This window comes from Monodon monoceros, unplaced genomic scaffold (genome assembly GCF_005190385.1).
Source record: "Monodon monoceros isolate NGI ecotype Baffin Bay Population unplaced genomic scaffold, NGI_Narwhal_1 Super_Scaffold_21, whole genome shotgun sequence".
NCBI classification, from domain to species: Eukaryota; Metazoa; Chordata; class Mammalia; order Artiodactyla; family Monodontidae; genus Monodon; species Monodon monoceros.
In genome coordinates, this window is record NW_021703778.1 from 163,810,775 (window position 1) to 163,877,795 (window position 67,021).

Sequence of the window (67,021 nt, forward strand, 5' to 3'; positions counted from 1 at the left end):
GGGTCCTGGCAGGCAGTTAAGACAGGAAGTAAAGAGCCAGTCAACAGGGCTTTCATATACAAAATGCACTGTCCATGGGAGTTCCCTGGTGGCCTAGTGGTTAGGATTCCAGACTTCCACTGCGTGGCCCAGGTTCAATCACTGGTCGGGGAACTGAGATCCAGCAAGCCACATGGTGTGGCCAAAAAATAAAACAAAACAGGGCTTCCCTGGTGGCGCAGTGGTTGAGAGTCCACCTGCCGATGCAGGGGATGTGGGTTCGTGCCCCGGTCCGGGAGGATCCCACATGCCGCGGAGGGGCTGGGCCCGTGAGCCATGGCCACTGAGCCTGCGCATCCGGAGCCTGTGCTCCGCAACGGGAGAGGCCACAACAATGAGAGGCCCCCGTACTGCAAACTAGACAAAACAAAACAAAACAAACAACAAAAAAAGCAAAAATGCACTGTCTTTGCAGAAGAAATTATGACCACCACTCAACTAGCCATCAAAACTATGTTCTCTGGGCCAACTGCTTACCCAGGAGAAGATCCGGCTGCCCCAGGGCGCAGCTCTTGTCCTCCGCCCCGCACAAGTGGAGGATTTGGTGAGTGAACTTGAGCCCCAGTGTGTCTCCTTACAGTGGAAGTAAGGCTCTGGCCGGTGCTTTCTGGTCTCAGGGAGCATCAAAAACAAAAAAATAAGAGTGATTCTCCAACATTCACCTGTGTCCTCCTGGGCACTATTCAGTAATATCTAAGTTAACATTCATTTTAATTATTTCAAAATTAATTATTTTAGCTTACTTTAATAGAGGTTAATTAATATTTTAACTGAATTTAATTAATTAAAATTGAAAATAAACCCTGTAACTATATTGCAAATTGCACCATTATATTGCAGTGCTTTTCTGTGTTAGGAGAGCATTATTCTGTCACACGTAAACATTTAAAATACCAACATTTCTGTACCTTCAAAAGACACTTTAGAATGTCTTTGGAAATGTTTTTAATATGATGAGACCTTCATGCAATGGAAGTGGTACAGGGCTTGCCTGAACCCAGGCTGGGTGTTCCTGGGGGCAGTGTCCATTCATCATGGGACTCAGCCTCCCTGGGGAGAGAACTGGCAAGAGATCTGGCAAAGGAAACTGAGGCAGAGGCCCAGAGGTATGGGCCAGACCCATGCCCAGGAGTCTGGGAAACATTCATTCATTGAGAACTTATTTTTTGGGCACCCTGTGTGAGGTGCTGTTCTAGGCACTGGGACAGAGATGTTAGCAAGAGTCCAAGTTCCTGCCTTCCGTGCGACTGACCTCTAGTGGCAGCAGACAGTAAAGCAGGTGAGTAAACATCCTCAGTGTTCCGGAGGTGAGGGCGATGGAGAAGAATAAGCCAGTGGAGGAGGATAGGATGGGGGGTGAGAAGACACACCAGGGGGCTAGTGGGGCAAGACATAAAGGAGGTGAAGGGGTGAGGCCTGCAAAGATCCAGGGCAGGGGTTGGCAAACTTTTCTGTGAAGGACCAGATAGTAAATACTTCGGGTTTGCACGCCCTCTAGTGTTTGTCACAGTCCCTCTGCTCTGCTGCTGTCACCCAAAAGCAGCATAGACAACAGGTCAATGGATGGGCATGGCTGGGTCCCAGTAAAGCTTTACACAAGCAGGTGGCGGGTTGTGGCTTACCAATCACTGATCTAGGGGAAGGGAGTCCCAGGAAGAGGGAACAGCACATGCAAAGGCCAAGTGCCTGGTGACTGAGGAATAGCAAGGAGAACGGTTATACCATGTACCAAGCACAGGAACGCAATACAAGGGGGAGACGATGGCCAGGAGAGCTCAGGCTCGGTGCTGGGACAGAGGTGAGGGGGCTACTGCATTCATGGTGGCAACTCTTCTGACTCCCCTCTTACCTGATCAGGACCCATCGGGGACCTCGGGAATGGAATGCACAAAGCCGGCCTGAACAGCCCATTTGCTGATCATGCCAATGTTCCTCTCCTGTGGTAAGACTTTGTTCAGAGAATTCTTTAAAGGGGTTGTTTTGGGTTGGATTTGGGATACACACAGAGTTGTGATCAGATGTCAGGAAATGCAGTTAGATGATGAAAAGGAGTCCGCTGTATATGGCCAAAGTGGGACAGTTGCTCCAGGCGGGGAGCAGAGGGCTGGAAATGCATGAGGTCAGAGACAGACAAGAGGGGACAATGCCCCCCCTTCTCTGAGGGGTGCTGCAGTATAGACACAGACTGAGGTCAAACCCAGCTCTTCTGCTGCTCAGCTCAGTTATAAGAAATAGTTCTTCTACCTCCCCAAGCCTCAGTTTCCTAATCTGTTGAATGGGAAGGACAATGCCCACCTCAGAAAGTTTCATTCATTCATTCATTCACTCACTCATTCATTCATCGAGGATTAAACAAGATGGCAGATATAAAACTCTGAGCACACTGCAGTATTCAAGGGGAGTCAGACCCCTGCCCCACCATCTTTCTCTTGGGAAACCCCATCCCTAGGGGGCAAGGGCTCCTCTCTGATGATGAGAGTGTGTTGTTTGTGCAAAGCAGCCGAGAGGGAGAGCTGTGGCTGGGAAGGCTGAGCACTGAAGAGGCACCTGTTGTTTACAGGTTGTTAGGTGACTATCTGTTGAGTTTCCAAGATGACTCAGAAACCAACCAATCATTTTGCTCCATGTTCAAGTTTGTTCATTAAATCATATACTCAGCACACTTTATTATGTGCCTACTGTATGCAAATATACATGGAGGACAACTTTCCTGTCTAGACTTTTCCTGCCCCACTCCCTGTGGCAGCCTCTCCTCTCCATTGCACTAAACTCACTGTCTTCATTCTCCAGCACGCCTAACACCCCAGTCTCAGTTTGGTGAACTCAACTGATGAACTCTGGCCTGGGAAGTGTGAGCACTTGAGTCCTCGGGGAGTCGCTTCCCTTTTTGTGGGGCCCTGATCCCTTGATGAAAACCCCAGAGGTTGGGTTACCAGAATGCCAAGCTTCATACCCCTAGCTTTGCATCCTGTGATATCAGACAGGATTCAGGGACACCTAGCCCATCTCTATCCAGGCCCACAGAAGACACCACTAGCCAATCAGGGCATTCTAACTGCTGAGCCCTGCGGGGCCCTCAGAATCTTTCCAGGGGGCACCTGCCAGCCATTACCAATCAAATCCGAGTTGGCAGTTGAGATTAAACAGACTTTCATTCCTGGCTGGTGCCCTGGATGAGGTGAAGAGACACATCAGAAAGGCACCAGATACAGTCAAGGTGACGGGCATGTGGAGGGTGGCAGGGATCAGTATGGGGCAGTGGCGAGAATGTGGGGGCAGCGGTCCATTGGGGGCACCCAACAGGGGTACTAAGACACTACTTCTGTGTCATTCCTGTCACATCAGCCCCTTTATGGGTGAGACATGCCCAAGGTGGGCTTCACCTGCCAGTTTTGGACCCAGCTCAGAGGGGAGGAAAAAGTGAGGGGAGGGCATTAACTATGAGCCAGGCACCATGTTAGTCTTTTTCAAAGATGATCTTTCCTATTTCCCATCATCCACCCTGCCTGGGAACTACTGTTAGCTCCATTTAAAGATGAAGAACCTGAGTCTCAGAGCTTATTGAACATGATGATTAACCATAAAACCATAATAATCTGCTGGGGTTGGACTCCAGCTTCACCTCTTCTGGCTGTGGGGTCTTAGACTAGTCGCCTAGTCAGCCTGTGCCTCAGTCTCCTCATCTGTAGAGTGGGGATAATAGCAACAGCCAGCTCATTATGAAGGAGTTAATATAGATGACGTTTTGGGAACATCCTCTAGCATAGAGTAAGAGGTCTATTTGCTAGGCTGTTTGCACGGGTGTCTTATTTATTTTGATATCTCCAGCACCTCACAGAATGCCTTGCACATAGTAGGTGCTCATTAAATGCTTTGGAACTGAGCCATTGAGCTCTGACTATCCTTAGAAGAGTCTCGCATAGCTCTCCTTGTCCCCGTTTCACAGAGAGAAAAACTGAAGCTTGGTGCGATAAGGTCACCTGCCCGAAGTCCCAAAGCTGAGAAATGGTGGAGCGAACTTCCACTCCAGGTGTGTGTGAGCCCAGAGTGCTTCCCTTGCCCCTGCCTCCTTCAGGGGCTTCGCCCTTCGCTTTTTCCTTAAAATGTTCCAAAGACTCACCTGCTATTGAGCCCCTGAATAGAGGATATGTAACCACGTGTCACAGGAGGATGTGAGTGGACAGTGATTCTGACCAGAAGGAATTAATTAACCAATGAAGTCAGAAAGCTAGATCTATAAAGTAACTGAGATATGTGATAAGTGTGTTCCGAGCTAACCTTGATTCGAGGCAGTGGAAGGTGAAGAATGAACATGATATAAAGTGAATTAAGAGAGTTCAAGGTGCCCATAAGCCGGGTAGGGATTGACCATGGGTTTTAACTTATTTGGTGGAGGCTGCTGAAAGGTACAGAGCCACTGCAGGGGTCAGCAGGAAAGGGTGCTGACCTGCTGTGATGTCTGCCCGGGGATGGATGTGAACAGTTGGCATCTGTGAAGGAAATGATAAAAGGCTGGTTCTTTGGCTGGGAACTGGCCCCAGGAATGGTGGCAAAGGGATCCTGAGCCTTTCCCCAATCTCCTGATGCTCACTCAGTGACTCAGGCGTTTTGTGAATGGCCAGCCTCTAGAACAATTGGGAGCATTGACTTCTAGAGAAACTGAGCCTGGGCTAAGAGCAGAGCCCTCCTTGGTGAGATGGCCATGTGTCTGTCTCATTCCTCCTAACTTCATCCACAGGTTTCCTTCGCTGTACTAAGTGACTTCTAGCCTTGGAATTATAGTGAAGTTTCAGACCTGGACACGTTTCCAGGCTCTGTGAGGGCCTACACCTGCCCAATTTATCTGTCCTGGAAGGAGTCTCAGAGAGCATCCAGGCAGTGAACTTCCATCCTGGCTGCACATTAGAATCACCTGGGGGGCTTTTAAAAATACCGGGGCCTGCCTCACCTTCCCCCCCACTGTGCCAGTAAAAAAGATTCTGAATTTGTTGGTCTCAGGAGGAGCCTGGCATTGGGTAGAGAAGCACTGATTTAGGACAACAGTAAAATGATGGCAACATGTTGAAACTAATAGACTGTAACATTTATGTATGTACACTGAAATACGTAGAGCAACCACTAAAAAAACTATGCCGAGAGATATATCCAAAGAAACAGAAAACAAATGACCAAATGGCAGACTTAAGCCCTAACGTATCAACAGTTAATGTAACATAAATGGTATAAAAATTAAAAGAGATTGGCAGAGTGGATTAAAAAATGACCCAATCACATATTGTCTACAAGAGATTCACTTCAAATATAACTATATAGGCAGGTTGAAAGTTAAAAGATGAGTAAAGATATATCGTGCAAACATTAATTTTTGAAAGCTGGAGTGGCTATATTAATATCAAGTAAAGTAGATTTTAGAGCAAAGAGAATTACCAGGGATAAAGAGAAGCATTACATAATGCTAAAAGCGTCAACCAACCAGGAAAACATAGCAATCTTAAATGTTTGCACATCAAACAATAGAACTGCAGAGTATATGAAGCAAAACCTGATAAAGCTGAAAGGAGAAGTAGACAAATCCACAATTATAGTTGAATACTTAAACACCCCTCTCTCGGCAACTGACGGAACTACCAGACAGAAAAGCAGCAAAGATGTAGAAGAACTGAACAGCACCATCAGCCAGCAAGATCTAATTGACATTTATAGAACCCTCAAGCTGACAACAGCAGACCATACATTCTTTTCAAGTGCTTGTGGAATATTTGCTAGGATAGACCATACCCTGAGTGATTAAACAAACTTCAACAAATATAAAAGAATTCAAGTTATACTGTGTATGTTCTCTGACCATAATGAAATCAAAGTAGAACTCAATAGCAGAAAGATTACTCCCCAAATCTCTAGGCACCGGAAATTAAACAACATACCTCTCATGCTTCTCAGTAATCAGTGGGTCTGTAATCATTTGTAATTAGTCAGAGTTCTCCAGAGAAACTATATCTATCTGTCTGTCTATCTAATCTATACACACACACACACACACACACACACACACACACACACATATATATATATGGGAGAGAGAGATTTATTATGAGGAATTGACTCGTGTGATTATGGAGGCTAAGAAGTCCTATGATCTGCCATATGCAAGCTAGAGACCTAGGAAGGCTGGTGGGTGTACTTCCAGTCTGAGTCCAAAGGTCTGAGAACCAAGTGAGCTGAATATGTAAATCCCAGTTCAGTTCAAGGGCAGGAGAAGACCAATGTCCCAGCTCAAGCAGGGAGGCAGGAAGAGAAGAAATCTTCCCTTCCTCTGTGTTTTGTTTTATTCAGACCCTCAGCAGATTGGATGATGCCCGCCCACACTGGGAAGGGCAATGCCTTCTTCTCAGTCCACTATTTCAAATGCTTATCTCTTCCAGAAACACCCTCACAGACACACACAGAACTAATGACTAACCAGACATCTGGGCACCTCATAATCCAGTCAAGTTGACACATAAAATTAACCATCACAGGGTCAAAGAGGATATATCAAGAGAAATACCAAAGACGTACTGAACCGATGGAAATTTAAGATAAAAGATGTCAAAATTTGTGAGATGCAGCTAAAACAGCACTGAGAGGAAATTTTATAGCACTAATTTCTTACATTAGAAAAGAAAATCTCAATTATCTAAGTTCATGAAAGTAGAAAAAGAAAAGTAAAACAAACCCAAAGAAGGGGGAAGAAAAGAAATAATAAAGAGTAGAAATCAATGAAATTGAAAACAGAAAGACAATACAGAAAATCAATAAAATGCTTGTTCTTTGAAAAGATCAATAAAATTGATAAACCTCTAGCAAGGCTGACCAAAAAAGGAGACACAAATCACCAGTATCAGGAATGAAATGAGATAGCACTACAGATAACATCAGACATCAAGATGATAATAAAGGAATACTATGAACAACTTTAAGCACATAAATTCAACAACTTAGATGAAATGGATCAATTCCTCAAACACTACGAACTACTAAAGCTCATCCAATATGAAGTAGATAATCTGAATAATCCTATTACTATTAAAGAAATTGAGTTTGTAGTTAAAAACCTCCCCCCAAAGAAATCCCGAGGCCCAGATGTTTTCATGGGAGAATCCTACCAAACATTTGAAGAATTAGCACCAATTTTATACTCTTCTAGGAAAAAACAATTGGAAACACTGCCAAATTCATTTTCTGAGGCCATTGTTACCATGAAGCCAAAACCAGACAAAAACAGTACAAAAAACAAAACTATAGACGAATACACACAATGAACATAGAGAAGAGAAAAAAAAAATCCCCAACAAAATATTAGCAAATTAAATTCAGCAATATATGAAAAGAATTATACACCCTAACTGAGTGGAGTGATTTTCCCAGGAATGCAAGGCTGGTTCAATATCTGAAAATCTACCAGTATAATTCACCATATCTATAGGCTAAACAAGAAAAACCACATGATCATATAAATTGATGAAAAAAATCATTTGACAATATTCAACACTGATTCATGATTAAAAAAAACTCTCTGCATATTAGGAATAGAGGAGAACTTTCTCAACCAGATAAAGGGCATCTACAAAAATCCTATAGCTGACATCATACTTAATGGTAAAAGACTGAATGCTTTCTCCCAAGACCAAGAACAAGGCACGGATGTCTGTTCTCACCTCATTCAACATAAAATTCTTTCTCTGAACCCTGCCCTTCCTGAGAACCCATGTGATGAATGATGAATGAAGAGAGGCTCTAGCCTCTCTTCTGGAGAGTTGGGTCCTCAGACTCATCTGCTCATTCATATAACTTTCCAGAAAGCACAAGAGAATGCAAAGGAGTTCACCTAATTTTATTATGCTGAATCTCCTCTAATTTATGTTAGGAAAAAGCACACTTTCTAAGTTTGGAACGTTTGTAAATAACACTGACTTGTGACACACCAGCCCCACACCAATGTCCATGTGTGCAACATGGAGGCTGAGAGCTGCTAATGTAATCCAGCCAGGAAACTGAGGCCCAGAGAGGGTGAGTGACTGGTCCAAGATCACACAGCCAGGTATGGGCAGAGTTCAGAGGTCTTATCTCCAAAGCCAGTCTCTCTTCTGGCTTCATAATAATGCAGTGAAATCACTTCCAATATGGGACTTGATCACATTGACATTTGTCTCTGTCACTGCAGTCGAGCTGTGGCCCAGGACACACGGACCGTCTGAGCTGGGCTGTGACTTCTCCAGGTCATCGTGAGGTCTCTAGCTGCTCTGAGGGAACAGCCATACTGATGTTCAGCCTCAGTTGTGAGGCAAGGTCGCCAAGGCCAGAAGCCCTCGGCCCAGCAGCCAAATTTCAACCCGACACCTCCCATTACAAGGAAACAGGAAGCCCGTCTGCTCTAATTACAGCTGACAGCAAGCCTCAGGCTGGTCTTTCATAGAAATACTCCCATTATGTAAGGAGGTTACATAAATCATCTTGTGATGTCCGCGTCATACGTCCACGGAGGTGCTGGCTGGACCACTGTGCCCTTGCCCCCAGTGTAGCCTCTGCACGTTTCCTGAGCGGAGGTTGCTGGACAGCACAGCTGATGTCAGGATGTAATCTACAGGCCCTCATTTCCACATTCCCTGTCATCAAAACAGACTCCTTGCTCTAATCCACTGTTTGCAAAATAAGTAGAAAGTATGCATTTGTGTGTGCAAAATCAATCTGTACTCACCACACACTGCTGTACCTGTTTTACAGGTTGGACTCCCACACACTATTTCTTAATGGGCTTCTCTGCATAAAAGCAGTTTGAAAGCGCACTGCCCCAGATCGCCTCCCTAGGTTCCCTCTGGCTGGGCTGGCACAAGACATGGCCCACTGCCTCCTTTAGCTTTTCAGTTTCAGGCTGCACCGGTGACAGCTAATTCTAGAAGAGGACCATGTCAGGTGACATCCAGAGATTCTGGATGGGTGGTCCCTAGTAGTTTGTTTGGGAAACCAAGGAAAGTTAGGGTGTCGTTTGTTTCACCGCTGGATGGGCCCGAAGATGGATGCTTAATCATCAAGACAAAGTTGATCTCTCCCCGCCAGTAAGTTGCCTTGGGAACAGAGAAGCAAGTGAAATGCGCCCATCCTTGCACCCTCTGGTCCTGGCACACAGTAGGTACCGAATGGAGTCCCTCGTGATGAATAGCGTGGATAAACTTGAGGCGGGGTTAACACGACTGGGATGTAGGAGATCCATGGCAATGACAGCAGATGGTTGGGACGGGACCCTCAAGTTCAATTCAGCACAGCTCACTTGCTTTCAACCGAGCTTTCTAGAGCCCCTGCTGTGGCGCGGGGGGATGCAATTGTGAAAAAGAGCTTCCTGCTTTCAAGGCACAAACAGTCGAGAAGGAACACACAGTCGAGAAGGAACACACAGTCGAGAAGGAACACACAATTTCTCATCGAGTGCAACCATGGCAGCCACAAGGGTCAGTCATGAAGGCCTGCTCTGTGCCAAGGCCATTCTAGGCACCAGAGATACAGAAATGAACAGGCAGACAAGCTCCCTGCTCTCGTGGAGCTTGCCCAGGCAAGGCTGGGAGGGTGGGGCAAGCAATGAACAATAACACTAGACGGGAAGCAGTTGCTTCCAGTCCAAAGGATACATTCTATTCGGCAGGATGGCCAAAGTATTTAATTCATGAAACACTTAATGAGAAGCTACTCTGTGCTGGGCCCCAGTAGGGGTCAGATTCCAAAGGGCCTTTTGTGTTAAGCCAAGGAGGTTAGACTTCATCTTTGAATCTGTAAATGGAGGGATGGGAGACGGTGTCGTATACAATACTGGCAGGTGGAAGTCTTCCTGGATGTTTGAGCTGGGCCTTGAAGAATGCTGAGGGGACAGGGTTGCCTGAGTTGGGCCCAAGAAGCAGAAGCCTGAGGCTTGTCTTTGGGTGTGTCACCAGCTGTAAACAGGGAGAACAATTTACTCCCTGCACAGGACCAGGGCCAATGAGAGAATGACCGTGGAAGGACTCTCTAGAGGGAAGCATGATCATCATTAGTGATGTTTTTCCACCTGTCTTTACGGCCCGTTGGAAAATCACGGAGAAGCCTTCCCTGGCAGGGGTCACCGGCAGCGCCAGAGGCCTGGCCTGAGGCCTGGGGTGCGGCCGCGTCCATGTGGGGCCGTGGATCAGGTTCTCAGGCCACAGTTCAAGCCACAGCTGGCCCCGCTCCCCTCGCCTGGTCACCGATAGCCACGGCTCCCACGTTCCTGAGTCGGAAGTTGAAAGTCACATTCCAACGAAAGGATGCAAGAGCTGAACCCAGGACTTGATGTAGAAAATCTGGTCTGCGAGGCCTCCTGACAGCTCAGGGAATCAGCGAGGGCTGGTGGGACTGACAAGGGCTTTGTACACAGACAGTCCTGACTTCAAGTTCAAGCTCTGCCGGTTAGTAGCTGCGGGGCCTTGGGAAAGTAACTGCACCTCGTGCTCCTCCTCTGTGACGGCCACACGCACACCGTCGGAGCCGTCTCAGGGCCACGTGAGACGGTCCACGTGCATGCGTCTCAGCGCGAACCAGATGCCCTACAAGTATCGATTGTCTTCACCCCATGTTTTTCTCCCTCCCTTCCCTCTTTCCTCAAAAAGCATTTGGTGGAAGAACAGCCAGTGTTAAGAGCTCTGGAGAGTTTTAAAGATGCAGACTCAACTCCCACGGAGCTCAGGGACCTGTTGGGGACGAGGGTCCATTACTGGCTGAAAAGCAAGGGGATGTTGTCACAGGCAGGCAGCATCAGGTGGGTTGGAGTGACCGCAGGTGCCCTGGAGTCTAAAAGGAAGCTGAGATCTGAGCAGAGTGGCCCGAGAGCATCTCGATGCTCTTAGAAGGGAGAAGGCGTTCCAGAGAGAGGGGCAGGCAGGAGCAGACACGGAGTGTGCGGGAGGCCAGGCAGGAATGGGGCCAGTGTCCCAGCAGAGAGTAATGGAGAAGGTGTCTCCTGGGCCGGCGCTGGCTTATGGAGGAACTGGAACGCACATCAGGCTGGCTGACCCAGCCTCCACCGGGCAGCAGGCAGCGGGGAACCGTGATGAGAGCAGTTCCAGAGCCTAACCTGGTGACCTCAGGCATTAGAGTGTTTTCTCCAGCCGTGTGTGTGCAGGGCATTTTGGAGCAGAAAGGATGTTTCTTGCTTCTCCCAGTCAGGGTGGGCTGGGTTACGCTGCAGAAACAAGTAACCCCTAAATCTCAGGGGTTTACAATGGCAGCGGTTTAGCCCTCAGCCACACAGACGCTGCTGCAGATACGGGCCAATAATCCAGGATGCTCCGGTCCAAGGTCACCTTCATCTCAGCAGCAGGGGAAGAGGGCATAGAGAACAGGGCACTGGCTCGGTCATTCTGCCTGTAGAGACTCTCAGGCCAGAGAGGAGGCGGCTTGGAGCCCAGTGCTGTGGGCAGGCGCCTCGTGCTGGCGGTGGCTGCCTATTGGCCAGCAGGAGGGGGTGGGACCACCACTCCTGGGTGAGTCCTCCTGCCCTGCCAGTGCTCCCAGTCTGGGGGAGTGGGAGCCTTGGAGAGGAGTCCTTGGCATTATAGGTTGTATGTCAAGGTGTGGGTTGGTGTCAGCTGGCTAGGGACAGGAGGAGAAGGTGGCAGAGGAAAGGGGGAAAAGAAAGGAAGAGGAAGGAAAGGAGGAGGGGAGAGAAGAGGCAGAACGTGGGATGGTGGGGGCCCACCCAGCTGGCTGGCATGGAGGCCTCGCCCATCAGCATTTCCCAGGCAGCTTCCCTCCGCCTGCGGCCTCACCTTCCCTCTGGGCCGTCAGTGGGCAGGGCCAGGGGCTGGCTCTAGGCTCCCTTGCCTGCTCAGAGCGGCCCTGCTTGCGGGCCCCGCCAGCGTTGGCACGGTGACAGTAGCCAAGTGTGCAAACTTGTGCCATTGTCCCCAGGCCGGGGGGAGCCATGGAGACTGGCTAATATGACACAGGAAAATGTTTGCTGATGGCAATTCTATGGGCTTTGTCCACCTCTTTCTCCATCATGACGACTCGATTTAAGTCCCTAACTGTTTGACTACAAATGCTAGGGGACCGTGCAACGCCAACCTTTTGTCCGGCCGCGCTGAATGGGCAATTCAGGCTTTGTGCAGCTCAATTGAGGAAGCAAACATAAAGACAAGATTCCTGAGAGCTCCAGCTCCCTTCCCATGGATATCCCAGCACCTCGTTAGAGAGTCCTGCCCTGGCTACCTCTCCAACATCAGTGTGCTGCCCGCCCTCGCAGGCCTGCCAGCGCCCGATGCCTTGGGAAGGGGGTGGGGAGACAGAGAGGACAGAGGAGAGAGGGAAAGAGGGAGACAGAGAGCAGAGAGAGCCACTCAACACTCAGGGACAGCGGGGAAAGCAGCCCGCCCCGGCTCACCCCATCCGATTGTCTGTCTGCACTGGAGCATGGCAGCTGTAGGCCTGGAGTCTGGGGGAGCTTTGCCAGCCCATCTCTTCTGGGCCCAGCCCCTCCTCAATCTTGGACTTTTTAAACGTGCACGCGCGCGCGCGCACGCACACACACACACACACACACACATACATACCCGCGCTCGTGCACGCACGCGCGCGCGCGCGCGCACACACACACCCCGCCCCCTCGAGAAAACAGGGAACCGAGGTCAAGGGGAGGAGGGGCATGGAGGCCGAGAAGGAGAGTGGGCTGAAGGGTAGAAATTTACCGGGAAATGATTGCATTTGGGAGCTGTCTTTTTTGTGATGGTCCCCATGGTGACAATTTGTGACGGCAAAGAATGTGGGAACGGGGCGCTGCCGCCTGATTGGGATGCTTTGTATCTGGAGAGGCGCTCCTGATTGGCCTGAGGGGCCCCCCAGCTCCGGGGACTCGTCCTCCATTCAGCCCGCTCGAGGGCTGCACAACTGCCTCCAGCCGGACCAAGGAGCTCGCCGGCCGCGCCGGGCCTGGCCCAGGTCTGCGGCGGGGAACCTGCCGGGCCGCCTCGGCGGGGCCCGGGGCCCCGCACCCTCGGTCAGTGTGGAGGTGCAGGCGTCTCAGGCCCCACTGCGTGGGGACGTGGGGCAGGCTGGGGCCTGGGGGAGGGGCGAGGTGCTGCGGGCGGCGGCCGAGGAGGCATGAAATTGCTGCAGATGCTCCTACGGGGGAGTCCCTGCTGCCCACAGCCTGCGATCAGCCCGCCAGGCAGGCCTCGGCTTGAGTGCCAGACGGGGGTCCTGCCTGTCCTGCGTGAGAACTGTGGGTGGAGCGTGGGGACTGAGGAGGGGGGTGGATGCTAGCAGGGCTGGGGGCGGGGGTGGGAGGAGGAGGGCACCGCCGGGGAGACAGGGGGCTTGGCCTTGCCTTAAAGTGGAGCGGTTGCCTCGGCTCAGAGAATGAAAACCTTGCTGGCAGGTTGTGGATGCCGGCGGCGTGGTATGTGGGAGACACAGTGGGCTCCAGCCCCAGCAATGCCACTTGTGGCTGGGTCGCCTTGGGCAAGTCGCCCGACCTCTCTGAGCCTCGGCTGCGTGTGCAGGGCAACAGACCCAAGAAGACGAAACGTGTTTGTGCATCACAGATGCGCTGGGAATGCTTAGAGGCTTGAATGAGCGTCCCACGACCCAGGACTCTGTCCAGGGCTGAGGGGTGTTGCGGTGAGCACCACTGTCTGCAACCATGGGGCCTCTGGGGAGGGCTGAGTGTGGTTGCTCAGAGAGACTCCAACGGCTGCTGTGTCCCTCCAGGTCAGCTCCGTGCCCTTCCCTGGAGCCGCCAGCCACCTGCAGAGCCGCCCTCTTCATGGAAAGCCCCGTGCAGCGGTCCCCTGGTGATGGCATCCGACAGCGACGTGAAGATGCTGCTGAACTTTGTGAACCTGGCATCCAGTGACATCAAGGCGGCCCTGGACAAGTCTGCACCCTGCCGCCGCTCGGTGGACCACCGCAAGTACCTGCAGAAGCAGCTCAAACGCTTCTCCCAGAAGTATTCCCGGCTCCCGCGGGGCCTCCCCGGCAGAGGGGCCGAGCCTCACCTGAAAAGGGGGTCTGAGGACCGGCCTGGGAGGCTGCCCCTCGATTCTGGCCACAGTTCCAGCCCCGGCGGGGGTGGGTGCTGCAAGGAGAAGGCGTTGGGGAACCCCTACAGGGAGGAATGTCTCTCTAAGGAGCAGACCTTACACGGGCCGGATCCAGAAGCTGCCAGGCCTGGCCAGGTGCCCATGAGGAAAAGACAGCTGCCGGCTTCCTTCTGGGAAGAGCCACGGCCCACCCAAAGCTACCCCGTGGGGTTGGAGGGGGGACTGGGCCCCAGGGAGGGACCTCCCTATGAGGGTAAGAAACACTGCAAGGGCTTGGAGCCCCTGGGGCCCGAGACAGCCCCAGTGCCCGCATCCCCAAGGGCACCCGCTGAAAAGGAGCCACTCAAGATGCCTGGGGTCTCCCTGGTGGGCCGTGTCAATGCCTGGAGCTGCTGCCCCTTCCAGTACCATGGACAGCCCATCTACCCAGGCCCTCCAGGGGCCTTGCCTCAGAGCCCGCTCCCCAGCCTGGGCCTCTGGCGGAAAAGCTCGGCTTCCCCCGGCGAGCTGGCCCACTTCTGCAAGGATGTGGAAGGCCCCGGGCAGAAAGTGTACAGACCCGTGGTTCTGAAGCCTATTCCCACCAAGCCGGCCATGCCCCCGCCCATCTTCAATGTCTTTGGCTACCTCTAGCCGGGCTGGGAGGGCCTTGGTCCCCACCGCTGGCCTGCAGGGGTGTTGGAGACCCCGGGAGCTCTCCTGGTGAGCAGTGGGCTGGGCAGTGGTGTAGCCTCTTGAGAGCCTTCCCTTTGTGTGTGGGGGGGGAGGGGGAGGGCAGGGGCTTCTCAGGCAGTTGCCCAGCCAGCCCTTGCAGCCTTGGGAGCGGTGGAGCCGGGCTCGGCCGGCCCCTCTCCACCCGGGCCAGAGCCCGACAGATCACCTGCAGGCCTGTGCAGACCTCAGTCGGCGGGGCGTTGCTCTGGCCTGCCAGCCGTTCCAAAAGCCAGAGTTACGCACCTGTGCATCTGCCACCCACTGTGTAAGCCAATCTCAGTTCTGTTCTTCTTGTTCTTTGTAAATATTAAGAAGGCTAAAAGAATAAAGACATTTCTTTTGCAGTTTTCACATCTTGGGTCCATGAAGTTGAATGGTCCCCAGGCCTAGGACATGCTAGCTGGCCCAGATGGAGGGCCACCTACAGAGGCTGTGGGGGAAGCCTGGAGTGGCCCAGAGACCTCTGTGATGTCTGGGGATGGGCACAGGGGCCCAACTGCTCAATTCCAAGGAAGGAGGGTGGAGACAGTTCACGGGAAAGGAGTCTCTGATTCCCCACGCCAGAGAACGGAGAGGGGAAGGTGTGGCTACCCAGAGGGTCCAAACTGCTCTAGAGAATAGGGAGACTGGGACCAGGGCAGGGGGACCTGTGCTCCTGGCTCTGCCGTGGGATGTGGGGCTGGAGCCTTCCTCTTGGGGCCTCTCTGCCCCACCTGCAGGATGAGGGGTGGGATGAGAATGGTTCCCTCTGCAGTACCTTCCACTCCAGTCACAGCCTCAGGGCAGAGACTGGGCTAGGTTACCTGCCAATGGCTCTCTTCCAGGGCCTGATGCAGCCCCTGGCACACCCTAGGCGTCCTGCCAATGGAAAGATGAGGGCCTCTGCCTGCGACAATGCACAGAGGGGGGCACTGGTGGCGGGGAGTGGCCCTTGGTTTGGCCCCAATAGTGCCCAAACCAGCAGCCTTGGGAGGTGGGGGGCCGGCAGAGCCAGAGCCCGAGGGATCACCCACATGCCTGTGCAGACCTCAGTCGGTGGGGCATTGCTCTGGCCCACACCTCACACTGGCCCAGGATCTGCGCTGCTGTGTGTGGCATGGCTCCGTGGCTGAGAGCATAGGGGCTGCCACGGGCGCTAAGCGGCTCATTTCATCAAAACACAGTTCTCACGACCGGGACAGGTGCAGGGGACCAGCCTGGTTGGGGACTATGGCTCCCAAATCAACAGCATACTGTTGAACAAGTTAATGCCCGCTCTGTGCCTCAGTTTCCTCCTCTGTAAAGCAGGGACTAGATCAAAGACAGAAAACAGATGCACCCACCACTTCTGAGGCCAAGGCAAGTATCATCAACTGGCCACATACTCTCTCTGCTGGGCCCGGATATGGCCTCAGAATCCTTCCTAACACAAGGTCCCAGGATTAGTGATTGCTAAGGGCCCTTGCTACCCTGCCTGTTTTTACTCCAGGATTCCCCTGGAGAGGGGCATCCACATGGAGGGGCAGCTTCACTGGGAAGCCGGTGGGTTTCTGGTGGCTTCTGCCTGATGGTCTCAGAGGACTTCAGAGCCATGAGGCCACATGATGCCGGCAGGGTTGTCCTGAGTTATTATCTGGCTCATGCGGTAGGGAGTCCTCAGCCAGAGCCCTTGCCTCAGGCTGCTCTGGTTTTAAAGAACAGAGAGGGGGACTGGAGGAGGCATGTCCCCTTCTCTCCCCACCTGCACATCATTACAGAGGCCCTGCAGGACCCACTGTGATGAGGCTCGGCCCCTCCACATTGTACAGCAGGGTGTTAAAAGCTCTAATCTGGGCCCTGCCACCAGCTAGCTGTGTGACCTTGGGCAAGTTACTTACCCTCTCTGTGCCAGAAGTCCTCATCCAAAAACTGTGATTGAAAATAGACCTGCCACGTGGGTAGCTGTGGGGATGCTGTGAGTGCCGGGCACTCTAGTACTTCACAAAGGATGGAAAGCTGCACCAACGCAAAGTCACCTCTCCTAGTTATCTGACGGTGTCTGTAGGTCCTTCCACACCGACATTTCAGTGTTGTTTATAGAGTGGGCAACCCACGGGAACGGGTGCCCGGGTCATCCAGCCACCCGCACTCCTTCAGAGAAGGAGCTCAGCTCTGGGAGGCATGTTTTCTTGGGGTGCTGCTCGAGTACACCGGGCCTGGGTCCCCACAGCTCCTCTGGGGCTCAACCTTTCCCAGGGGATACCTGGAAGTGCCTTAATTCAAATTCTGAAAGCCTTGTCTGGAAGCAGAAACCTTTACTAAGGTGCCACTCAACAGAAGCACCCGACACCGTGATTTTCCACGTCGAAGCAAGTTGGGGAAAAACACAACTTGGAAAACGTCAGTATTAAAAACAAAGAAACAAAAAACAGCCGCTGTAGCAGGAGCAGCTGCTTCCCTAACCAAGAAGTGAATGGTGTTGTCTCAACATGAAACCCAGGAACTCATCTCCTGCTCACAGGCTCAGATCTCCAGCACTGGGTCAAATGTGCCCCTGCTCACGAAATGAAGACACTTTTCAGGACGCTTACTGTTTGGTGATGCTGTCTAGACACCTCTGAGGCTGAAGTCTTCCCAGGAGCTGGGTGAGCACAGGAGTGGTGTCTGTACAGTCTTCTTGACAGCAGAGATGGTCAAAAAACGGAACCACTGGCTCAGTGTGAGCACTGACCACTCAGAACCGACCCCCCAGGGGGAAGCAGGGCATTTACGCTTTAGCTGCTGGGTGATTCGGAGGTGCGGGGCTGGGCAAGGCACTGGAGTGGAGGGGCTCTGACCAGTGCCTCCCAAGCCGGGCCCCACATCCTACAAATAAACGGTGCTGATGCTGAACCCAGGGGCTGAGCTCCCCCTTCCCACATCTCCCACCACCTCCTCGAGACTCACCTCCTCCAGGGGAGACCTCCCTCAGACCAGCGTCCCCGTCCTGCCCCATGCCTGTGGCCCCTGCCTGTTAGGACCCTCTAGGACATAAGGCGACCTGAGAAGTGCTGTAGGTTTAAGAGTTTTGCCTGATACCCAGCCCCACCCCAAATGCCCCCAGCCAACATCTTTCTTCTCTGTCCCATCATTGACTGCCACCCCCTCTGGCTCCCAGGTCAGCAAAGGCATTCTTCAGTCAGGGCTTTCCTCCGGCTATGCACTGAGCCCGCCTTGGCCCCTTCCCCTGGGACCCTGGGGTTGAACATCCCCAGTCTGGGAGGACGCAGGTTTCCTTCAATATTTCCTCAGGATCTCTGAAGCAAGACAGCATGGGACTCTAGCCAAGCACTGCTGGGCTGGAATCCCGGGGATTTGTCGTGTGTACCCAGGCAAGTCCCTTCCCCTCTCTGGGCCTGTTTTCCCTCCTGTACCAGGAGGGAGTGGGCAAGATGTGGCCTAGTCCCCTCTGACTCCTGGCTGGGAGGTGTCATTTGTCAGACTCATCCTCTTCAGGAAGACACTGGGACTTACTGGTTCCATGGCAAGCCAGCGTGTCAGAGCCAGCAAGGCCACCAGGGGCCACAAGGATGGCAACCTGAGGCCCCAGAGGAGTGAGCCGACAGCAGAGCCAGCCTGGGACCAGTGCTCCCAGAACCTGCCCAGCTGCTTGTTGGCCAAAAGCCAGAAACTCCGTCTGACCTCGCTGAAGCCTCTCCTGGGGCGGGGGCGGGAGCAGACTCTGAGGAAGGTCACCTGCTCTGGTGTCACCTGAGTGGCTTTAACCAGTCAGGGAAGGCAGCGCCTATGAGTCACTGGGACTTCCATGGAAACAAGGCAATCTTGGCGAGCCCAGCGGGACTCAGACAGCGAGAAAGCACTATAGCCGGGCCAGACCTCAGCTCTCTCACCTGCACCACCCCAAATGGGCTCGCAGCTCCTGCCGGACTCCTCCCGCACCCACGTGAGGACAGAAGGATGCAATGGGGGGCACGAGGCTTCCTGTCTCTCAAGTGTGGTGCCTTTGCAAGGGCTGACGGTGTCCATCCTTCCGGCGTTTGCTCACAGGAGCCGGTATTTGAATGGTTTTTCCCAGTATCTCAGCTTTTGTAGCAAAACGGGTAAGACGTGAAGACAGTGCCAGGGGACACGTGTATAGGACAAGCCCAGGTGTCAGGAGACTTGTAGGATCTGAGACCCTGTTTGTGATGAAGCTCCAGTTTCCATGACAACTGAACCGGGAGAGAAAAGCCAACCTTGGCTACTCCAACCACAGGGCAGGAAGCTGCCCCCTCTCCTGGGGCTGTCAGGTCTCTTCTGGTGAATGAAGGACACATTCCCTTGGGCCTTTCAGAAGCCCAAACCAAAGTGACATTATCAGGGGTCCATGTACCCTGTCCCAGCACCTGCTCCTCCCCCACTCCTGCCAGGAGCTGGGCTAAGGACCTGAGGCCCCGGAGGGGTCTGGCGAAAGGGACTTCACCGGGCAGGACACCATCTGTGCAACATTTATTGTACCTAAGGAAGCCCTCTGGGACCGAGGTCTCCCCACCCCACTCCCCTGGGCCACACCTTTGGGGAGAGAGCTCAGAGTCAAGTGGAGAGTTTCCCAGAGCAAAGGGGGAGGGGCACAGGGACACTCTGCAGCAAGGCTGTCTGGGAAAGACAGACTCACCCCCGAAAGCTCTCCAGCCACAGCCCAGAGGTGGCGCCAGGGTTCCCTGCTGGCCCCTGCCTTCCCCAGACCACCCCAAGTTCTGCCCTGGTCCCATCTCCTGGCCCCAGGAATGGAGCCTTCTGCCATCCCTGATGGCAGAGAAGGTTGGGGATCTCCTCGTCCATTTGAAAACAAACATGGTTCTTCTCCTACTTGACACATTCTGTCCTCTGCCCTGGGCAAAGCTCTGGCCCAGAGACCGGTGAGATCACGGCGCTACCCCCGCTGAAACGGAGGCAGCCCACAGCCTCGTCTGTCACCAGGTCCCCTTGGATTTGGGGCCACTGCTGTCCTGACACTCAGTGAAACAGTCTGAGGAACCACTCCTCCTCCACGTGCCCCGGTTACTGGGTGTTCTCATATTTCAGGTATCTAATCAGCCTGCCTGGGAGTGGCAATGTGTCCAAGAGTTTTATACGGTATTTCCCAATGGCTTTTCGAACTTGCAGCCGGCAAAGGTGAGCCAGGGGTCTTGGAGGTTCTGGAAAAAGGAGAGAGAGATGCTGATTCGCCATTTGCAACCGGCAGAGGGTTTGCATCTGTGACCCCTGGTTTGTGGGAAGTAGCCAACCCACGTAGCTGGCTAAGAGAGCGGGTGTCTGGACTACCCCCATGCTCCATAACCCCGGCCCCTGCCAACTGAAAAGACGTCACCCCGCATTCGTCTGCACAGCCCAGGGAAGTAGTAGGGCAGGTACCAAACCCATTTTACAGGTGAGGGCTTAGTGGGGATCACACCTGGGACTAGAACTGGCATTTCCTTTGTCCTGTGCCCCCTCCTCTACACACCAGCCCAGAGCCCGCCCCTCCCCACAGCCTTAGCAAATATGACCTCTTAAGTGCCCCCATGCATGGAATTCAGCTCTGGAGGGTGCAGAGAAGTCAGGGTCAAGGGGCAGGGACTGGGCAGCTTCCAGCAGGTCCCAGAATCCTACCGGGCTGCCTCCTCCAGGAGGCCCCCGGGATACCTCATTCGGTGGAGTTTTCTCACCTCGGGGGCAGGGGGAGTGGGAGAGAGAGGTAAGAGCAGGGCCTGATCCATCTAGTAATTCATTTCAGCCCTGGGAACAGGGTAGGTGTTTGCTGAATCAAAGAATGCCATTCATTCATTCAACAAACACATGCTGACCCCTTCACTGTGGCTGGCCCCGTGCTTGGGCCAGAGATGCAGGGGTACCCACTCAGGAGCTTTGGGGAAAGGCTTCCACACCAGATGGTGCATCTGAGCAGGGTCCTGATGGGTGGGTAGGAATCTGCCGGGTGAGGGAGGGAGGGAGGCAGGGCATTCCAGGCAGGGGAAGTAGCAGTGCCAAGCCAAAGAGGCCACCGCCACTCGGGGAAGATCAGGGTGCAGCAGGAATGTGCGGGGAGTGGGGGGAGGCCAGCCAGCTGCAGGGCTGTCTCACTAGCTGTCCCATCACGGCCCTGCTGACACTTCCGCTGCCCTCTGATCTCAGGACCGAGGCTGCCCTCTGGGGTGCTCAGACCCGCACTCGGCTGAATGAAGTCTGAGCTTGTGGGAAGGCAAAAGGCCACTGGGTAGGCAAAGGACACAGGGCCACCAGGGCTGGTATCCTGGCTGGCTTTGGAGTCTCTGATGTCAACGTCACAACACGCACGTGGGAAAGTGTTTCGCAGATGGAGGGTGGGCTTTAAAGTAACCGGAAGAAGTATTGGTTAAGAACTATTTGTTCTTCCTGTTAATAAATGTTTGTAGCACACTAAAGGGTTCAGCATATTTTTTTCCCATGGACACAGTTTAGTTGGAAATTACCCTTCCCAGGCAGGGCTTGAGGAGGGGACAGTGAGAGGTGGGACGACATCTAAGCAAGGACCGCTCTATTCTCTAGTGGCCTCTAGTGGCCAGTCACGGTGATGGCAACCAATTATTCATTAATTCAAGGAACGTTTGTTTATTGAGCATCTAGAGTTCGCAGTGAGTGGGCAAGTCCATCCCACCCTCCCCCCGTCCTCTGCCCCCTCCTCCTCCCCACTATCGCCAGCCCAGTAACTTTATTAAGGGCCTCAATTCAAGAGCTCCCAGGCATTTGTGCAAATGGAAAATCCTACGGCAAGTGTGGGTTCAAAGGGGCACAGGGATCAAGGAGAACCTGGCAAGTCAGAGTTGGGGCACTGGGCTGTGGGACAACTGGACAGGTAACGAGGCAGCGTCTTCACCTGGGGACAGCAGCAGCAATGGTGGGATAATAATAACTTTCTGTGGGTCAGCCTCTGTCCTACGTGATTGACAAACATTTGGTCAGAGACAGGGCTGTGCCCCCTAGCGCCAGAGAAAGCCCTGGGGCAGCTGGATTGCCTCGGGGCAGGCATCTCCTCAGTACTGGCTGCAGCACCCAGTTCAACTGGCTCTGACGCCTCACCTGCCCATAATTTCTGACAGGAATTCTTGGCCTGACTCAGCTAGGCTGCTCCATCTACACTGCACACAGCTGCTGGACCGTGGCCAAAGCCCACCTCACTGTGCCAGGTACACACCCGGCCCTGCAAACACCCCAAGCTGGCAGAGCTGGATGGGGCTGGACATTGAGCCTGCCAACCTGCTCTGTTCAGACAGGGATACTGAGGTCCAGAGGGGAGTCCTGCCCACGGTCACCCAGCAAGCCCCTGGTTCCAGAGCTCCGGGGGCCTGGCCCCTAGACCGGTGACCTGACAGCACTGGCACCACCCGGGAGCATGTTGAAATGCAGACTTTTAGGCCCCGCCCCAGACCTGCTGAGTCAGACTCTGCATTTTTAAACAAGATGCTCAGGTGCTTCGTGTGCACTTTGCAGTTTGAGATGCCCTAGTCCATAACTCCCTCCTCCACCCCACCACACTGCTTCCCAGTGGCCCATAATCCTGGGCGACTTACTCTAAAGGTCCTGATACCCGGCGGGGAGCCGGAGTTTTTGTTTAAAGCATCCTAGAGAGATTTAGTGGCGGGATGTTGGGGTCGATCAAACCTGGGTTTGAAGCCCAGCTCTGCCACTAACTAGTGGTGAGACGCTCGCCAAGTGACAGTCTGAGGGTCAGGCTCCTCACTTACAAAATGAGGAATCACGGAGCCACTGGATGTGACACGCAGCACAGAGCCTGGCACGAGAAGGTGCTCATCAAATGTCAGTAACAGTCACAGGACCCGAGTCCCGGCCTGAGTCAGGCAGGGTGAGCTGCCGGCCGCAGCAGTGACAGCCCCTACCTGCTTTCTCCTTGATGACAGCCCAGTCCTCGAAGCTGTCAATGTGCTCCTTCAGCCGGGAGCAGAGCTGCACGTTGCCCACGTAGTCCAGGAGGACGTCGATGATGGGCCCTGCCCAGCGGCTCACCTCCGGGGCAGACAGGATCTCGCAGAACTGAAAGGGAGCACACACGAGTGCTGGGACACCCAGGACCAAGGGCACTGCCTCGGCAAGCTCATCCTACAGGTGGGAACCTGCGGCCAGTGAGGGCAGGGGACACGTCTGAGGACAGACACTGGGCACGCCCAGGGTAGAATCCAGTTCTCCACATCCACACCCCTCTCTCATCAACACAGGCCTACTGCTGCCAAAAGCGGGAGGTGGGCAACTTGGGCAAGTCACATCACCTCCCTAAGCCTCAACGTCCTTGTCTAGAAAATGGGTATATGACACCAACTTCAAGGGTTTTTTTTTTTATGAGAATTAAGGTAATATAAACATAAACTTCTCTGCACACAGAGGATAGCCCATAAGTGATGGCCATTAGCCATTGTTAATATCTCCAAGAGGAGGGTGTTTCTAATTTCCTTTTCATTTTACATTCTGGCTTATTTAAGTCATCACCATGGACAGGTCTTGCCGCTGGGGTCACTGACTTTCTGCACCTCACCTGACCTTGTACCAGCCTGCTCTCACCTCCACCCGGATCCTGGTCAATCAACCTCATATTCAAGGTGTAGGTTTGCTGGGGGCGATGAACCCCTCAGTTTTGCAGTGTTCCTCACCAATCCCCTGCTCCACTGTTCCTTCCCCCAAAACTGCAGACCAAAGAAAGGACTTAATCGCTCACGTGAACCACTAAGTTCTGCTGCCTCTAAAGCATGCTAACACCGGGTTCTGCTGCCTCCGAAGAGCGCTAAATACTAGCTTACACTCCCTCCAAAGTGCACTGACCGTGAGTTCACGCTGCCTCCAAATCCTGCTAACCATCGCCTTCTGCTGCCTCCCTAGTGTACTGCGCCCCGCCTCCGGTGCACACAGCCTCGGGATCGAGTGAACCACTAGTCCCCCCAGCCTCCGGAGCGCACTGGCCCTGGCCGCACTCCCCCAGACGCGCCTTCCTACCTGGACCACGCCTGGCGCCTTGTTCGAGCCGGGCGCGTTGTTGAACCTGTTGGAGGACGACGGGGCGGGCGGGTGCGGGCCGTTGCCGTACAGGCACGAGAAGCAGGGCTCGCCGTTGCAGCCGAGGTCCATGAGGAACTTGAGCAGCGACAGGCACTTCATGGAGAACATGATGGTGGCGGGGAAGGCGGTGGGGTGCGTGGCGATGTAGGCGTCGATGTTGGCGCCGTGGTCCAGCAGCAGCTGCATGGTGCGCAGGCAGCCGTGGCGGATGGCCACCAGCAGGGGGTTGATGACGTCGCGGTTGGGGTCGGCGCCGGCGAGCAGCAGCAGCTCTGTGGCGTACACGTTGTTGTTGACCACCGCGAAGTACAGCGCTGAGCTGCGCCGGTCCTCGTAGAGGCGCGCGCGCTCGGGCGCCAGGGGCGCGTTCACGTCGAAGCGCGCGCTCAGCAGAGCTTCGAGCACCTCGTCGTTGTTGCGCTCGGCGGCCAGGTGCAGCGGGCTGATGCCGCTACGGCGCACGCGCGTGCGGCTGGTCACCGGCAGCAACATCTGCACGATCCTGCGGGCGGGGCGGGCACGCGCGGGTCACGGGGCGGCCCGCACCTCTGGGCCGGACCCGCACCCGGGGGGAGCGGAGGGGCCAGGCTCGGCCGCTCGCAACCACTGAGTGAGGAGGCACGGACCCACCAGCAGGGGGCGCCGCGGAGACAGCCGTTCTCACAATTACCACTTGGGGGAGACTGGGTCTGCTTTACAGATAAGGAAACTTGAGGCTCAGAGAGCTTCCACCACCTTATCAAAATCACAGAGCCAGTAATGAGTGGAGCTGGGCTTCAAACCCACAACGCTTAGCCTCCAAAGTCTGAGTCCTTAAAAACCTCAGCCAGACTGGCCTGTGGTTTCAAGAATCTCTTGCCGACTTATTTCAGGCTAAGGAGTGTTGCCCATTCCCAGCTCAATTATCTGAAGGAATCGATTAGAAGGCCCCCAAACCTAATGACTGTCTGGGCTACTATCTTCAGGAGGCAGTAGAGCCACATCGTGAAGCATGGAGCTAGACCCTGCCCTGCCTAGGTAGGCTGGGGGTGTGGGTAGGCGTGGGCGGGCAGGGACAGCCATATCCAAGGGCTCACTATGTGCCAGGAGACATCCAAAGGCTTTACAAACACTATTCGGTTTAATCTTTACAACACCCCATAAAGTATGTCTCGTCATTCCCTTTTATCCAGATGAGAAAACTCAATGCTCAGAGCGGTTAGGGGGCTTGCCCAGGCCATACATCGGGAGACAAAAACCAGGATTTGTACCCTCCTCTGACTCCAGGGCTGAGCTGTCCTGCATCTCTGTCTTGCTGCCCTGAGGCCTTGGTGGAGCCACCAGGTCCTGGGGGACAGGAGGGGACAAGTCTGTCTGGCCCCAGCCACTCCTGCCCCAGACCCCAGTTAGTCCTCAGTGACCATGAGGTCGCCTCCCTGGTCCTGGGAGTCTCAAAGCCTCTTCCCCTGAAGGCTGACTCTAGCCTCTCCCCGGCTCTCTGCCCTGCCTGTGGCTTGGAGAGGGCTGATCAGCTGCGGTTGAGGCTGGAGATCGCTGCCAGCCCTGACTCTGCTCTCTTCTGGTGAATCAGGGACTATTGGCAGCCCTTAACCTACGCTAATCTGTTACATCCTCCCAACAGCCCTATGAGATGTGTACTAGCATTAACCTCATTTACAGATGAGGAAAGAGAAGCCCAGGGACACACAGCCAGTAGGTGATGGAGCCAGGATTTGAACCCAGCTAGTCTGATTCCCCCTAGAGTGAGGAGCGCACTCTTAACCACTCCTCTTCTTCTTGTGTGGCAGTCAGGAGACAGCTGCTATGTCACAGGGTTTTACATTCTTCACAACACATTACTTGCCTGCCCCATTTTATCTTCACTGCAGGCTGTGGAGGTAGCCAGAGTGGGTCTGTGGCCTTCTTTGTAACAGGCGGGGCTCAGAGGGATGAAGTGACTGATCAAGGGCCATAAAGCAGTTCTAGGGCTTGACCCCAGGAATCCTGACCCCTTGTATTTGCTGTCTTCCCCTAGACCCCTGCCACCTGCCAAGCTCTTGCCACTGACGTGATCACAGACCCTAACCCACACATTCCCGGCTGACAGGTGACCTTGTGTGGGCTCCAAGGAAGTGGCCATGGCAGGGCAAGCAGGTGCCACCAGGCCCATTCCCGCACCTCTTTGCCTCCTGGCTCTTGGGCTCCTGGGGCTTCTGCCTTCTTAGAAATGTGATGCCAGGGACCTCCCGTTAGGATCTCAGTGGAAAGTATTATTATGGTTAGTGACGCTGTGTTTGCTTAAAATCTGCCTCTCAAACCTCAAAAGGAAATTCACACACCCAGGGGGGCTAATTGCCTCCTAATTTCTATTTGTGCAGGCTCAGGAGGCCTGACCTCGCTCTGTTGAGGTGCTGGTCAAAGGCGGGGGCCGGGGCCTCAGCCTGGACCACAGCCATCACCAACAAATGCTCCCTAACAGCCGTAACATGCCCAAGCACGGGAAAAACAGCGAAAGGGACTGCCTGGGGCCACTGGCCAGATGGGCTGGTATCTCTGGCAGGTCACAGCTGGTCTCCACCGGTCCTTTGCCGAACCAAGGGAAAATGGCAGAAATGTGGGAACGTGACTGGACGTTGCCTAGAGTCCCAGAAAATAACACAATGAAGTTATCTAATTGTTGTGCGCTTCTGGAGGACCTGGCCAAGCTAAGAGTAAATGTAATGCTGGGCGGGGTCTGGAGATCAGTGTGTCCAGCCTCCCATTTTACAGAGGGTGAAACTGAGACCCGGGTGTGGGGTGGGAGGTGGAGGTTGGACTGGAGGTGGATGGCAAAGCCAGGGCAGAATGCAGGCGTCAGAATGCCCAAAGCCAGGCCTTTCCATGATGCCCCAGTCTCCCTAGGCCTGGGGAGTGTTGGTCGCCCCACTGCATGTCATCACTTCTCTCCCACAGCCCAGCTGGTGGGAGGAGGGCAGGAGGACGAGGGGGAGACCCCACAGGACAGACTGGGACGTTCCCATTTCCCCCACGGGCAGGTCCTGGGACCACAGGTACTCAAAATGCACCTTAAGAAGAGAACAAATGTACCCATTGCCTGGCAGAAACTTTGGTGTCTGGGAGGCCTAGTTCCCTGTCCCTCTCTTCTCCTTTCCCCAGCACGGAGGCTGCACCCACCAGCTCAGCCTCCTGGGTCACCAGGTCACGGTGGAGTGACCTCTGCCAGCATTCAGCATAAATTTGACCACGGACTTGACTTTCACGAGGGAGCCAGCTGCCCACAAATGGCTCTCCTCCCAATACCACTGGTAGCACTGTGTCAACCTGGCAGTGTGAGTGTGTGTGTGTGTGTGTGTGTGTGTGTGTGTGTGTTGAGGGAGGATTACCTCTTTTCTGAGCCCTTATGGCTCCAGCAAAGGCTCCACCAGTGGAGAATCTGCCTGAGGGTGTTCCCGAGGGCACAGTGGGACTCCTGCCCACGGGGGATCCCTCTGGGGGAAAGTCTGCAGCTCTTCCCCTGGGAGCTGGAGCAGAGGAGCAGGTCCTCCACGAAGGAGGAAAAACAGGCCCACTGCCACTCTGTGCCACCTGCTGGATGAACAAGCAAGCCTAGGGGTCTCTGGGTCCTCGGAGAGAGAATGGAGCTTGCTGAGGACGCAAACTGCGTGCTCTCAATCCCTGTGCAACTCAGAATCCCTGAGGGAATGATGAAAATGCAGGTTCCTGGGCCCTGTCATTCAGGGCCCAATTCAGCAGGTCTGGGGAGGGGCCCCGGAATCTGAGGTGGGTGATCTATGCATCACGCCTTGAGAAACTTTGCTGCAAACCTTCATTTTCCTCCAGAAGGTACAAGCAGTAAACCAGTTTCTGGAGTGGATGGGGTTAGAGAAAGGGGCCTGTCCTCTTATTTTCTGGGAGGACTTGAGCGCTGAGCCTCAGTTTCCCTTTTAATTAACGGGCATGCTAACTTGCTTATGAATGTGTTGAAAAATGCATTTTAATTTAATGTATTAAATGTTCTCTATTCTGCCTTTCCCAGAAAGAGTTTTAAGTGGCTTGCAAAGGTAATATAAATTAGAAGTAAAAGAGAAAGGATATTTAAAAATTAGGGAAGGCCCAAAATACAAGTCAGTATTATATGTCAGCCACAAACTACACATTGGTTCTCCCCTGGGATGCCTGGTAAAAGCACCTGAGGGCTTTTAGAAATCCTGCAGCCCTAGCCCCAACCCAGATTGCTTACAGCGATATCTCTGAGAGTGGTGCCCAAGCCTCAGGGTTTTAAGAGTTCCCCAGGGTTCCAGTGTGTAGCCAAGGTTGAGAACCAGTGGTTTCAGTGCTATTCTAAATTCAGTTTAAAGGGATTCTGCGCCATCTGCTCTTGTCTAATACTACTTCTTAATAAGTCTATCTTTGGTGCTGAGTTTTAATCTCATAAGGTGTCTTTGCTAAACTGGAAATGAAAAATAAGAAAAAGTGTGTCTTGGGGCTTCCCTGGTGGCGCAGTGGCTAAGAATCCACCTGCCAATGCAGGGGACACAGGTTCGAGCCCTGGTCCGGGAAGATCCCACATGCCGCGGAGTAACTAAGCCCATGCGCCACAACTACTGAGCCTATGTGCCACAACTACTGACCCCGTGCGCCTGGAGCCCGTGCTCCGCAACAAGAGAGGCCACCGCAACAAAGAGTAACCCCTGCTCGCCACAACTAGAGAAAGCCCGTGTGCAGCAATGAAGACCCAATGCAGCCAAAAATAAAAAAAGATAAATAAATTTATAAAAAAAGAAAGAAAGAAAGAAGAAGTGTGTCTTGGAGGTGCCTAAGACTTTGGGGTCTTGGGGTCTCCTTTCTCAGCCACGCCCAAATGTCACGCCCTCCAGTTAAAATTGCTGAAGGCACCATCTGGCGAGCACCGAACCCAGATGCTGGAGCCGCTTTCCATGCTACGGACAGGCAGGGCGTCCTGGCAGGTGGTGAGTGCGGAAGGCCTAGGGAGGTTCACATCAGACCCCCAAGCAGCCAAGGGAGGACAGCGTGAGAGGGCCACATGCCACGTGCCCGGAGAGTGAGTGCGGCACTTGGGGCTTGCCTGGCCGCGGGCCCTGCCAGGTGGCAGGAGCTGCTGGGAGTCGGCTTTACTCCTTTGTAGGGCAGCCGTCAAAAGGTGGCCTGGCCCCCTCAGTCTTGGGGTCGAGAGGGAACTGAGGTCTGAGAATGGAGGGTGAATAACCAGGGAAATGGCTTTGGGAGTCAGCACGAGTCCAAAGCGGGAGACTCTGGGAGAGCATAAGCCATTCACATTGGTGGTTCCAGAGAGGCCCAGCCTTTCTCCCTGGCCATCCTTAGCCACACCCAGTGCTCTCTCAAACTCCCCACCAGCTGGGGCCAGACTGCTGACATCTAGTTCCACCTGAAGGCACTGGGCGTGACTGGAGGATGCCAAGTGACAGTCCCAGCTCGGCCACTCTCTGGCAAGCCACTTCCCATCTCTGTCCTCTGGCCTCTCCTCTGCAAAATCAGGCTTGGATTAGATCAATGGTCCCCCCCTGCCCCCAGAGGTCTGGCTGGGCTGTTTCTGGTTGACTCAGAGCTTTTCAGTGGTAGAGACTTGGGCTCCTTCTCTCCTGGAGATTCTGGTTCCGTGTGTCTGGGATGTGCCATTTAAAAAATAGCCCAGAGTGACTGCGCTGTACAGGCAAGTATGGGGAGCCAGTGAACCAGGAGATTTCAAGGTCAGCCCTTCTGTCTCTTTCCCTCGGGATCTCTCTGGAGTCAGGTTAAGAGAATCCCTGTGTGTTGACTGATGCTGGATCTTTCTGGAGATGAAGAGCAAGATGCTATCTTGCCCACCACCCCTGCCTGACTGAAGTTGCTTTCATCCCTTCATTGGCTTCACTGAAAAGTTATGGAATGTACCCTCCCTACATAAGAGAGAACGCAGACCCAGTGAGCACCTACTGTGTGCCAGGTGCTCTGCTGAGGGCTTTATTTCCATTCTATAGCCGCGTATATCCATTTCACTAGTCCCCGCAACAGCCCCTAAGGCAGTGCCACCTACCTCCCATTTTACACAAGAGGGAATTGAGGCTCAGAAATGTTAAGCAAGCTCCCCAGGGCCTCAGGAGGCATTCAAACCCAGATATGTCTGCCTCACGGCCGGCTACTTGGTCCAGAGAAGGCAGGGTCTACCCTGTGCATGTATGGGGCGTGGAGCGGGGAGGGCATCCTTGGTTGGTCATTTGTGCGGGTACCTACAGAGCAGGGCCTGGGGCCCCTGAGGGTCAGCTCTGTCTCCTTGTGTCTCCACTCCATTCTCCAGGATGTCACTCTCACCCCCACTTCCCTCTGCCTTAGTGGAGACCACCCACACTCTCCAGCACGCAGGATCTTCTCCCTGCTGAGGACAGGGCTGCATTTCCCAAAGTGTGTCATCTGGGGTACATGAGATGGGATTTTAGGTGAGAAGGTTTTTTTATTAATTGTAACTTGATAATTTTAACAATTTAATAGTGTGATAAATGTTCCCTTTTGAAAATAAATTCATTTAAAATAATAACGTCTTGAAAGGAAAATACTAAGATGTGAGGGGACAGATATCTAAAATCAGGAAGAATGTCTGTGAATGCTCAAAGTTTGGGGAACACTGGTCGAATGGAAATTACTGGGCCCTGTGCACCCTCCATGGGCAGCTAGAGTTCTACCTCCTAGGCGAGTCTTCCCTGACCCTCCAGCTAGTGGTGGTGCAGGTGGAGGTTTAACAACTTGCTCTCTGGGGGGAGGAGGGGCCTCTGATTTCTAACAATCATTAATTTCCATGGTGTAAATACTCTTACCATGGCCATTTTCAGACTACCAATGTGATCAATCAGCTCACAGGAGCTGTACAAGCCAGCTCTAGCACTCCTCTGCTTCCAGCCCATGCTAGTCTCTAGGACCACCACGGACCTCAGCTCTTCATGCTCTTTCATTTGTCATGAATTTGTGTGTGTGTGTGTGTGTGTGTGTGTGTGTGTGTGTGTGTGTGTGCATGCGCACGCGTGCACCTTCCATCCCACCAGATTGCTCCCTGAAAACTTAAGCTTCTCTCATCTCACTCAAAGTACCTAGCACATAGTAAGTGCTTAAGAAAAACTAGCTAGTATCAATGGTACTATTTGTATTATTGTAGGTATCCCCTGTATGCCTGCTAACTGCCTAAGTGGTTATCTTTGCATCCCCAACAGAAATATCCACTAGTCCAGACTCATATCTGGCTTTCTGTGTGGAATCCAGTAGATGTGACGTTTGGAACAGGTGAGTTCCTGTCATTTGCAAGCTGAGTGACCTTGGGCAAGTCGCTCACCCTCTCTGTCTTAGCTTCCTCATTTGAGAAAAAATGAAGATAATCGTATCTACCTCAGTAGATCTGTTAAAAGAATTATGAAAAGTACAATTGTTAAAAGAATTAAACACATTTCTAATGTAAGGTGCTGGAAAGTGCCACATAGGTGTTGGCTATTATTATTGTTCCTGCTGTTGTAAGCATTCACTCTAGCTTGCTGACTGCTGAGGGGTCTTCCTCTTTTCCACCTAAAATGTGGCCTGGGCTCTGACCTCTCCTGGGCCTCCCTACCCCCGTGGGCAGGGCATTCAGAGGAATGGGTGGGGCGGGGGAGGAGCCTCAGGGGGCGGGGGCGGGGCCTGGGCTGACCTGTAGTTGCCCTTCTTGGAAGCGATGTGCAGCGGGAGTATGCCATCCTTGTTGGCCTTGTTGGCGTCGGCACCCTGCGACAGCAGGAACTCCACCACCTTCTCGTGCTCGTTCTTGCAGGCCTCGTAGAGGGCAGATGCGTGGTCGCTGGCCTGTGTGTTGATCTCAGCACCTGGCAAAGGAGAGGCGGATGGGTGAGTGATTAGGGCGGTCACTGTCCTTGATGTAACGCCCACCTCGGGCTGGCTGCTGCTGCCCTAACCACTGTGATACATTGGATCACCCAGAGGACCTCCAGCTCCTTTCTGCTACCTTGAGACCCGCTGTCTGCCATCCTGAGCTGCGACAACGATGCCGGGATTTACTGAGCGCTTGCTCTGTGCCAGACGCTGTGCCTTACCTATGCTATCTCTTTGAGTCCACAACATATTGTAACCCCATGCAATCAGTAACAACTTTATCTCCATGTCACAGACAAGGACGATGAAGCACAGAGAACCTCTGCAACTGGCCCCAGAACCCCCAGCCCATAAGGGAAGAGCCAAAACTTGAACCCCGATGATCCGATGGCAGAAGCCTTGACAGATGGTCAGATGGCAGAGACCATGCTCTCAACACTCATTCCACCTAAAAGGATCCAGGTCCTGCCCTGAGGAAGGTCCTCACAGCTCTAGGAGGGCACAGAGCCTCCTCGTAAAGAAAACCCTAATAATTTTATTCATTGGGATTTGCTCTTCCCTGCCTTCCATTTCAAGGAATAAGAGAGGAATTACTTCTTGTCTCCTCTGGAGGGAACACTACGCCGTGCTGCGGGAGGGAGGAGTCCAGCCTGGTGACAGAGTCTCCCGTGAGCCCAGTCCCCTACGCCTTCTCCGTCTCCTGGTGGTGATGGAGAGAATGCAGGGGTTTCTCTGCAAAGAGCGGTGCAGCCTGTTCCCAGTCCCTCCCTATTCCGGAAGGAAATAGAACTGAGACGGCAGTGAAATGTCAGTAAGGGCTGAAATCAAGAGCATCTGTTAACCACAGATCCCCTCTCTCTGGGCATCCAGCTTATCACAAGCTTTCTTGTAATTTAAAATTTTTGATGACTGATTTCTGGTCTAGAGGAAAGAGCACAGGCTTTCATGCCAGACAAGAACCAGTTGAAGTTTCTGTTTCATGCTTTACAAGCTCTGTGGCCTTGGGCAGCCTTTAGGAGCCTCAGTTTTCTCATCTGTTGACCAGGAATAATAGTACCTACTCAACTGCAAGGAGTAAATAAGGCAATGTAAGCAAATACCCGCTATAGACTGAAACACTCATGTCCCCTGAAAACTCTTACGAAACGTAATCCCCGGTGTGATGCTATTAGAAGGGGGAGCCTTTGGGGGGTGATTAGGTTATGAGGGTGGAGCCCTCATGAATGGGATTAGTGCCGTAATAAAAGAGACCACAGAGAACTCCCTCACCCCTCCACCATGTGAGGACACAGAGAGAAGATGGCTGCCTAGGAAGTTGGGACAGGCTCTCATGGGACACTGAATCCACCTTGATCTTGGACTTCCCAGACTCCAAAACTGTGAGAAATAAACCTTGGTTGTCCATAAGCCACCCAGTCTGTGGTATTCTGTGAACTAAGACAACCTCCCCACCAGGTGGCTGGCACAGAGGGGCTGCTCAGCAAATGCGAGTTCTCCAGGATGGAGGGGCCGGGGCGCTGAGGCTGGTTCTGCCTCCACCCCGAGGGAGACTTGGCCAGCGGCTCAGACACTGCCAAGCTCTCAGAGTCAGGCTCCATGGAAGCCTGGACCCCGCCGGCCTCCGGCAAAGCCGCCTGCTCACACAAGAAAAATATTTGCATTTGCAAATGGACTCAGCCCACAACGGGAACAGACCCTGACTCAGGGCTTCAGCGGGAGAGCTGGGCAGATGTTGTTTAGCGTTAGCCAGTTCCCCTCGCCTGTCCGCTGAGCACCCTGCCCTTTGCCCAGCCTCCTTTCCTGGCTCCCAGGACCCTCCCTCAGGCTGGTCAGCCCAGATATGTCCCCGGCGGCAAGGAACTGCCCTGGGTCTGTTTTCCCAACTGCTCGGGCACGTGCTGAGTAGGTGGTTGCTTATCCAGGCCAAGCCCCAGGATGGAAATTCTCGAGGCCTGGGGCGGGGTGGCGGGGTGTGAAGAGCATGCAGTTTGGAGTCAGATGGACGCAGTCAGAGTCCAGGCTCTGACTGTGACCAATCATTTAACCTCTGCGAGCCTCGGTCTCCTCATCTACAAAACGGCATGAGGACACTCCCTACCTCTTAGGGCTGTGGAGGGAACCCCACTGGCTTCTTGTGCTCATGCTTTAGTGCAGTGCCCGGCACACAGTGGGTCCTCAACAAATGATTCCAGCTCAGCCCCAGCGTCTGACTTACCTCTGGGTTCTCTGTTGCTCAAGTGGAAGGGTCACTTCCCACGGAGAGAGAAAGGAAATCAAAAGTGTTCTTGGGGTAGATCAGAATATAATACTCTTTAACCAAAAGAATGTCTGCCAAAGTCTTGGAGTCTTCTGTTACTGGGACATGATATTTCAGGCAATATTATTTTATTTTGTCCCATTAAGTGAACAAAGATTTTTCAGAGGCAAGGAGTGCAAAGACCAGGGTTCAATTCCCAGTTCTAATTTTCCGTGAGACCTTGGACGAATCATTTTCCTATTCTGGTCCTTGGTTTCATCACCTATAAAGTGAGGAGGTGACCTAAATGTTGTCTGAAGTTCCTTCTGGCCATGATAGAAGAGAAGTGGTTAGGGTGTCGGGAGACTAAGATTCTGGCTAGTTCTATCACTAATTTGCTACGTGATTATAGATAGATAAGTCCCTTCCTCTTTCTGGGCCTCAGATTCTTCATTTGTAAAATGAGGTTGTTGGGCTAGGTTAGAGGTGGCTAATATACAGCACGTGTGCCACCCCACTCCAAGTTTGTGCCTAATTGCAGGGATCACTTGTGGAGCTCAACACATTTCCGGCTGAGCCTAGACACAGCCTCAGAATCCTTCTCAACACAGTACTCCCGGAAGATAGCATCACTCAGTCAGAGTATATCCATAGAGGACCCCTAAACTTGCCTTCCCTTAGAGTTTGTCTCTGAGGTCCTTCCCAGCTGTGCCCCTTGGGAACTCCATGACCCAGGGACCCTAGCACTCACCGTGTTTGGTCAGGAACCTCAGTGCCTCCAGCTGCCCACTCTGGGCGGCCACGAACAAGGGGGTGATGCCATAGGCATTCTTGGCTTCCACCTTAGCACCTCTGCTCACCAGGATCTCCATGACCTCCAGGTCATTGCGAGCAACAGACTCGTGCAGAGCCGTCCAGCCTCGGTTACAGCGGTGGTTCGTGTCTGCGTTGTACTGCACCAGAATCCTCACCGCCTCCACGTTCTTGCGCTCACAGGCTGTGCCCAGGGAGAAGCAAGATGGTCAGCAGGGCCCCGGCAGGAGCTGGCCAGCCAGGACTTCATTCATTCGTTTGTCCGTCTACCCATTCACTCATCAGCCATAAGTGGATTCACTCAACAAATATCTACTGGATCTGCACTAAGTTTCAGTCTCTGCATAAGCCACTAAAAGTCATAGTAATACGAATCAGAATTAATATTTGCTGATATGTACCTGACACTGGTTATGTGCCAGGCACTCTATTCTAAGCACTTCTCATAATTAACTAATTTAGTTCTCCCAACCACCCTTAAAGGATGTAGTGTTATTCCCTTTCACAGATGAGAGAAGTGAGGCACAGAGAAGTTAAGTGACTTGCCCAAGGTCACACAGATAGTAAGTGGCAGAACTGGGATTCAAATCCAGGTAGTCCGTTCTGGAATCTCTGTCCCCTGGAAGGTTCCGGAATGCCCCTACCTCATCTCCCTTTCCAGTGTTACCTGCTTCGGTCCTCCACGAGCCAGAAGGGGAGGAGGAGGGCAGTGCCATCGTCCTGATCAAAACACTTCCTCAAAAGCTACTCACTTAATTTGGGCTAAAATCTATCTTCTGAGTCTGCTCAAACGTCCCGTATAAGCCTCATCTTGCAGTAGGCCCTAAATGCAGCCTTAGCACTGGCAGAGCTATTACCAGGGAGGCTGGGCACTTGTCCAAATTAACCATCCCTAGAAGCTTCTCTGAGTCAGTCAGAGGGGGTGGTGAGAAGGAAGGGGGGCTGCCTGTGTAGTGTTTCAAACAGGACCCCAGGCTTGGTTTCCTCACCTGTAAAGCACAGATAATGGAACCTTCCCGAGAGGATGCCGTGGGAGGGTGGAGTGAGGTAGCATATGAAGGCTCTAGGGTGGAGCTTGGCACATAGTGGAACTCATGCGGGACCAGGGCCCGGGCTTCAGCTGTGAGTCACCCAGCATATTGGGCGCTCTCTCTGCGTCAGCTCCAGTGCCCGGGGGACATGAGTTCTAGGGAAGACACTTCCACCACAGGTCTGCAGTGGACCTGGTTCCTGCTGCCTATGGAATGTTCCAGGTGCTGGATACCAGACACAGGGAAAGTTGGAGATTTCTGTAGTTTTTCAACGTGTAAAGGTCCTATCATTTTTGCAAGCCCCAAAGCTGATTGCTTAAGCGTATAGGCATGAACTAAACACTTGATCGTGGAGTAGTTCAGAGTGTGGTGCTGGCATCCAGCTCGCGGATTAGATCCCAGATCTGCCCTTGCTGGCTGTGTGATCCTGGCTGCCTCATGTCAGTTCTCTGTGCCTTAGGGCTTCATCTGTAAAATGGGATACTAGCATCGCCTACCTCGTACGTGGATGGATATGAGGGTTAGAAAAAAGAACACAGCCTGGTACTTAGTAAGCACTCAGTAAATACCAACCGTCATGAGTATTCGGATTTTGACCCTGGGTACTGCCAGGGCAGCCAGTGAATGTCCTTGGATGATGTATTGGGTAAGCCAGGAGTGTTTCCTTTTCTCGAACATCCTGGAGGTACAAATTCCCTCTCACGCCTCTTTGCTTTTGCCTATGCTGTTCCCCTGGCTTGTCCAGCTGGTAAATCCCTCCCATTCAGGCTCAGCTCTGGGACCGCCTCCTGCGGATGCCCTCTTCCACATCAGGGCCCCTCCCCAATGTTCCCAGGTGCCTTGTGCCAAGCTCTTCAATGCCAGTAGCTAACTATTACATCATCTGTGAATCGACGCCCACCAGATGGGGAGAGCACATGGGCACGGACCGCATCTTTTCATCTCAGGGCTCTCAGCATGCCTGGCCCATGGGAGGACTTGGGAAATGTTGACTGAATATGTACATGAATGAATGGTTCAACTATGTAAGTTATACATCTAAACGAGGCTGCACCATCAAAGTAGACCCCCTTGGGGAGTTGTACAATTTGCAAGCAATCCTCCCCATTGCCCACCTAGTTTCTGGACCCTCCCTCGGGGAAGCCCACCCCAGTGGGCTCACCTTTGTAGAGTGGTGTCTCTCGGGCCTTGTTGGAGATGTCGGGCTCAGCCCCAGCCTGGAGCAGGGATTGGAGGCAGTCCAGGTGTCCCCTGCATGTCGCCAGGTAAAGGGCCGTTTCCTCCTGCAGGGTGCGCTGGTCAATGATTGCCGGGTATGCTGGGGAGGATAGACCAGGAAATTCAAAAGGAGGAAGATACCCACCTCCCCCTCCAACACAGGGGTGGTCCCAATTTCCTCCCAGTTCCAGGGACAGATGTGAGTGGCCTCCACCTGAATTGACCATCCACACTGCCACACTGCCCTGGCCTTGGATTCAGTCACTTTCACAAGGCTGCTTCAGCTTCCCGGTCATATTAATCCAGCTCAGATGCCACCTCCTCTGGGAAGCCTCCCCTGGTTGAACCCCCTCCTTCTCCGAATGACCCTGTCCTTCCCTTACACTCCCACCAGCCACTGCCAGAAGTCCGTCTCATGTAGTCGCTCCTGCCCTGGAGTGTGGTGGGCTGCCTGGGGTCCGTGCTTCTTGAGAGCAGAGGTAACTCCTGCCTGCAGGTGTTACCCACCCACATCTGGCCTGGGGGAGAGCCGAGGCTCAGAGAGGAGGCATGATTTGCCCAGAGTGTCACAGCTGCTGGAGACGGCCTTGGCAGGGCACAGGCACAGCTGTGGTATTTTCCACACCAAATCAGCCCCTGGAACATTCTCGAACAAACTGGCAGTGGCTCTCCCACAAGTCAGCCTTCCCTCATTCCTTTTCTAGGAATTAGGCCCTCCTGTCCTGGGAGGCCTGGAGAGGTGGCGGGATGGATGGGGCAGCGCTGGCGGGATGGCTTGCTTCCCCAAGCACTTCCTTGCTTCCAACTTGATGACTTTAACTCTGCAAGCGGGGTGGTAACTTTGCCTTGCCCCTTTCACTATGGTTGTGGTGAGGCAAAGCTCCGCAAGGAAAGTGACCTTGCCCGTGCGTCCGTCCCCATCTGTGGCTGCGCACAGAGCCCAGCGCCTCACCTTGATGCAGCGCCTTCAGGCAGTTCAGCTGGCCGTAGTAGGCCGCCTCGTGCAGCGGCAGCCAGCCCTCCTTGTTGGGCTCTGCGAGGTTCTTCCCCGCCTTGATCATCGCCTTCAAGGCCTCTTCATCGCCTTCCTTGATGGCCTTTAGCACAGGGTCCACGGGCCTGTGAGAGCAAGGGGCAGGTCATTCCTCCGGACTGGGGCAGGCAGAGGCAGGGCCAGGTGGCCTTTCTCCCAGAAGGAAAGCAGGGCCTGCTGGTGACCAGGAGTAGGGCTGGCTGTGGGATCGCACAGTCCTGCTTGGCCCTGCTGCTCTGGGACAGGTGCTCAGCCCCTGCAGCCGTGTCCTCTCAATAAGGTGAATAACTTTTCCTAACCCACATGGGCGTGCCCTGTGAACTCTGCCCTGACCTCGGCCCTGACCTTGGCCTCTCTGACTCTCAGCCCCGTCACGGCTTCCTCAGCCTGCCTGTGACCGGGTCAGCCTCTCCCTGCCTCCGGTCCTAAGCCCTCAGCTAACCACTGGCTTTTACATGTCTTTGATTGTTTGCCCACTGTCTGTCTCCCCCACTGGACTCTGAGCTCCAAGACCACAGGGCCCGTGTCTTTCTTTTATCCCTTATGATTTGGTTCCCATGGCCCAGCTCAGTGGCTGGTCCATAATAGGTACTTAATAAATACTTGCGGTTTGAAAGAAAGAGAGAGAGAGAAAATATGAAAGGAAGGGAGGGAGAGAGGAAGGATTCAGAATTTAAGAACCCTGACAATTATTTCACTCCTTCATCCCTTCTATTTCCAAAAAGACAGCCTCTTCCCTGTTAGAGTTCTGCTTGTGTCTTTGGGGATTGTATTTATATCTCTTTCAACACAGTCTTTGCAATGGCCTCCTCTGAGCGTTTGGAGGACGCACTGGCCTAAGAAGATAAAGGTGAGGGCTCTGGATCGGGCTTTGCCAGTGTTCCGTCCCCCTGTGAGCACCCCTGGGCCTGGAGTATTCCTATGCCTTTATCTCCAAGTTGGGCACCACATTGGGAAACTCCACTAGAAACGTGGCCGGCTCATTCACTTCCACAGATGGAAATCAAGGGTCCCTTTTAAACAGAGCTCCTTGGTGGCCAAAAGAGAATCAGGGGAACCCTCTGTCCCTGCAGCTTTCAGTGGCTGCATCTGCTATACCAAGACCATTTCTACCAGGAGGATTCGGGCTTCCAGTGTCGGCCCCCCAAAGGGATGGATAACTGACCCCACTGGAGGTTTTAGTGATAATTAAACTCCTTCCCTGAGCATAGCACTCCAGAGTTTACCAAGCACCTCCACCTTTGGGGCCTGTTTGCACTGAGACAAAGGCGCAGACCCTTCAGAGGGGGAGTCCGTACAGTGAGCACCTCTCTGGGGTCTTCCCAACCCCTTTCCTTTCTCCGGACCCTTCTCCTCACCTCTAGAACTTTCAGCTGCTGAAAGATTTAAGTACCTGAAGGATTAATATGTTTGACACCTTCACAATTTAAAACTTCTGAATATCAAAAAGATTTCAGGGCTAATATGAAAGATAACTTCTTAGCTTGGCTCATCCAAGCCACTTCGTTTGTTTGTTCGTTCATTCATTCATTCATTCATTCATTCATGCACTGAGCTGGCTTCCCCCATCCTTGGAGAGTCAGTGAGGACAACAGACTGCTGTGGGTCCACTCTTGGGGAAAGAGCTGCGTAAATGGTCCCATTTCCCTGATGGAGGAGGTGAGAACGGAGGCAGGTCTTGTCCCAGGGCCGTCATCCCTGTCAGTGGCCACGATAGGCCCAGAGTGTCTCCAGGGCCAGCCCCTTTACCCTCCCAGCTGCTCCCCCCTCCAGCATGAGCGGCACTTCCTCCTGACTCTCAGCCTCTCTGGTTATTAATAGCTTCAGAGCACAGATGCCGGTTAAGGACAGACCCAGCAAGGACGATGGGTAACTGACCAGATAAGCCCTGAAGTCCCCATCAACGCCATCACTGCCACCTTGATGAGTTCCGCTTACGAGCGGCCCAGAGCAGCCCCGGTTGGTGTCAGGAAAAGCCCCAGTGGGGTAGGTGTCCTGTCTCTCCCGGAAGGTCTCCTGTGGGACCCGTCTGAAGTGGAAGGGAGGAGGGCTGGCTGTTCTTGTGGCTTTGGCGGGTGTGCGGTGTCATGAGAACATTCTTAGGACGCACCGCTCAGCTTGGGCCTCGTCCAGCTGTGGTGCAAGGACCCTGGAGTGCTCAGACACACACACCGCCAGCTTCTGTATGAGCTCAGCCAAAGTGCCCGCCCCAGGGCTGGGGGGAACTGCTGCGGGTATCAGACCATCAGAGACCGAGGAGCTGGACAGGACCCTGGAGGCCACTCTGTCCTCTCCAACCTTCTCTATGGAGAACAGAGACTAAGTGAGGGTCAGCGACTCACAGGCAGTCTCACAGGAAGTGGCAACAGCGCTGAGACCAGAACCTGGTTTCGCTTTTCCAGACTGTCAAAATCCTACCTGCAGCGCCCAAGGAAGAGAGGGGTGGCAGGGCTTGAAAAGGGCTGGGAAGAAGAAACACAACATAGGCCAATTGTCTCCTCCCTACAATGTAACCGATCAAAGAAATAGGGGCTCCAGCGATGGGACTGCTTTTTTGTTTTTAGCTGCTTCTGGGGTCGAGCAGAGAAGGAAACAGCACAGAGCTATTTTCTAAGGACTCACCTAGCCCAGCACCCTGGTGCCAGGCAAACAGAGCCTTTCCTGCATCTCGGATTATCTTTTGGTTTTAGCACCTGGCACTTAATAAATAAAGGCAACAAAGCAAACCAAAACTTGTGGGTGTGGGCGTCGTGGGTGTGCTAAGATAGACCCACGGTGATGACATGCGGGAAAGTGAGGCAGAATGGGGGGCTGGCTCATCGGCCTCAGCTCTGAGCCCCTGGAGTACTAGAGCCGTCTCCCCAGTCCCCCTCTCGCTGGGTCCCCAGGTTCAGAGCCCTACGGGGCTACTCCAGCACGCAGGGCCCATTCTGGGGGAACTGAGGGGTTAATCACAAGCTCGGCCTGGCTGGCAGTTCCTAGAGGATGGAGTCTGCGACCACCAAGCCCAGCTCGGCAGGAGCTGCTGGGTCTCAGGGGGACACACCTGGGAGGGTTGTTCCTTGGAGTCCCTCCAGAGTACCCCTCTTCCTGGGGGCTGTGGGACTGCTTCCCATCCCTGCACCCCAACCCCAGTTTAGAGGAGAATGGGCTTGGATGGTCTGGGGGCCGCGGGGTGGGGGCACTTACGCCAGCTGGAAGGACTTGCTGTGGTTGTATTTCTGCATAACCTCCTGGAACAGGCCCTTGGGGGCTGCGGTCGTGGCGCTCTCAGGAGACACAGCGGACCTGGAGGGTGCAGGGCAGGAGTGAAAGAGGGAAAAATACTCTGCATATGAGAAGCGGGTCATGGCCGGAGGCAGGAACGAGGATGGAGGGAGAGCGAGGGGGAGAGACTGACAGACAGACACAGGGCTCTGAACCAAAGCAGATGGCCGGGTCCTCCCTGTGCGCTGGACACAGCTGCTGTGTCTCCAGATTATTTTTGGCCCTTGGAGGAAGCCCTGGGAGATTTAAATGACCATATAAGACAACAATGAGGTTAACCTCACCCCAGCCCCGAAGGTCCCCCTCCCCAGCCAACCACGCAGGAGGCAGATATGAAGCAAGGTGACATTCTTCACCCAGGAGGATGTGAGGAGTAGTCAGCAGCAGGTCCCAGGATGAAAGGGGCTCAGTCCCAGGGCGGGCCAGGCTGGGTCCCCACAGGGATGGACAAGAGATTCACCGGGGTGGGGGGCTAGGAGAGCAAAGCTGGGGCGCCAAGCCAGGTCTGTGCTCTCACCCTCACCTCACTGGCTCCTCGTTAGAGGGTCCTGCTGTCCCAGGGTCAGGAACAAGCAGTACAAAGGGTAGAGCAAAAAGATGCATGAAGAATTTCATCGGAGTCAGGGCTTGGAGTCAGAGTGACACGGGTTCAAATCCAGGCTCTGGCACTCCCTGGCTGTGTGACCTCGAACAGGTGCATCTTCTCTGGGACTTAGTCTGGTGAGGCCTGAGTGTGTGAATGGTGTAAAGTGCTTACCAGAGGACCAGGCACAGGGCTCCACATGTGTCCACCATTCATTGCATCATTATTTCGTCTCTCTGGGTCTCAGTTTTCCCACCCCACTGGGCTGTTGTGAGGACAGGAGGGGTGAAAGGAGGGGAGGTGGCCACTGCACAGATCTGGATTGGTTGGAGCTGGAATGGGAACAGGGCATGCTGGTCCATCTTCCAGTGGGTTGGGGACCCTGGTGCAACAGACACTCCAGCGGACCCGGCCTGGTCCCCTGCGCCCCTCTGCGGAGTCCCCTGAGGGATTGGGAAGGATGTTGCTACAGGTGACCAGCATCCCGTGGGCCACGGAGGTGCTGGAACTGTGACCCTGAGGCCCTGCAGATTTTGTGGACACCCTCAGCCACACCGGGAAGGATGTGACAGGAAGGATGCCAGCCCCCTTCACCTGCTGCACCACGGTCATCACCTCCCACCTTCCTTCTCCCCCACCTGCTCCTGAGCAGCGAGGCCGAGTGTGATGCCATGAATGCTAGAGCGGGTGCCAATGCCACCGCCTTTCCTAGACTCAGAGACTGAGGCTCCTAGAGGCAGGAAACGGCCCCAGGGTCACACGCAGCTGCAGAGTCGACTCCCGTCTGCCGCGGAGCTCCGACACATGCTCCCTCCTCCAGAGGCTTGGTGTCTCCCGCCCCTTTGTCCCTTCTTTGGCTCTCAGGCCACCACGCTGACAGGCCCTGAAACTGGGAACAAGCCTCCACCCCTCTCTGTGCCTCAGTTTCCTCCTTTGCAAAATGAGGAGGCAGGACCAGACCAGGGGTTTCCTCGCTGCTGTGGTTGCCGTGGAGACTTCACTGCAATGAACTCACATGGAAACTCAGGATGCCATACAGATCTCACACCACATCCTGGGGACAGGGGTGCAGAGACTGGCCCTGCCAGGGCCCCTCTTCCCGAGCCCTGAGAGCTGCTGTTTCAGTGTCATTATCTACCCTTGCTCCCGGCCCTGAGAAGCGGAGGATGCTGGGCAAGACGGAAGCAGCCGGAGGCCAGGCCCACCTGAGCAGTCCCCAGCCCTGGGGTCATGACAACGCCCTGGGCTTCTAGCTCTACATGGCCCTGGGGACCCGGTCACTCTCATCATTGATCCGTGTGTGGCCTCCCATCACTTTTTGATGTTAGAATGCTTTTAGCCAGGTAAAACTCATTGATGAAAACCTACCCACCACCCTAAAATTAGGACATCTCTCTGATGGTATAATAATAACAGCAACAATGGAACGGTGAGGCTGGTGGGGATGGCAGCGAGATGGCGACGGTGACATTCCCTCACGATGGGGCATGGCTTCGCCTCCTTTCTATGCTTGCACAGCCTGTGCTAGGGCCTGGGGGTGCAGATCGATGGCATATTTCTTTTTGTTGATCCTCAGGTGTTCAGAGGCTCATGGGATCGGGGGGGGGGGGGGGGGGGGGGGGGGGGGTAGGCGAGGACACATACCACCACAGAGCCGCAAGGGAGGGGCTGGGAGAGAGGCAGGAGGACCCGCTCTGGGCGCTTTGAAACTGAGCGTGTTAACTAGGCTTTAGGGGCAGGCAGCATGAGTGCTCAGAGCCGGAAGGGGAGCCAGACCGCTGACCGGGTTCCGTGCTCTTTCTGATCAAGGCGACAGGCCCCATTTCACCTCGGGTCCAGAGCAGGGAAATTCCCAGCAGAGAAAACCACTAGGGCTGAGTCATCAGAAGTGAGAGGAACACGGCAGGATGTGGGCAAAGATCATGCCCTGGAAGGGGCCCAGGTAGGGCCCCACGTCCTTTGTGTGGGCGGGCAGGCCGGGGTCAGTAGTATGTCACCATCACCAGCTCCCAACAGCCCTGTCCTGGAGTCCAGCTGGTCCCGGCTTCAGACACAGGTCAGGCTCGGTGAGGGTGGGGACCAGGGCTGTGATGATAAGGCCCCCTGACTTCTCAGTGGGCCCTGTCTGAGTTAGTGAGAAGCCCAGGCCAGCCCCAGGAAGGGTGTTACATTGGCCTGGACCTGGCTGAATGCGGGTGGCAAGCAGGCGTCTTAATAGCAGAGGGAGCTGACAAATACAAGAGTCTTCCCATGCCTGCCACCGAGCAGCATCCCATACCTGTCCTCCAATCTGGTCCTCACACGAACACAGGTGTCATGAGTACAGGGCCTGGCACCACAGGCGCTTGATAAATTTAAATGAATGAAACAAAACAAGCAAACAAAAGCCTTTGTAGGCATAGTGTCCCGTATGGTAATCTTGGTGCTGTGTGGTTGTATGCCAAAACCTCGAATTCCTGGAGAACCAGCCCCCTGCCCTGTTGGCTGGAGAGAGGAAGAGCTCACACAGGATTGCCCCCTCCACGCCCATTCCCCCCATGAGAGTTCTGTTTCCCCCGCACCCACTGGCCAATGCATCCTTTCTGGGCTGGCCAGAGAGGACTCGCATGTAGAGAACATGGATTCCAAGCTGCAGCAACTTCTGCCTTCCCATCCATGGCTAAGATTCATTGAGAGCTTGCTTTGTACCAAGTCTTATGATAGGCACATGGCACAAGTCATCTCATTTCATCCTCTAGTCCACTTTGTGAAGGAGATGAAATTGGCTCCCTTTTGCGGATGAGGAAACTGAGGCTCAAAGAGGTTTGCTTCCTTTAGCCTGTTTGGCAAACTCCTATTAATCCTGCAAAGCCCACCTCCTTGACTAAGAAGTAGATCAACCCTTCCTGTGTCCCTCTGACACCGAAGCAGGCCTCTTTGCTGCAGCCATCCTGTTGGATGATTATGTACCTCTGGGCCTTTGCCCCCATTAGACTGAAAGCTTAGGGAGAACAGGAACCAGGCCTGATACACACATCCAGGTGCAGGGAAGTCACCTGGCACATCGTAAGTGTACAGTAAGTGTAGGTGGCTTATTTGAATTGTTTGCAGCTGTGCACACGTCAGCCCAAGCAAGTTCCTGCTTCATGCTTTCTTCCTTTTTCTTCTCAGAAATTTAACCTTAAATAAAATGCAGAAGTTTAAAGACTGGAAGACTCAGCTTCCTGGAGCCACTCGGACTGCTATTTTCGTACCCTTGGGCTCCCTGTTCCATGAGTGCATGAACCCTACTTCTCCACTGGATGGGACGTTGGTCTGCCTTTCAGGGGGCCCTCAGCGGGCCAAGCCTTGGAAAATGATCCTCATACATGTTCAACCTTCACCCCTTACCTCGTGGTGGGAGAGGAACAAATTGGAAGATGACTTTAAAAGGGAATATTATATTTTCTCTGGGATGCTGAGCTGACTTTCATTTCTAGGATCCCAAAGACCCGCTTGACCTTTACGTCCACGTTTGCCATTTTGGTCACAAGCTGATGACAATAAATTATATTTCTAGAGAATTTTATTGGATTCAAAATGCAGGGACTTCCCTGGTGGTCCAGCAGTTAAGACTCCGCGCTCCCAACGCAGGGGGCCCGGGCTCGATCCCTGGTCAGGGAACTAGATCCCGCATGCCGCAGCTAAGAGCCGGCACAGCCAAATAAATATTTTTAAAAAATGCATTGATTTGCCAAAAAACATTCATTGGGCATCTACAATGATCCAGGCTCTTTGCCAGGTACTGAGGATACAAAAGTGAGTAATATCTCTTCCCTGTCCCCAAGGAGGTCACACAGTGTCCCTGGGGACACTCTCAGGAGGCCGGGCAATGCCTTCCTAGGGTGACACAAAAGCTTGTCCATGATACAGAGGCAGCCTTGAGATGGGCACTCAGGGTCCTCAGGGAGGAAGCGGAGCGAAGTTGTTCAGGCTGCAGGATGTGGGACAGCACCCACCTCATCTGATTAGCTTTTCATAAGAATACTGCACAGTAGGCCTGGGCAAGTTTTTGTTATTGCCATCTTAGGCATAAGGCTGCTGGGGCTCAGAAAAGTCAAGTAACTTGCCTAAGGACACACAGCCAGTAGGTGACAGAAGAAGGAGCCGAACCTCCCAACCCACTCCTGTTTCCACTCTAGTCTGCCACCTCCTCACTCATTCACCCATTCATCCGTTCACCAAGAGCTATGCGGTGTTGCCACGGGTCAGGCCCTGTGTGCTAGACACGAGGCCTCACCGGAAGGAAGACGGCTGAGGCCCCTGCCTTCAAGGAGTTCACAGGTTAATGGCAGAAAGAAATACATAGAGACTGTTGTAGTCAGGGCAGTGAAAGAAACAGTCAGGAAAGTAAGAGAGCAACGTGCCTGACCTGGGAGGCTGGTCAAAAATGAGGCGGAGCTGGCCAAGTGGAGCCTCTGGGGACATATGTGATGTCCGCTTTCTAAACCTGCTGTGGGTCTACTTAGATGAACACTATGATGTTTGGGGGAAAAAGTGGACAAGGACCCTATTGGGCCCCATACTTACTGTGACACCATGTCTGAATGTGAGCACAAATCCGTGTGTCTCTTGTTTGGGGGACCCTGAATCTCTGTGGGGAGAAGTCTCTTCAAAGTGGAGGAGGGACAGGAAATAGAGAGAGGCTTTTGCAGAATCAACAGAGCTGGTCAAGTGACTGAACTTCAGGGTGGGACAGACCTTGGTTCAGTTCCTGGCCCTGCCGGGCGCGTGTTTTGTCATGCGTAAAATGGGCACAGAAACGTCCACCTTGCGTGGCTTTTGTCAGGATCAAGTGAACGCCTGTGGGCTGGGCATGTGGAGGAAGAGAATGTGATTAACAATCCCATGAAAGGGATTTGCTTCCCTAGCAGGGCCCAACCCAGCCTCCTTTCGGAGATGAAAGGGCAGAACAGAGCCTAGGAGGTTTCAGGTCACATCAAGAGTGAGGAGATGCAGGCTGAATCCTGCCCTGCCTGACTGTGCCTGGATCTTGGGTGAGGGCTGCATGGCCTTGGATAAGTCCTTTCCCTGCTGCGTGAGAGCTTTCTTTCTCAGGATAAATGTTTACACCCCACGTGGGGCCTCCACTTCCTTACCACTAGAGGAAGGAGGAGGTCAGGGCCCAGTTCTAATGTTTTCAAGTGTCTACAGCACTCCTGGAGGGGGTTCCCACGCTGGGGAGAAGGCTGCAGAGGCCCCAGGACGTATGGCTTGTGCTGCAGGCCGGGTTGGAGGGAACTTGCTCTTCTCTCTATCTGATCCCTCTGAGAAAGAGGAACCTGTGGTCTGATTTAGGCTGAACTGGCCAAAACAGGAACCAGGGTCTCTAGAGCATCAGCCACCACGAGTCCTTGGCCCTGGGCTTCTGTTTTTCAGATTGGGTCTCAGGATGGGATGTCCTTGTGGTCAGCTCAGTAACCTGGAGCCTTCATATTCCTTCCAGCTGCCCAAGGAGGTTGCCTGCCTTCCCCTTTAGGGAGGGGGCTCCTGAGTGATGGGCAACCCAGGCCTTTGCCCAGCCTTCCTGGCAGAGGTGGTCCAGCCTTGGAAGGGCCAGAGTCACTTGGGGAACACCCTGGTAGGTTTCATCAGGGCACAGGGCCAAGATGTACTGTCACCTACCTTCATCCGTGTCGACTGTCTCTGGACATCGGAAAAAGTCTGTTTATTGTTGCTGCTGTTATTACCATTATTGTTTGAGGTTCAGAGAGGTTAAATGACTTGCCCAAGGTCACACAATTCAAAATTGCATCTGTGGAACTGCAGTTGTGGCCCGTATCATATTTCTACTGGTGCGACATGGAACTGCTGTAGGTGGTCCTGCTAATGGGAGGATGAGGTCGTGCTGAGATGGGGAGCCAGAACAGGAGGCAGGATGGTTTTCTGGGCAGATGTCATTGCTTCTCAGACATGTTTTGCCAGGGAGATGGCATAGAAAGGGTTGGAAGCCCTGGCCAGATTCAGAACATCAGTTCCTTTGCATCCAGACATAAAGCCAGTGGTACAAGGCCGAGTCATGGGCTCTGGAATCAGATAGCTCCAATCTCTGCACCACTGCCTGCTAGCTGTGTGACCTTGGACTAGTTACTCAGCCCTGAGCTTCAGTTTCCTCATCTGTAAAATGGGAATATAGCATAGAGCCTCCTAGAAGGTCCTTAAGAGGATAAAATGAGGCAAAGTGTGTACAGCACCCAAGGTGGCACTTGGCACCTTCAGAGCTCAGTAAGTTTAGATAACAAATGTTAGTCATTACAGTGTGAAAATACACCTTAGAGACCAGGATAACTTGGTCTTGGATTAACAGTGTTTGGGATCTGTGCCTGATGGACGCCCCATCTGGCCTCCCCTCGCTCACCTGGTCCACGGGTAGAAATGAGCAGGTTCGCGGTTGACACGTGTGGACACAGCGGCCTCAGTGGTGGCTGGGCCCCGAGTCTTGTCAGCCAGGCTCTGCTCAATGGCCATCTGGACCAGCTCATCCTCGCTTAGGCTGCTATACAGGTTGTACTCCTCTTGCCCAATGGCACGCTGTCTGCCCCGAGCACTGATCTCCGTGGCCATCCTCTTCCACCTCTCACCTTGGCCTCCAGAAGACACTCAGTGGGGAGGAGCAAGCATCAAATCAGAAAAGTCTGTGAGGAGATCAAAGCCACCCTGGTCACTAAGAGTTATGCAAGGTAGCTATGTTTACACACAGGGAAGCCTGTGCTTTCTTGTGGCAATCACACAATCATTTTTCATCCATTCATTTTGTCATATGATCCACCCAACCACCCATTCATCTACACATCCATCCACCCACTCATCTATTCATCACTCCACCAGCCTATCTAACTACCCGTCCAACCAGCCACCCATCTATCCAATTATTCACCATCCCACGCATCCAGCTGTCCACCCACCCACTCATTTATCCACTCACCCTCCCATCTGTTCACTTAGCCATCCATCTGTCCAACCATCTAATCATCCATCCAACATCCATGCTCCTATCCATCCACTCATCTGTCTAGCCAATCATCCAACCATCCACCTATCTCTCCATTATTCACCCTCAGATGTATCTGCCTATCCACCACCCATCCATTTATCCATCCATCCATCTATACATCTATATATTCAACCAACCACCCACTCATCCACCATTCATTTTTCCATTCCAGACAGCCTATCTATACACGTGTGCATGCATCGTTAACTGAGAGATTATTTACTGAGCACCTCTTCTATGTCTGACACTCTTCTAAGCACTGGTGATACAACAACACGATCCCAAGAGACAGAATCCCTGCCCTCAAGGAGATTACACAACCGTGCCCACATTCCTTCCTTCCAATCATCCAACAACACCCTATCCACGCATTTCTCTGCCTTGTGCTAGAGTTGAGATTATTAGAGATGAATCACATGATCTAGTTAAAACCGATGGTTAAAATCATTTGCCATGTAATTCCAGGGACTGTCTTCTTAAAAAAAAATGCCTTAAGGAGAAATGGACTTTGGTTGAGTCAACTGCTCTTAGGAAATGAAGTAAAATCAGCTTAGCCTGATTTTCATTTTGACCGGCTGACATGCAGTGTGGCTGTAGGTCAGTGATTCTGAGCCCTGACTGAAGATTAGAGTCACATGAGATCTTTTCAAAAAATACCAGTGCTGTAATTCGGCAAATATTTGTTTGCTCGGCAAATATTCACCCTCCCCTTTCCCCTGGAGGCAGAATGTTGCCCCTTCCTTCCCCACTGAGATTGGGCTTGGCCGTGTAACTTGCTCTGGCCAATGAATGTTAGTGGATATGATAAAGCAGCCACTTGACATGCGCGTGTGCAGTGGCACTTGCTCTTCTGCCATCGCCAGGACTCCCCCTTGGAGCCATTGCCCTTTAGCTGGGTCCCAGAGTGAACCCACCTGGGGCTGCCATAGCCCAACCTGCACGGAGGAGCTCTGTCCAGTGGGCCTGCAGCCTGGCCTGGCCTAGATCAGCCTATGGACCCGCAGCGCCAGAGCACGAGAATCAATGCTTGTTGAGGGTGCTTTGTCATACAGAGTTCTCGTGGCTCTAGTTAACCAATACCCAGAAGACTAGGCCAGGCACTTCACAGAGAGGACATCTAAAAGGCCAACCACCAAACGTAAGGGTGCTTAACTTCCTAAGTGTTTGGGAAGAACTCAGATTAAGACCCCAATGCAATACCACTATACACCCACCAGAATGGCTCAAGTGAAAAAGATGGGAAATGGCAAGTGTTGGAGAGGAAGTGGAGCAACCGGAATGCTCCCCACTCGTGGCAGAAGTGTCAAAATGGGATGGCATTTGCTAATGCTGAGCATATACATGTCACGTGACCCCCAAATCCCACTCCGGTCTCTATGCCCAAGACAGGTGAACATATGTTCACCAAAAGACAAGTTTGAGAATAATTCATAGCAGCGTTATTCAAAATAAACCCCAATGGGGCTTCCTTGGTGGCGCAGTGGTTGAGAGTCCGCCTGCCGATGTAGGGGACACGGGTTCATGCCCCGGTCCATGGATGAAGCATGACTGTTCCAAGACAATTGGGACAATCTCACCCCCTTGGCCAGTGACTAATTTAGGGGTAGGCATGTAGCCTGGTTTTGTCCAAAGAGACATAAAGGAAATTCTGCCGGGGTCTCCCAGGAAGGACTTCCCTTTTCCTAATAAAAGAGAAAGCAGTGAAGAAAATGACTCCTCGCCCACACCCCTGCTTTGTGTTGGAGGACTTGCTGCTTGGAGTGGTGGCAGCTATCTTGTAACCATGAGAGGGACAGTGTCGCAACAGTGAGTTTGACGGAGTGAATGACAGGTCTTCTGAGTCCTTCATCATATTGTTGAGCCGCTGAACCAGTGCTGGGTCTGCCCATCCCGGCCTGCTTATTAGGTAAAGACTGAAGATCCTTATGGTTTAAGCCAACGTTAGGTGGATTTTTTTGTTATATGCAGTCAAAAATCATCTTAAAACATGGTTCTTAGGCCTGACCGAGAGTCTTGAAAACACGCCAAGGCTCTAGTCCCACCGAGACCATGAGCTCAAAGCCTCCAGGGCTGGCGGCCAAGCATTGCAATGTTCAAGGCTTCCTTGACAATTTTAGTAGGTAGCCAGTGCTGAGAACCACAGCTCCACATCAAGTGTCAGGTAGCTGCTCTGTGCTCCACCCTAGGGGAGGGAAAAGGGGCATTCTGACCTCAAAATCACTTTGTGCCTAATGTTTGGGGTACTATTATTATTACCATTATTATTATTTTGCAGCACCGACAACCTCAGTTTTGTTTATTGTGTAAAGAACCCAAGACTGGCAATCAAGAGACTTGGGGGTTTACGTCCCAGCTCAGCCACGAGCATCTCTCTTTCTCTCTCAGGCTCTCAGTTTTTCCATCTGTTAAATGGTGGGATGGGCTAGAACCTGCCTTCCATCCCTTCCATCCTGCCCTTCCACCCAGGCCCTGCTTCCCACCCCTTCTTTGCTTCCCTGTGCCTGAGGTCCCTGCCTTGGCTTTTCCAGAGCTGGAGTTTGGCTCTACCCCCACCTGGCACAAGGCAGAGGCTCAGTTCATGTGGTGCTACCCTGACCGGAAGTGCCGATGCCCAGTGCCTGCCCAGTGTCGTGGTGCCCTGGCCTGAGGGCATCTGCTCCAGACCAGGAGCGAGGGGAAAGAGCACAGGACTAAGAGTCAGGGACCTGGGTTATAGTCTCCAAGTTGATGCTAAAGCGCTGTGTGACCTCAGCCACATCCCTGTCCCTCTCTGGGCCTCAGTTTTCTCATTGCAAAAAGACGATTTTGGCTAGAAGGTTTCCAAGGGTTCTTCCAGTTCTAAAGCTTCTACAACTCGTTGAGATGTTTGGTTAGCTCTGTGCTAGTGAACACCAAACTCTCTGTCCCTGGGAGTCCCTTATGGTCACTTCAACAGGTCCACCGTATGTATAGAGCTTAGCATCGGTCATGGGGGAATAGGGAACCAAGCAGGAATGGAAGGATCTCAGATCTGAGTGTCAGGAACCCTAGGTCTAGTTTCAATTCTGCAACTTACTAGCTATGTGACCTTGGTCAAGTCACTTCCCCTTCTGGGTCTCCGTTCCTTTATCAGTAAAAATGGGAATGAGACAACCCACTTCACCATGCTGAAGGGGCCATATACATGTGCTGGTCAAGTGCAGGCAGCTGGGAGGGGACCCCTCCAGCCCCTCACCCTAAGGCAGCATTGGCCCTGCAGCCTGGTATGGGTAGCTCAGAGGTACCCGGACAGCACCCGGCTCCAGCAAGCACCCCTTCCTTGACCAGATTCCTAGGGAGGCGAGGACAGTCAGGTGATGGTTACCTGGAACTGCCATCTCCCGCAGCTAATTCCAGACTCCCAGGCCCTCCCCCGTGGATCAGACAGCGTCCAGAGACTTTCCCTTTTGTCACTTATTCCATGGCATTGCCCCGACAACAGCCCTAGAAACTAAGAACGTCTTTTGTTGAATTAACTTATTAATTCTTATGCATCCTCTCTCTTTTCAAAAAGACTTGATGCCCCTACATGATTGAACCCATCTGATAGACGAGGCAATTAAGATTCAGAAAGGGGAAGGGAAAGGTTTGCATGAGGACAGGCAGCTGGAAAGTATGGATTTGGAGCCCAAGCTTCCTACCTCAAATCCAATGCTCCTTCTGGGAATTCCAGGGACACCAATCCAAGTAAGTGGCACTCACAAGGGTTCTGAGCAGGCAGGGGTAATATAGCCATCCTCACCCAACCCGGCACCTGCGCGGCGGGGAACATGGTGCGTTCCCACAGATGGGGGTTGACCTTGAAGGGACCTTGAGGGAGAAGAACTTCCCTACCCTCACTCTTGATTTTCCCACTGAGATCCTTAGCCTTTGAGGGGCTTTGAGTAAGTCCCCATCTTTAGAATCCTCCTGTTTAAAACGGAGACCCTGGTAAGTACTGTTGTTAAGGAGGTGGTGGTAGAATTAAGAGGTTCAAGCACGGACCGGCCTAGCGCTGGGCCTGGCCGTTGGTAAGGAAGTGTGTGATACCAGGCTACTTCCCCATCATTGGGCCTGTGCAATTACAGGCTAGGGCTGCTGCCAGGGACACTGGCAGGTGGAACTGTTCAGCCTTAGCATGAGGGGGCAATTAGGAAGCAGCCTATGGGGGACTTCCCTGGCAGTCCAGTGGTTGAGACTCCACGTGTCTACTGCAGGGGGCACAGGTTTGATCCCTGGTCGGGGAACTAAGTTCCCGCGGGCCACGCTGCATGGCCAAAAAATGAAAAAAAGAAAAAAGAAAAGAAGCAGCAGATGGGGTCAGCTTGGCCGGGTTCAAATCACAGCTTTGCTGGTTGTTAGCTCTGTGACCTCTTAGAAGCTCAATTTCTTCACCTGTAAAATGTACCTAAAAGAGTACCTATGTCATGGCAGAGTGAGGGCAGGGGTGAGGAGGTGAGATCCTGGGTGATGCCCTGCCCCTCTCTTGCCCTCAGTTTCTCATCATCTTCGTGCTGTCCAGCTTGATTTCTGAGGCCTCAGCCTGGGGGCTAGGCTACCTTCTGGGCCTGAGTCCTGGAGAGAGGCCAGCGGTCTCAAGGGACCCTCTGGGAGGCTGATTGGGGTTAAAAAATAGCCCTTTCTCAGGGAAAGGGAGAGTGTAGTGGGCCCTGCCAGTCGAGCCAGGGGCCTGCAGAGGGAGCGGTGGTCGAGAGTAGCTGATCCAAGGCCAGCTTGGAACAGGAGAGACTGGAGCCACCCTTGAAGCTTCCAGGGGCTCCTCCTTTGCCTCCTTTGTGGGGCCCCAAATTCTGGCTCCAGGGGAGCCCCCACCTCTCCCAGGGCAGCTATAAAATGGGGATAACAGTGGCTGTGACGGGGCTCCTTGAGTTAACACAGTAAAGCACTCAGAACAGTGCCTGGTCCATCCACAGCCAGTGCTCTTCTAAGTTGGGCCTCAGTTTTTACATCTGTGAAATGGGTATAGAAACATGGACGCTTGCAGGACTGGAGTGAGGACTAAATAATAGCATTTGAAAAGTGGCCCTTCTTCCCCCCAGTTCCTTCCCCTCTCCGCAAGTCCAGGCTCTCTGACAGCCAGGGTCTGCCTGGGAGCTGCGGTGGGGTCTCTGTAGCCGTTTGGGGGCCTGCGGCGGGAAAAGTGGCTTCCTGGATGTTTTATCAGAAACTGGGGGTGCGAGGTGTGGCTGGAAGGGTTGGGGGCAGAAAAGGGACTGGCAGTCATCCTCCAGGGCATCAAGTTCCCCCTCAGCCGGGGACTTGAGTCAGGAGTGAGAGCCCAGACGAGAGGCTTCCTGTCCTCTGCTCATCTGCCTTCCCTTCCCTCCCCTCCTGGCCTCATTCCCTGGCTAGTCACCCTTCCAGATGCAGTTCGTGCAGCTCCTCCACCAGGAAGCCTCCCTGATCTGACGGCTGAGGCATCCAGAGCTGCCCCCAAGGGTACCCCTGACGTTCTAGTGCTCTGACTGCCCGCTGTGGGCCTGGCTCCCTAGAGAGTCTGGAAACTTCCACAGAGCAAGCCTGTATCACATTTGTGCCATAACCCCAGGACATACCCAAGGCCAGGTACACAGTAGGTACTTAATAAATGTTGGATGGGCAGGCGAATGAATGATTAGGTCAAACCTTGGAAGCACAGCTATTATGAGAAGACACTGTGCGTGGTAGAGGGCGTGACCACAGGTGTCTGACTGCCTGAGTTCAAAGCCCGTTCTGCCACCAGCTGGCCGTGTGATGGGGAGCAGATTACTCCACTCCCTCTGCCTCGTTTTGCCCCTCTGTAAAATGGAGATAATGACAGCATCCGGCCTACAGAGGTGCTGTCAGACAAAACGAGGTAACATATAGAAATGTGGGACAGGGCGCTCGGCATGTGGCCAGTGGCCCGGGAAAATCCGCTAACATTAGTCCGTGGCTCCCAGGATGCTGCGGTTCTCTGCTCTGACCCATTCCTGCTGAGATGCTGTCACCTGGAACTCGTTCCCAGTTGGCAGTTTCCATGCAAACTGTTTTCCCCTGACAGCGGTGGTCAGGAGGGTCAGCTGTGGCTGTTGGCCCCCCGGGCTGTCCCGGGTAGCCCCGAGGGATGCTGCAGAGACCCGCTGGATGGGTCCAGGGGTCAGTAACGGGGTCAGAACTTGGAAAGGAGGGAGATCTCCACGCTGTCCCTAAACCCAGCCTGGGTGCAGGATGGCTTCCCCCCACCACTTCCAAATCCACTGCTCCCCAGGGCCCCTCCCTCTGCCGCCTCCCTTCCTGCTGGCACGACCCGCTGTCCTAGGAACTTCAGAAGGACCCACAACCCAACCCACTCCTCTTCATCCTGGGTTTGAAGTCATGTATGAGGTGACCACCTGCAAATGACAATAGTGGGTTTCTGGTGAGCACTTAGTTCTTGGATCAGGGCTGCACGTAGTAAGGGCGGGATGAGTATATCAGGCAGGGTCCACCTGGGTGTTTTAGGTGTGAGTGTGGACTGTGCAATTCAGCTCTTATGCAAAGCACTATGGTTCAGACACTGCAACAAGCACTGGGAGAACCACAGCCCTAGCGCCTCCCTTTGCAGTTAATTTACACTCTCATGTATGTTGTTAGCTTGAGCTGTGTGATACATTTGTGATGAGGGTACGGCTCCCATAGATTTGTGATGAGGGTACTGTTCCCATTCTACAGATGAGGAAACTGAGGCACAGCAGGAAGAAACTGATGAGGAAGAGACCAGAGGCTACATCTTCTGACTTCACACCTAGCCCTCATCCTATGTAACCCACAGCCTCCAGTCCTTTTTTAAGTTTTGAGTAAAGGCCTGGGTTAAACTAAATTAATTATCTATCTATCTACCTATCTATCTATCCATTCTAGGGCTTCACATCACATGACCTTAGCCCGAGACAGTCCTAAATACCTGCCGCTTGGTGAGCCTGGGGCCGTATGAGGAAGTGAGGAATTGACCTGGGCTGTTCCTTGGCTCCCAGGGTCCTCAAACCCCTCTCCTTGCAATGCCCAGTATGTTTGCGTCAAAGCTTATCTTTCTGATCTGCTGTTCCTCCAGGATCCAGAGGGGTCCTAGGAAATCTGGGGAAACACTCCCAGCTGGAGAGCTCGTGAGTGTAAAACATTAAAGCATTCTCTCCCCTTCCTGGGTCCTATGGCTTTAAAACCTAAACCGTAAAAAACGCTGGTGCTCACACTACTATATATAAAATAGATAAACAACAGGGAACCATATTCAATATCTTGTAATAACCTATAATGGAAAAGAATCTGAAAAAGAATATATATGACTGAATCGCTTTGCTGTACACCTGAAAAAAATAGCCCTTTCCCAGGGAAAGCGAGAGTGTAGTGTGCCCTACCAGTCAAGCCAGGGGTCTGTGGAGGGAGCGGTGGTCGAGATCCAAGGCCCGCTTGGAACAGGGGAGACTGGCTCCACCTCTGAGGCTTCCAGGAGTTCCTCTTTTGCCTCCTTTGCGGGGCCCCAAACGCTGGCTCCGGTATATCAACTATACTTCAATAAAATTTTGAAAATAAAAATAAAAAGGCTGGTGCTGTGGGTCCCTGCAATGTTTCCTGGCCAATTTCATGTATTACACCATTTGACTTCTCAAAACCTCCAGAGCCAGGGGAGGATTCTTCCCAATCCCCATATGAGGAGACTGAGGCCCAGATTGTAAGTGGCAGAGAGCCTGCCTGCCCCTCTTTTCATCAGACCTTCTGACACCGAATATTTAGGGCAGTGGCCAGGGGTTTTAGTTACTCTGGAAGTCTCTGCTCTGGCTAAGGGGCGAACCGGCCTTGCGGGGGAGGGAGAGTGGAATCCAGGCCACCTTCACTGGCCCCCAGAGGGGCCCAGGTCAAAGCCCCAGGGTGGGCCTTTGTAACAGGCAGTGCTGACAAGCCTTTGGCTGCTGGCGTCCAGGGCCTGGCAGCTAATGGGATTGGAGCCTTTTGTCCAGACTCTAAAGCTCAAAAGCCCCTCCCAGCTCTGCTAATCCCAGAAACTTTGATGCTGGTTACACACTCCTGGCTTCTCTCGGGAGTTAGGACTTTAGGTTTCTGAAGCTGGGCCAGGGTTGCTGGAGGTTACCAAGGGGATCTTATCACAGCTGACCCCATAGCCCAGGAGGGAAAGCTGAGCCCCAGGGATGGGGCATGACAGGCCCAAATGACCCAGGTAGGAGGTGACGGCCAGGGATTTGAACCTGTCCAAAGCTGCTTCCGCTCCCACGCCACCACACCGCCAGACCCTCTGTGCCCACTGTATGTTTGGGAGACCAAAACTCCATCTGAAATGGGCTGAGCGCCCCTTGCTAACCTGAATCAGGGCGAATCACTCACAAGTGGTCTAGGACCCTGATGACAAGTTTTAGAAGATTATTTACTTATTGTTGTACATTGAGGAAGCTACCACAAAACAGAGGGTGAGAGGGAGAGAGGGAAGAAGAAAGAACAAGAGGAAAAAACCTCTTTCCTGTTTTTGGTGGAAAAGATTCCATTTTCCGAGGAGAAGCATAAATTCCACACAGGCCCAAAGGCCCACAATCTGAGGTGGTGCCATGAGCACCAGCTAAGAAAAGCATCAGTGAATGCCAAGTGTTTTTTTTTGTTGTTGTTTTGGGTTCGCGGGCCTCTCACAGCTGTGGCCTCTCCCGTTGCGGAGCAACAGGCTCCGGACGCGCAGGCTCAGCGGCCATGGCTCACGGGTCCAGCCGCTCCGGGGCATGTGGGATCTTCCCGGACCGGGGCACGAACCCGTGTCCCCTGCATCGGCAGGCGGACTCTCAACCACTGCGCCACCAGGGAAGCCCGTGAATGCCAAGTTTTATCTCTTTGGGCCCCATGCTATTGAGTCCCCGGGCTCGTGGGTTACCTTCAGCTCAGCCTCCCAAGTGGAGGACACGTCTCTCACCCCCTGGCCCTGCAGTGGCTGGAGGTGAGCCCTAGCTATGCTGACCCTGGCACAGCTAGGCGCCTTCCCAAGGTCCCCCTTGTCCATCTCCCTGTCTTTTCCTGTTGCAGTCAGTCTGGCTCGCTTGGCACATACAGTCTGGACGCAGGACTCCAGGCCCCTGCCCCAGCCTCTGTCCAGGGCTCAGCAAATGCCTTGCTTTGCCATCTGTGCCAGCACCCCACACGGTGTGGGGCTGAGCCTCTGACAGCTGCTGCTCCGCCCCTCTGCAGCCCAAGTATGGCCTTGCCTAGCCCTATCCTGGGTACCTGGAGCACAGGGACTCTCCCTCATCTTGGCCCCTGGGTGGCAGAAGGTTCTGGAAGCTCTAACTCCAGTCTTCAGAGGGGGAAGTCTCAGGCGGGACAGGGGTGTCCTCCCAGAGCCCCCTCCTCACCCAGCCTAACCACACGCAGGACTGACTGGAAATTGTTTTCTTCGAGATCACACCAAAATCAGCTAGGGTTGTTCTCCTTTCTGTTTGTTTTGTTTGCTTTTTGCTCTCCTGCCTTGATTTAAATATTTTTCTTCTCTCTCTCTACTTCTCCTCTCTTTTTCCACCCCTCTCTTCTGTGCGCTTTTCTTTAAAAACTTCAGGCAGGTTAGGAATCACCTGACTTTTACCTTACCACCATCTCCCCGAAACGTTTCCCTCAACCGCAAAGCTCCTAATGACTTCATTGATACCCCCAGGCATTAATGAGTCCAGAAGAAAGTGCTAAGGATGAGAAGTAAAGATATAAACAAGTCCTGTGCCAGCCGCCCACTCTGGGCCGCCTGACCCTCTACAGCTCAGCAGTGGAAGGACAGTGGGTGGGTCCAGAGGTATTTTTGTGCCTCCTTTGGGAAGACTCTCTTGGATCCAGCCTGTCCACAATATACAGCACCTTGTGATGCTTCGAAGGTGCCAGGGCGTGTCTGTTTACCTCAGTGCCGCTCCCCTGGGAGGCTGCAGAGACCATGGCTTAGACTGTGGGCACCGGAGGCCCATCGGCCATGAGGCCAGGATTTGAGTTCCAGCTCCAACTCCTCCTAGCTGTCTGGCTTTAGGCGAGACCCTTAACCTCTCGGGACTTCAGTTTCCACATCCGGGAAATGGGAGTAACCATCACCTTTAACTTATGCCCATGAGAAGAGTCATTGGGAACAACCACCGCAAGCCCTGGACTCAGTGCCTGGCTCACGGTAAATGCTCAGTGAGCACTCACAGGTACTGATTACTCTTATTAATTGTAAGGTCACCAGGGGTGGATCATACTGGGTCCCCACCCCAAGGAGGAGGAAGAGGGCATCATGGGCTGGCCTGTTTGTGCAAGAATGGATGATGCAAACTAGAAGGGTGCCAGGTGGAGGCGGCTGCCAGCCCCTGGAGGAGGTTGTGTTGTAAACAGACCTGCCACCAGCTGTCGGGACCCGTCCAACTGTTCCAGAAGTGACTGGAGCATCTGCCCCTGGCTGCCTCACTGCGCTCTGCTCCAGGCTCCGACAGCAGAGATCAGGGCCTATGGCTGGTGGGCTGGCCCCTCAGGATCTGTCTGGGCCCCTGTGAACTCCCTCCGTCCCTATCTCACACATAAGCTCTTCCATCCTGGGCAGGGGGCTTGGCCTCTGCCCCGACTCAGGTCTTCATCACTTACCTAAGGGTCACTGCCTCCCTGCCTCTTCATTCCGGGCCATCCCCCTGGCTTCCTGGGGAGCTGCCTGAAGTCAGATTCCACCCACGCCTCCTCTGCTCAAAAATGGTCAGAAAATGTTCCATCTTCCTGCCTCACCTGGTGGGACCTGCATCCCCCATCCCCACCCCCCGCTTCCCCTCCCAGCATCACCCCCACTTCTCACCTCCTGACCCTTTGCTATAGCCACACTGCACTTCCCACCATCAGCCCAGACCCACCCCGGCTTGTCTGTCTTTGCGTGAGCCGCCCCCCCACCTGGAGGTCCCTCTCCCACCCACCCTCCACCCACCTGAAGACATCCACCCATCCTTTCAAAGGCCATCACCTCCTTGAATATGTCCTCATGTTTACACACACACAACGCTTCTCATTCTTTACGTGGTGTCATAGTTTTTGTTTGCAGATCCTATTCCCTCTCCTAAACCCCACGTCATTGCAGGTACAGCCCTTGGCATCCAATGTTGCTATCACCTGCCCCCCCCCCACAATACTGCACACACATAGATGCTCCATAAATGGCACATGAAACTGACGTCCCCACGCATGAAAATATCTTTCATTCAACCTAAAAGCATTTCTGAAATTCATTTGTCTGACATAGACCTTGACCAAGGCCTACGGAACCAACAATAGCATCATTGATAACTCCTTTTGCATTTCCATTTTTAGAAGCACACAGCAGAGTGATATTCTGAGCCAGAAACCTCCAGAAGATCGGACAAGTACGTGCAAACAGCCGATTCTTGTCCCCCAAATCCAAAATGAAAATCACCAGCTTGCTTTATAACTCAAGAGAATAAGAGAAAGAGGGAGACGCAAGAACATACTTGGACTTTAAGAGGTTACAGATAGGCACCGCAGCGGTAAGCCCCAGCCAGACAAGCAATCTTGCTGTATAAGAAAGTTGAAAGCATGCATTACCTGTTAGGCTCTGAAACAAGGGTACAATTCAGGGGTAATAAAAAAGATTTTCTTGAGAGTGCCTTAATTCAGAACATGCTCCCTGAGTTTGCCTTCTGCCCTGGCCCTGGGCTCCTGGCTGCTGTGCCAGGCAGTTCTGAAACACTCTCCTTTGAAGCAGGGAGTTTATTTTGGGCCCACCGCATGACCAATGATGGCAAGCCAAGCTATAAGATGTTATGAATCTCAGATTTCCTGTTTAAAAATTGCACTGGGGAAGCCGCGATCCTGGTTCCTCCAGGGCGCGTCAATTACAGACTTCACTTCGGAGAGCATCTCGGAGATTTGGCCCTCCCGTGATGTCATCACTTGTGATCCCTGACATGGAGGCCATATATGGATATGTTTCTGGAACTCCCCAGGAGGGAGCGAGAGAGGAGAGAGATGCAGAGGGTAAGAGACACGGAGCTGGGAGATAAAGACACAAGAGCAAGGAAGGAAGTGTAGGAGCGATGAGAAGGGAAGAGAATGGGGAGAAAAGAAGAAAAGTGGGAAGAGAGGATGGAGAGAAGAGAAGTAAAGGGAAGGAGAGGAGACAGGGAGGCTGGGAAAGAAGAGAGGAAGGAGGGAGATGGAGAGCAGGCAGGAAGGCAGGGAGGAGGATGGGCTGAATGAGAGGGAAGGGAAGGTGAGAGCGTTCAGTGTAAGGGCCTTTGCAGAAATCACTGCGTGCGTGGCAGGTGGCACAGCCTGATATTTGGAGGTACCAGGATCTAGCTGCTGGAGGCCATGGGGTGGGGCTGGAGCTACAAAGGGCAAATAAGCATGTGAGCAAGCCTTGAGCGGAGGCACACAGCCGAAGGGAGCCCTTCCTCCAGGGCCAGGGAAGAATACCCCGTTTCTGGAATCGATGGAGTGCCACAAAATGTCAGCCTCGGGTGGTAAAAAACAACACACATAGAGGCACACGCACTGGGCACACGGGATGCCAGGCACCCATATGCCTGCATCTGTGTTCAGATCTCAGGTGTCAGAGTCAGGGGGCTGGAAGTGTCACTTAGTCTATTCCTCTAAGTGGAAAATAATTTCAATTTCAAAGACCCATTCCCCCTTTCCGGATATTGGATTTATGACCCCCCTGGCGTGGCTCACTTTGCGTAGTTCATCTGGAAGTAAATCTCAGTGAGTTCAGGGTGCCCTGTAGTCGGGTCAGTGTTCCGGAGGGCTGGCCCGGGGCTGAGGACGGGGGGACATGATTAGTCTCAGGCTGTCTCCCAGCTACTTACATCACTCCCGCTGGGACAGTCCCCCCAGGCCACTGTGGCTGGCGGGTCACACACAAGGACAGCTCACACTCAGCCCCTCCCAGACTGTGTGCCATGGTGGCGGGGTGCAAGAGAAGGTGGCGGCTGTCTAGGGCTCTTTAATGTCTGGGAATTTTTCTCAGTAGGAAGGAGTTCTAGTGGACTCCATGGAATGCATCCCTAGGGTTCTGCTGCTTCCTTGGCATCCCTGCCAGACATGGGGCAGAGATTCCTCTCCTGTTGATGTGTCACAGACCTCAGATTTGGCCTGGGAGGGCTGGGCCATGGGCAGACACAGGGCCCCTTCTCAGGTGACCCTCTGCCTTGCCTCTCCCTGCCAGTCCAGACAAACCACTTATAGTCAAGAAACCTGGAGAAACTCAGTCTCCAAATCCTGTTGCCTGTGCCTGCACTCATCTTTTGAAAATTAAGAGCCCAAACGGTAGGTGAAGCATCACGGGGAACAGAAAGTGCATTGGGGGTGGACAGCAGGGGGAGGGGACTGGCCAGATACACTTTGACTTGTATATGATAACGTCTTTTGGCTGTACTCACACAACCTTTCCAGCAAGTGCTACTGTCACCCCATTTCACTGATGAGAAAACTGAGGCTCGGAGAGGCTGGGGAGTTTGTCCATAATCCCAGAATCTATAAGTGACGGTTTAGCAGTTTGAACCACATCTGCCTGATGCAAAAGCCAGTGCTTTTAGTCAATGCAGCTCTATCCCCCAGGTAATGGGAATCCAAACGTTGGGGCAGAACAAGGAGCCCTGCAAGGCTACGACTATAAATTGGTGACTACTTGCTGTTCCCCTGGTCCTTCACTCATCCCACTTGGGAGACTTGATGCTGCAGGTAAAGGCCCACAGACCCTGAGATAAACACCGGTTGGCCTGTCTGTTGACATCACAGGTCACTCAACTCCAAAATGAACAGGTTGGGCTAACCTGGTGATTCTCCACCTTAGCTGTACGTTAGAATCCTATTAAACTTAGCCACGCCTGCCTCTACCCCAGAGATTCTGATTTCATTCATCCGAGGCAAGGCCTGAACAGCACCTATCTTTAAAAACTTTTCATTAAATAATAATATACCCACAGAAAACACACCTATCATAGGCGTACAGGTCAATCAACTCCCAGACACCCCAGCACCTACGTCAAAGAGAGAATATTACCAGCACCCCAGAAGACCCCTTTTGCTCCCTGCACCCATCTCAATACCACCACCCACCACCTCCTGCCAAGGGTGACCACTCTCCTAACAGCTAGTGGTTCAAGTTGTTTGAACTTCATATGAATGGAGTCACGCCTGTGTCTTCCTCCACTGAACTGTAGAGTGTGAAGTCCGTCTCTATTGTTTCATGTAGTTATGGATTGTTCCTCCCTGTTGCTGGGTAGCTTGCCATGCTATGAATATATCACAGTTAATTCACTCTACTGCTGATGGACCTTTGGGTGGTACCTAGTTTTCGGCTATCATGAACGGCATAGCTGTGAACTTTCTAGACTATCTTTTGGTGAATATCCATACCCTTTTCCGTCGGGTCAACACCTAAAACAGGAATCGCTGGATCAGAAAATCAGCATAGGCTCAGTTTCAGGAACACCATCAGTTTTCCAAAGTCGTTGTACCAACTTACCGTCCCATCTGCCGTGTGTGAGAATTCCAGTTCCTCCACAGCCTCACCAACACTTGACAGTTTCCACCTTTTCTCACATTATCCATTCTGATGGGCAATAGTGGTAGCTCACTGCAGTTTTAATTTATGTGTCCCTGATAACAAATTACACAAGTGTCTGAGAAGTCCTGGCCCCAGTGATCTTTGGAGCCTTTGTGCAAGGCCCCAGAGGTGGTCCTGTGGAACAGTCCTCCAGGGAATGTTTTTATGGGGACAGAAAGGGCTAAATGGGGCAGAGATGCAGAGGCAGAAACCAAACAACTGGTCAACCGGCAGGGCAGCAGAAAGAAGGCTGGGCCGCCAAGAGAAAGCCCCCAGGGCTCACGCATGGCACCAGGAGGGTTCTACTCTCCCGATCCTACATACAGCCTCCCCTCCCTCCCTCTCTATCTCCTTACCCTGCTTCATTTTTCTCCATAGCGCTTATCACCCCCCCTTAACTATTATATATTTATTTGTCACTTGTTTATTGCCTGTCTGTGCCATCTGGAATAGTCTTTCTGTTCACTGCTGAGTATCAGTACCTACAACAGTTCCTGGCACATAGTAGGTGCTCATTAAATGGCTGTTGCTATATGTGCTTACACGCAAGCCACACAGCTCCTGGATCTAAACTGGGAAGGGCTGTGGCACGTCCACCAGACTCATCCTGGTTCTTGGCGGCACATACTCTCACACATAGACACACACAGACACACAGACACACAGACAGACACACACACACACACACACACCAGACCTCTCCCTTTCAGGCTTCCCTCCATGTTTATTTTAATCTGAATTCAATGAGTAAAGTTTTGGGGAGGGAGGCAGTTCATAGAGCCCCAAACCTAGTAGGCACCAGAGAGGGAGCCAAGCCCAGCATGTTTTCCATATGACAGCGATACCTCTTTCAGGAAGTAGAGAAAGAGAGAGAGGGGAGAGGAAGAGCCAGAGAAGGAGAAAAAGGGGGTGGGAGCTGGGATGTGGTTCAGTGCCGAGTCCTGGGACAGTTCTGACCCAGTGAAGGAACATCGTCTGCTAAAATAAGCACCACTGCAGCCTTGGCATCCTGGCCCCCAGCCCTGGCTGCCTCTTAATATCAGTTTATTTTGGTTTCAAGAGATGAAGAGGGACAGGAAAGAGTCAGATCCACACCCTGGGCAGAGTTCTGGGAGGGAGAGCACAGAGGGCAGCCTGCAGGGGTGGGGAGGGCAGACGAAGGCCCCAAGTCCTGGGAGGGAGGGAGGTGCATCGTGGAAAGGAAGGAGGGGGCGAGGAGAAGGCAGAGAGAAGTCCCCCACCCCTCTTCCTTTCTTTACAATGAACGCTGTGCCCTCTGGGGTGCGGCCAACTGATGGTATATTTCCTCTGGAGCAGTCTGGACCCCCATCAACATCCCAGCTCTGGGAGCCAAGGAGAACTCCTGGGAGAGAAGACAGTCTGCCCATTCATAGAAAGCAGAGGGAGGGTGTAACCCCGCCCCTCAGATGGGAGAGAAGGGCAGGTCAGCCTCACACCCCATCGACACCCTAGATGTGCAGGTGACACCCCAAGGATGAGGGGGCCCCTGGGGACTGGCGAAGGGGCAGCCTGACCCCGGCCCTGCTCCCTCCAGCAGCCCCCATGCATGTCAAGGGAGGAACAATGGCGTCTTGTAAGGGTTTGCATCACAGTTAGCGGATTTCAGGCACAGATCCATTGTGGGACACGAGCTCTTTGCAGCCGGCTGGGGCCTTCCTGAGCCATGACCATCCACGACTGACCCTTCAGACAAGAGCGGCCAGGACAGAGCAGCAGGACAGAAAGAAATGGCAGAGCCACGGCCTCAGCCAGCCTCACGGTTCCCTGCTCTATACCTCATCCCCCGTCATGCAGATCACCAGCCATCCTCGGCTGGCAGCGCCGAGATATCCCTGCCCAGAGACGCAGAGTAAGGCCGTCTACCCCGCCTCCTGGGCTTCAGCCCTCGGATACGGAGCATCTGCAGCAGGAGCACTGTAGCCCCAGCACCAGCTGTCTGTAAGCTCTTTCTCCGAGGAGCGTCTTGCCCTTGGAGGAGGTCCCAGTAGGGGGTGGTCCTGGGCCTGGTGGGGACACGCGTGGTCAGCCCTGCGCAGACGACATCTTCCTTTTGCGGAGACACCACCCACATGCAATCCCAGTTAGCACCGCCCTGTCCTGTTTCCAGCACGGGCATTGGTGCCGGCTAATCCCAGCCCAACCCTCGCTTGCTGTGGGACCTGGCTACAGCCCTGCACCCCCTCTGAATCTCAGTTTCATCGTCTGAGGACAGGAGAGTGATGAGTCTTCTCTCCCATGGCTGTTAAGGGGTTAAATGAGGTCCCAGGGCTCAAACAGCCCACCCAGGGCCCAGCACTCAGGAGACGCTCATCCATGGTACTTCTTCCTTCCCACCTGCCACCTGCAGGGGGAAGGTGTGTGCAGGAGGGGAGGGCATCTCCCATGGGTCAGGCAGGCTCAGGTGACCAGTGAGTGGGCCTTGGACTGAGCCATCCTGGAGGCTGCTGACCCTGTGGGCCAACCTGAGTCACCATGCCCAAGTCACTGTTGGGAACTCGAGTTAGCTCTGTTAGCTGCTGGGAACAGATTATCCATGAACATAAACGTTTCAAGCAGGTCTGGGAACTCTCTATTGCCCTTTGGCAAGAGGGAAAGGCATCTCATCTCCCAACCAAGGCTAGCATGGAGCAGGCCCTCCCTCCTGCCCCGGGATGAGCCAGGCTGTGTCAGACGCTGCATTTCCTGCTGGATCCAGCAGCTCCTTGCCGGCCCAGCGCCATCCCTCCATAACTGCAGTGGAGCAGTGAGGGCAGGAGCCTTTCGTCTTCAGCCCTGGCCAGCCGCTCCGGAGGCAGAGCTTGCGGGGAGAAAAGTGACAGCTCCAGAAATGCAGCTCTCACCCGTCTGGCATCTCTGCAGGGCAGCCAGCTGAAAGGCGGCTGACTGCTTCACCTTGGCCTTACTCCTCGGGGAATCCAAAGTGGCCACGTGACACTGCAGAGACGTCAGCCAGATCTGGCACTCCTGGGCTTGCTGCAACAAGGAGGGCCTGTGTTCTGGGTGGGAGGCAGGGCTGAGGAAGAGGCAGGCAGTGGACCAGGCGCCCCGACATCCTGGGGGTGGGAAGGGATGCAGATGCCCCCGTTTAGCAGCCCCTGCAGGGGTCCAGGCACCTGCATGGCCATCCCGGGAGGGAGGTGTTATCATCCTGATGGAGGAACCAAGGCCCTCCTGGGACTCGCCTGCACTTGGTGATGGTGACACCTCTGCCCACATAGCCTCGGTCCCAGAGAACTGCAAGATCAGAAGATGAAGAAATGTCAGAACCAGGAGGTCCTGGGTCCTGCTCCATTGTCCTTTTTCTGAGAAAAGGGAATTTGAGGCTGGAGGGTGAGAGGGGCTCACCAAGGCAGAAGCCACAGCTTCCAGAAATCCATTCTGCTTTCCGCAGCTCCCTCCCAAGCTTACGGTGTGATCATAGTGGTTGATAATCACATCATGCCCTGGACCCTAAAACCCCAGTTGCTGGGCAAATTGGCAGGAATCCCACCACGTCAGAGGGGGATGGGCCCAGAAAGTAGGCCAGACATCCTCATGG

The 67,021-nt window shown here is 53.3% G+C and overlaps 2 protein-coding genes across 4 annotated transcripts; one reads left to right on the forward strand and one right to left on the reverse strand.

The window, feature by feature from the left end:
• The first annotated feature begins 12,965 nt into the window (after positions 1 to 12,965).
• On the forward strand, positions 12,966 to 15,182 carry FAM181A (family with sequence similarity 181 member A). Of its 3 annotated transcripts, none has more exons than XM_029239673.1 (2): positions 12,966 to 13,075; positions 13,789 to 15,182. In XM_029239673.1, the coding sequence occupies exon 2, from the start codon at positions 13,875 to 13,877 to the stop codon at positions 14,751 to 14,753; it is 879 nt and encodes a 292-aa protein (XP_029095506.1). In that variant the 5' UTR covers positions 12,966 to 13,075; positions 13,789 to 13,874; the 3' UTR covers positions 14,754 to 15,182. The 3 variants fall into 3 exon arrangements, with proteins under 3 accessions (XP_029095506.1, XP_029095505.1, XP_029095504.1); XM_029239672.1 differs by lacking the exon at positions 12,966 to 13,075 and adding an exon at positions 13,175 to 13,246 and having other exon boundaries at positions 13,789 to 14,876; XM_029239671.1 differs by lacking the exon at positions 12,966 to 13,075 and adding an exon at positions 13,195 to 13,300 and having other exon boundaries at positions 13,789 to 14,753.
• A 4,084-nt stretch (positions 15,183 to 19,266) lies between these two features.
• Positions 19,267 to 60,566, reverse strand: ASB2 (ankyrin repeat and SOCS box containing 2). The gene is made up of 10 exons (XM_029236311.1): positions 60,456 to 60,566; positions 48,258 to 48,534; positions 41,221 to 41,319; positions 37,951 to 38,117; positions 36,943 to 37,098; positions 34,688 to 34,933; positions 31,522 to 31,693; positions 23,793 to 24,357; positions 22,688 to 22,841; positions 19,267 to 19,969 (listed from the first exon to the last, which is right to left on the reverse strand). Exons 2-10 carry the CDS (start codon positions 48,461 to 48,463, stop codon positions 19,833 to 19,835), a joined length of 1,902 nt encoding a protein of 633 aa, XP_029092144.1. The 5' UTR covers positions 48,464 to 48,534; positions 60,456 to 60,566; the 3' UTR covers positions 19,267 to 19,832.
• Positions 60,567 to 67,021: the final 6,455 nt, after the last annotated feature.

Bases quoted from the DNA above. Each gene is read 5' to 3' on its own strand.
- FAM181A (XM_029239671.1), top strand. From the start codon at position 13,195: ATGCTCCTACGGGGGAGTCCCTGCTGCCCACAGCCTGCGATCAGCCCG. The intron at 13,301-13,788 runs GTGGGTGGAGCG...GTGTCCCTCCAG, and splicing joins GCCTGTCCTGCGTGAGAACT to GTCAGCTCCGTGCCCTTCCC.
- ASB2 (XM_029236311.1), bottom strand. From the start codon at position 48,463: ATGGCCACGGAGATCAGTGCTCGGGGCAGACAGCGTGCCATTGGGCAA. The intron at 34,934-36,942 runs GTGAGCCCACTG...CCCTGGGCACAG, and splicing joins AGAGACACCACTCTACAAAG to CCTGTGAGCGCAAGAACGTG. The intron at 22,842-23,792 runs GTAGGAAGGCGC...GCTCCCTTTCAG, and splicing joins AGGCGCCAGGCGTGGTCCAG to TTCTGCGAGATCCTGTCTGC.